The 72089-nt window shown below is 38.4% G+C and overlaps 3 protein-coding genes and 1 long non-coding RNA gene across 4 annotated transcripts in view; all 4 read right to left on the minus strand.

Annotated features, from left to right (window-relative positions):
* Positions 1–239: 239 nt before the first annotated feature.
* Positions 240–5454, minus strand: LOC144641959 (uncharacterized). The gene is made up of 3 exons (XR_013568662.1): positions 5270–5454; positions 4947–4992; positions 240–2607 (listed from the first exon to the last, which is right to left on the minus strand). It is a non-coding gene; the product is annotated as an uncharacterized LOC144641959 (long non-coding RNA).
* Positions 5455–15516: 10062 nt separating this feature from the next.
* Positions 15517–42093, minus strand: LOC144645548 (putative chitinase 10). The gene is made up of 9 exons (XM_078505130.1): positions 41695–42093; positions 39355–40374; positions 30906–31433; positions 29154–30295; positions 25084–25471; positions 21919–22978; positions 21699–21727; positions 17420–17836; positions 15517–16494 (listed from the first exon to the last, which is right to left on the minus strand). Exons 1-9 carry the CDS (start codon positions 42052–42054, stop codon positions 15517–15519), a joined length of 5922 nt encoding a protein of 1973 aa, XP_078361256.1. The 5' UTR covers positions 42055–42093.
* Positions 42094–51687: 9594 nt separating this feature from the next.
* LOC144638028 (chitinase-3-like protein 1) lies at positions 51688–54123 on the minus strand. The gene is made up of 2 exons (XM_078497153.1): positions 53741–54123; positions 51688–52785 (listed from the first exon to the last, which is right to left on the minus strand). Exons 1-2 carry the CDS (start codon positions 54098–54100, stop codon positions 51766–51768), a joined length of 1380 nt encoding a protein of 459 aa, XP_078353279.1. The 5' UTR covers positions 54101–54123; the 3' UTR covers positions 51688–51765.
* A 7413-nt stretch (positions 54124–61536) lies between these two features.
* LOC144639262 (stimulated by retinoic acid gene 6 protein-like) overlaps positions 61537–72089 on the minus strand; it is a 16876-nt gene continuing 6323 nt past the window's right edge. The window contains exons 7-9 of the mRNA XM_078498587.1: positions 69932–70095; positions 68759–68929; positions 61537–62273 (exon numbers count right to left, since the gene is read on the minus strand). Of these exons, the coding sequence (XP_078354713.1) occupies positions 62026–62273; positions 68759–68929; positions 69932–70095 (583 nt within the window). The 3' untranslated portion in view covers positions 61537–62025. The remainder of the gene's footprint in view (positions 62274–68758; positions 68930–69931; positions 70096–72089) is intronic.

The raw sequence follows: 72089 nt of genomic DNA on the forward strand, positions 1-72089 counted from the left end.
ACAATAAAATCCATGTAAAATATCTGTACTACAAAGATCAATTCAAAGGGCTGCAAAATGTCTTTTTTAAAGAGATTTTGCAGTTTTATAAAATCTCTTTACAAATTAGTAAAATTAATGAACATATATTTAAATGGCTGTAGCACACTGCAAATGTGATTTACCCTTACATGAAATGACAACATGCATTGCATTTCATTTGGAAGTCGACCATGATAAAAATAAGGTAGTCTGAAAACTGCAAGCCATAAAACCTTTATTTCAAAACAACCTGCTATGTATGTATCATTACAATATATTACTTAAAAAATTAAAGTATGATTTCACAAAACATGTATTTCACCCCCCTCGTTTTCCAACATAGTCAATTATAGTCTTATTAGAGACATGACATAAACACACAAATTAATATCCCCTCTAATAATTAACAATTTAAATAATCTATCATGTTATTTAATTGTTAATCAGTCTCAACCTACATTCTAATATAGATGTACTGTCAATACATGTAGTTTAATCTGCTTAATAATACATAAACATAATCATCAAAATCCACTTGTTGCAAACATGCTTTTATAACAATTTGAAATATCTATTACATGTAGCACGTTTTAAACCTATAAGCTTTCTTCAATGGATAAAATATGTGAATGTGAGTATAATGCTACATGTACCGGTACATTCATACTTCCATGTGAGCATCAATGTATTTATATACATGTATACCTTAACGTAAGCTGCTTGACAGATCTAGTTTAAATACTTTTAGCAGTACAGTAAATGGTTTGAACCCAGGAGTATCAGTAGTTCGTATAGTGTGATCATCCGGGTGAGAGTAGTTCTGAGAAGAACTGTTGTTGGTGACTGACGTTTCAACAACCTGAGCGGAAGTCATCTTCAGAGTCAAGTGAAAAGTTGTTGTCAGTCGATGTTATAAGTCAGGTTCGTTGATGTTGATTGGTCAGTTTAGCCGTGATGTTATTGACTGTAAGACTTGTGTTAAGTTTGTCAACAGTAATTGGTCAGTTTCGATCCGTCTATTGTAAGTCAAATTAAGTTGTTCTGTTCCGTTTATTGTTGGCCAAATTAAATAGTTCTGTCGGTCGATGGTATTCAGAAATGTGATTGTTGACATCACCATTTCTTGTCGCTCGTTTGTGTTCAGTCAGTCTCGTGTTGAGGTTTCTACCGGTCTCTCCGATGTAGGAGGCCTGGCAGTTGGAGCATTTGATCTTATAAATCGCTCCTTGTCTGTCGTTAGGGTTTGGTCTCTGTCTTTAATGTTGGTCAGTAAACGTTGTAGCGTAGTTGTAGGTTTGTGAGCTACACGGATATTTAACAATTATCCTGCGAAATCGCACGGAATATCGCCTGATACTTAGCCGACGAGGCCGTAGGCCGAGTTGGCTAAAATCAGACGATATTCCGCAAGATTGAGCAGGATAATTGTTTTATTATTCAACAAATTGGCAACGAAACACATTTTGCACATAGAAAAACTGTAATTAAGCAGCGCTTAACAAGATTTCGGACGAATCTTCACAACCTACAAATATCGCAGGATATCTGTTATGTACGGATGACAGATATCGTTAACATTTTGACCATATATGGGCAGCGCGCGCATCTGTTGAATAATAATGAAGGTTGTAGGATCTACGCAATAGTTTCAGAAGTGCCCTTGATGTAGGGAATTGTCGCTTACTAACCACCAAATCGACTGGGACTCTGCTGAATGCCTAACCTACAGTACTAACTATTTTCAACGACTGACTCTGGAAAGCTGGTACACAAAGTTAGAACAGACGCCTATTAACAGATGTCAACAACTACCGGCACCTTACAAACGACTTATTCACAACGTAAACACTACCGACAAATGAAACACTGACAGAACTACTTAATTTGACTAACAATAGACGGAACAGAACAACTTAATTTGACTGACAACAGACGGATCGAAACTGACCAATTACTGTTGACAAACTTAACACGAGTCTTACAGCCAATAACATCACGGCTTAACTGACCAATCAACATCAACGAACCAGACTTATAACATCATCGACTGACAACAACTTTTCACTTGACTCTGAAGATGACTTCCGCTCAGGTTGTCGAAATGTCAGTCACCAACAACAGTTCTTCTCAGAACTACTCTCACCCGGACGATCACACTATACGAACTACTTTTAGCAGTATCATACAATGCATTTTGTTTTAAGCTTGAACTAATCTAATTCTTTCAACTTCCCTCATGTAGGGCTGCAAATAATTTGTTCTCTCTGGAAAGGACATATGTCCAAGTAAGACACCATCTTGGTCTTCGACTCAAGCAAAAGCACAAGCGCATTTCATTTTGACAGCAAGCACAAACACAAGGATCAAAATTTGTCCTTTTTGCGTGATCATGCTTGTGCTTGCGCTTGCGTTGCAAGTGTAAACCAGGCTTTATTAATAAGGACATATGAGCCCTTCTTATTTTTATGAGCAGGGCTCATATGTCCTTAAAAGGTTCTTTTCTCTTGGGTGGAGACTAACATTGATTGAAAGGCCATCAACTCCCCTTGCAGTTCCATAAGATAATTCAGCAATTGAATGTGGGATCTGAAATTGAATAAGGGAGAGCAGTTTGTTACAAATTGACTAGCAAAAACATTTTACAATAACAACAAAATTTGAGTCAATCAGTCAGGCACAGTTTGCATTAAAATTTCATTGCATGTTATAGTTCAGTAATTTGTTACCATACCGGTAGTTGCTATACAACCTTTACTGTAACTCAACCAATACCTTCATTTTGAAGTGTAAGGCACAATAAAGATATACTCTTATTGTCAGTCATGTCAGTCAGTCAGTCAGTCATATGTACATGTACATGTATCTAAATCTGTTACAGGGTTTGATGGACCATCACCAAACTGATTATGACTGAAATATTTTAGGTACACTGTACTTTGCACGGTACGATTTTGTCACATGTGATAAGCTTACGGCAAGCCTATGACACTTGAAGCTAGTTGTACGCTGTAGGTTGGATTTTCACAACACAATAATTATTTGTGTCATAAACCTGTCGTTAGCATTTCACAACCATGTCACATGCAATAAAATCATACCAGGTTTCCAATGGAAAATATGACAAGAATAAGCATAAGTAATGGCATACATGTACAGTGCAGCTTATTCAATAATGGTGACAGAAGAATCATAAGCATAAAGATAAACACAAGCAAAATAAGAAGAAGCACATATTCAAAGTCACAACAAAATCAACGAGATTCTAGCATTTATAAGCGTACAGTAAAAACCTGCGAGTAAGAACCAGTTAGGCTAAAATTTGCAAATAACACTGTAGATACCTGACCATTTTTATAAGAACATATTAAGCCTTAAACTTGGAAACAGGTTCTATTTTTTTAAAATGATTAAAAATGTTTACTTTTGGGAAATAAGTTTGTACAAAGCATTACTATGCATGAAATCATGTCATATTCTAAATAATTAGTGCTTCATTTTAGCATACATTGTAAGCACTTACCAGTATGTGGTATGCAAATTTTATACAAGGAATAGGGAGAATACAACTTAAATCTCTATAACAATATTGAAACTTTTTTTCAGAAATTATGAACCTATTAAGAACCTTATTAGCCTGAATTTGTGTTAATACCCCTTTATGTAAGAACCTGTTTAGGCTAACTTGAAAAATAATAGGTTCTTAATTGCAGGCTTTTACTGTACTCAAATTAGGGGAAAACATGCTCCTTCTTGTGTTAATGTTTATGCTGATATTATTATGATTTATTGGGAGAAGGGGTGTCCTAATAGTACATGTAAATGCAATGGACTGCTAGTGCACTTACATGTGCCATGCAGTCCTTGTTTCAGCACTAACAAGGATAAGTCTGTTGGGTTCTTTGGTAAGTTGCTTCACTCTCGTACTGGTGCATTAGGTAGGGCCAGTGACTAATGCTGGGGGTAGCCATCCAGGATCTGGATGTCTGGGCTACAGGTGTGTACTTGGCTTGTTAATACTTTTCTCTATTATGGTGAGTCATAGTGTGGACAATACAAGACAATACAGTGCATAAGGTCTGTCTTGTTCAAGTGCAGTGGCAGACCCAGACCTTCATACAGGGCTCAAAATAATTTTCGGACAGTTGCCGATCATGTTGTCCAGCCAGACAGATTTTAGCTCGGTCATGTGTCCTTTCTTAACGGTCAAAATATTGAAAATAGCACTTTTAAACTACCACTCATTTCTGCTGTTCGTTAGATAGTTTGTTTGCTATTTCTTCGCTGTTTTAGCAGGAACTTTTATGAATAGATCGCTTTCTAATGCCCTTCTGGTCATCAGTTGTCATTCTCAAAGCCATGTATGTGACCGGTGAAAATGACCGGCAAACTGAAACTTTGTCCGGACAAATTGTCATCTTGGCCGGACATTGTCCATTGAACGGCTGTTATTTTGAGCCCTGTTCGTATAAGAAAGGACCCCCATAATCCAGACCCTGAAAAAAGGTGGGGATGACACCCAGGCAAGTAAACATGGCCCCCTTTGATCAATGAAGCTTTTTTCATTTAAATAAAACTCCTCCAAGTTACATGTATGGATCTTTTGCTAATTGACTACCATGGTATTTGGGCCGAAAAAAGTTCAAAGGAAGGTCTCAAGGCATGAGAATTGATCATAAATACAGTGATTTTTATTTGGGGATCACCATCCTCAGAGACCCAGGGGCAGTAAGTGGGGGCAGAGGAATATCTATATGGGCGGAACAAAATCCCAAAGAACAGTCAAGAACGAAAATAAGATGGCTTTTCTCTCTGGTTACATACATGTAGAGTTGAGAGATTGAAATAAATGTACCAATGCACACAATGTACTTTACATGTTGAAATTAGTACTCATTGTCAGGAACAAAACTAAGTCTTGTACTTACATGGTCATAGATGTTATATGTTGCAATCAACCCTGAACATCTGTATCTGGAAATAATACAATAAAAAGACATGTTGAGGAGTTCGGTGTTTATTGGCATAAAAAAAATAATAACAAAATGCCAAACATACACTGTACACATGTCTGACATGTTTATGAATCATCGAATTCGTACGACAAGTGTACGAGCAGAAAGAAACAAACAATAAAATAAACCGATCTTCAATATTTAAGCTTACCCAGAAAATATTAAGCTTAATAAAGCCTCATGGAAACCCTCTGATGGAAACTCGTATAAGTAATAACTATTGTGCAAAACCTTACCTTGGAAAGACACTTGCCTACAACAGGCGCAACGATCGGAGATCCGGTGAAAGAAGACTCCATGGAGCTACACGAGAAGATAAGCTGTCTTTAGGCGAACGAAATTATCATTCTAGCGAGTAAAAAGCTTCTTAAAAATGGATTTGTAGACACACTTCGACCCTTGCTGCTTCGAACCGTTACAAATCAACCGCTAAAAAGTTAGAGCCAGAGAGGACGCCGGGATTAAGTCATCTTGCGCATGATCGGTTCGGAACCAGTTCTTCCCGGCCGAAGCAGACAGAAAGATAATGGGACGCGATGTTCTTTCCGCATACAATAAATAAAGAAATAAATAACTAAATAAAGGAATAAATAAAAAAAATAAAAAAATATTATGATATATATATTATAATGATATTCTTCTGGCCGGCCAAAGTTACAATAAAATATATGGAACAGAACCACGATAACAATCCTCGATATTACAAAATCCTCGTTTTAACGAACATAATCCAAAGATCCAAACGTAAAATGTACCCCGATATTCATTACATCGAGGTTTTCGATGTAATGAACTCTCGATATATTGGCACTTCTAAAAGCAATGTGTCACTAAAGCTTATCAAACATATAATTAATTGAAAAATAAATAAGCAGACAAATAAATAAATGAATAAATAACACAGATTTCGACTTGTGTACTTTCACAGAGTACAGAGTCCTGACGTGCACTTTTTCAGATATTCCCGATATTATACAGAGCCCTGCTTCGGTAGCATATCAGGCGAGTTTGGCAGAGCCATGGTTCGTATTTTGGCGAGACACAGTCGACCAAAATACCCATGGCGCGCGAGACCAAACGAGCCTGATATGCAGCCGAAGCGTGCCAAAAAGGTACGATTAGGTATTTACCGTAACCAAATTCAGCCAGATCCGGTTATATTTCTCGCTCTGTTGAAGCTATGCTTGCAAGGTAAGTACGCAAATTGTGTTGACTTGCATTGGTCTTCTACACTTTTGCCAAGTTCGACGTTTGAGTCGGTGTCGCATTTCTGTCGGATAATGCGACAAGACTAGTCGAACGTGCGGCAGATATCGACAGCCGATTCAGACGTTGAACTTTTTCCGAATCTAATTCGTTTAATTGAATTCGACACGGCAGATATGCGACGTATGAACCAGGCCTAACATGCATTTTGCAGAGCCCTGCTTATGCACTTTTACATACATTTTACATAGCCCTGCTTATGCGCTTTTACATACATTTTACATAGCCCTGCTTATGCGCTTTTACATACATTTTACATAGCCCTGCTTATGCGCTTTTACATACATTTTACATAGCCCTGCTTATGCGCTTTTACATACATTTTACAAAGACCTGCTTATGCGCTTTTACATACATTTTACAATTTGCAAACACTCAAATCCTCTGTAAACCGTAGATTCACAGACTTAATAAAGAGATTTTGTCAAGTCTGTAAATTATGGTCAATGCTTCATACTCTGAGCACTAAGAATTCACAGACATTTTATAAATATTTTGTCTTATTACAAAATACAAAAAGTACGCAAAATGTATGTAAAACCATAATTTACAAACATTCTGTTATGATGGTGAAAGAAGACCTTAAAATTTCTTTTTATAGAAAGTCTGTAGAATTTAAATTTACAGAAATTTAACCAAGTCTGTAAAGGGTTCAGTTTTTCCAGTGAAAATTATGAGCCTAGGGGCTTATTTTTAGGTACAGCTCTCAAAGAAAGATACAACTTCCGATTATAAGCACACACATATTATACACCCTTTTTTATCAGAATATCGAGGCTAAAATGTGCGATATGTTAAGAACATTTAAAGAATAAACCCGAGGCTGAGATTTTGATTGAAAAATAATTTTGTGTTACAAACTTGTAAATACAATACAATTTTATGTTTTTTACCTAAACCGTATAAAACTCCTCCTTTCTCTAAACGGCAAAACAAGCCAATAAAGCGATAAAAACCTTCAACAATCAAACGTTCATTGCTAAGGACAGTTCGATGAACGGTAGATGTGATACATGTGTATGGTTTACAGCACAAACGGAAATGTCATAGGCTAAAATTTAAGAATATTCAAAAGAATACTTCTAGCCTAGCATCGGCAGAAAAATAAGAATATTCAGCCTGAGCAGTAAAAACAATATTCTTATAATGGCCTAAAATTAAATCGGAAGTTAGAGAATGCTAGAGTACTAAGGTTTTTGTTTATTTTTTTTTTTTTTTTTTTTTTTTTTATATCCAAAAGAGGTAAGAAGCTACATGCAAAACTTTCCAATTGTATGCTATGTACATCTGTATGCTATGTACATCTGTAACATACCGGCTATGGTGGGGGTATGGAAATTTTCTAGAACAACCCTTTGTTTGTTCTTGTTTAACTTTGAGAGTTTATGCTAGTAAGTCGTGGAAGGTTATGCGCAGACTACTAATGATAATAATTTTTTTGATTGATCATTTTTTAACTCTTATTTGGTGTTGTTGCTCATGGTGAAAAAGGATACGTATTATATAAAAAGAAAATATGATGAATAAATAAAAGCCTTCAAAGACTTCTTCTAAGGCACTTCTTACAAAAAATAAAAACAATGTTCTTACAAAATGAGTATTAAGTGCCTTTCGAAAACAAATCAATGTTCCATAGGTTTTGGGCTCAGCCTTTTTCTTCTTCGACTAAAGAAGATCTCCCCCTAGTTACACCCATGAAAAAACTGACAGACTTTCATACCCGTTGGCATAGTACAGTTACTGACGTAGCCACAAAGATCAGTCTAAATTAAAGTATAAAGGGCAAATAACTGGGGAGCTCCGATTTTAGGCTTGCCTAAATCTATATATTATTTGTTATAACTTTATCCTCTCAATGTCTCATCTGCAATGTCTGGAAAAATAAGTTAAAGCTCCCAAAGTTTTTTGATATTCCTTATGTAAAAGCGAATGATCTAAACACTAAAAAACCCGTGTATTTACCGTCCGTGCATTACTTGCTTCGTGAAAAGGTTGTCACAATAACAGAAGCAATATTTAGCAGAGAACATTATGTGCAGTTAGAGTGCTACTATGACCAAAATTTTTGTTTTTCTTTTCGTCTTTTTCTTAAGTCAATTTGTTCAATAAGTCTATATTTAACTAGCGCGCTAGAATTTAGAACGTTGCGAGCAATATAAGCCCTGAAATAGCTTGCCGAAAATCGTGGAAAACCCGTCCGCCATTACTCGGACGTCTAAAGTGAGCCAGCGACTGTACTGAAAAGCGGATTTACGCATGAGTTGGTCCGTGACTTTATATGCGCATCGTCGCTTCGAGCTTCGAATGTTCCAAGAGAGAATATACTGAGAATTAACAGGGTTATAAAAGATATTTCTTCGTCAAATTCTTCGTCTAGTTTGCCCGGTGGCGAAACCCAAGAGAGCCGCAACGAAGAGACATTGCAATTTAGCGGCATCGTTTCTTATAATGAGAATTTAAAGCCGTTTGACGTCGGTCTAAAGGGCAATGTTTGTATGCAAATACTTCAATATTTATTTCATTCGATGAGGTTTTGGCGCTGTACAATCGAAGCACCGATCGAAGAAGCCTCGAAGAACGAAGAGGAACGGCGATTCATGGACTACATACGTTTGAATACATGGTATGATGAGAACGACATTGAATAGTTAGGATAAAATGTCTGCAATGTTTGAATTAATAGAGAGCTCTGCATATATATACATGAAGGTTTCTTTTGCCGTTTGCGAAGGATTGAAATGATCTTTACTGTTGTTTTCATTCTTGTAATCTATCATACACGCCATGGGCATAAAATCTATCTCAGCTGTTTTTTTCGAAAAAAGCTTTATAAACATGAAATAATGTAAAATTTATACAGAAAAATTAAAGTCAACAAGATGGTGCAGGTGATCAATGGATTTAGCTCCTTGAGTTTTATACAGTTTTACCTTCCTTGACTACAATACAGGTAATAAACCTTTTTAAAACTAAGTGTTATAATGGGTAATAACACTTCAGACATCTAGCTTCAGCCAGCATTCAGTATTCCTGTTTCTTAAAATAAGAAAACCATTTGAATGCTGTATAGAGTCCTTCACTCTATTTACTGATAATGTTATGAAACTGTCGCACAAGTAGCAGCAAAACTGGGTAGGAGTAGTTTTTCTCATTCATATCACCCATTTGTTTTCCTCTTGGCCCCGTGATTTTTTGATGATAAAAATAACTGAAACAATATATGCACAACATGGGAACAAGTAAAATAATATTAAGGGTATAAAGTTTTAAGTTCATAAACGGGAACACCTGGACCTCAAACAAACACTGGGACCTTGATCAAACGTTTCCAGTTTTGTACCGGCATTTAAATGAAGCCTGCGTTGAGTCGGGGTCTGGCATCTACTCAAGAAAATATTTTTTTTTATGGTATCATATGCAATATGACAGTGGCTCTTTCTAGAGAATATCACTGGCAGTACATTGTGCATCTGCAGTATGTGTATGTAATTGAGAGTTCAATTTTGGGACTAATCTTGTGTCAACTTAACGTGACTGTAGACAAGCCAGCTCTGTGTACCACCCTAAATAAATTGCTTCCTTGATGCAAAAAGGCAAAGTCTGCATGCAAGCCTGCTTGCCCATCAGGCCAAAGCATATCTTGGTTTAAGCAACCTGGATGAGATGGAAGTACAATTGCATCACAGGTTTAACCTCCCCACTCCCCCCACATACATGTAATGACACTGGTCTGGGCTCACACCTAAACAGCTTGATTCTGAGTCTTGCGCACTGACCATTAGGTCACCGCACCTAAATCAAAACAACTACCCCATTGCTATGCAACATTTTTATTTTGGTACAGGTTTGACTGTATTTGTTGTCGGCTTCGCAGTTCGTGTATACTCTTTAAATAAATACATATCTAATGGTTGCAAGGGTCCTGTTAGCCTGCGAGAGCAGACGCATTTCCGGCCGTCGCTTCTCTCCGCCGAAAAATATTTTTCGGCGGACAGAAGCGACGGCCGGAAATTCGTCTGCTCTCGCAGGCTAGGGTCCTGTGTGACCTCAAAATTGCCCCCTTGTTACAAAAAGGCAAGGTCTGCATGCAAGTCTAGTTGCCCACCAAGCAACTAGACTTGCATGCCCTCGTCACACCATCAATTTGCCAGTTCCCATTCTACACTTGGAGAGGAGGCACCATGAGAGTAGTCTTGCCCAAGAACACAGCACAATGACACCAGTAAGAGTCCACACCTGAACCGCTTGATCCGGAGTCCGACAACTTACACTTAGGCCACCTCACCTCAATCAATACAACATTTTTATTTATGGTACAGATTTGACTGTACTTGTGTTAGAAATTATGATGGATCAGCAGCTCAGGGGTTCTCTGACACATTCACATGATTTATTGTTGGCTACTACATTCTCAAAAATAAATATATTGCAAACTTAAAATAAAGAGTAGCTAGAATTTCAACGGTGCTCTGTTGCACACAGCATGAGTGATTGGCACAGGTCATAATTATAGCTCATGGCCCCTGTTGTACTTAAATATAATAAAGATATACTGAGTAAAATCCGGATAGCATGTATGTCTCTGAGACAGGCTAACACTGTTCTATCCTGAGATTACTTCTCAAAAAATGTTTATGAATACTATAAGTGCACAATGAAGTACAGTCCTACTGTAGTGTTTTATATTGCATGCAGAAATAAACAAGTGACCAACACTGAAGACGTGCTGGTGAGTTTATTAAGACTACAGTGTATACAGAGGACTACAATGGAAACATTTTCAGTACATAATCAGTAAAAAGATATTGCTAAGCTTTGCATCCTCTGTATGTTCTTTCACATAATGTACCGCCTCGTGCGAATTTATTTAAGTTTATTTGTACAATAGAGGATATAATTCAGGAACATACAGGCCGATTTGCCCAAAAATTACCTTTTTGACATGAAGTATTTACAATAAATTTAAAAATGAGTATTCTAGAACACGAGAGCTTGAGCAACAGAAGTAAATTACGCCCAATGTTTTGCTTCTAAAAAGGAGCGAATACAGTAAACTCACTGTAGATAATTCGAAGCGTTCTATTCTATTCACTTCCCTTGGATAGTTGAAGAAGTTAACCTCACAAAGGTTGCAGGGAGAAATATCTATAAAGCATTTCCAAGAGTACAAGTTTCCCTCAAAGTTATCAGACGATCTATTATTCATCTTGCGTGGTTCGGGCGAGTTAAAAATTCCGCCTCTTGAAATGTTTTCTGCCATTATGTTGTGCAAAAGTGACATGGAGATGCCCTGAAGTATGTTTAAAAAACATTTGCGCAGTAGATACGGCTTCTACATCACTACAGATTAAAAAGAAAACCAATGTTTTCCAGATCGGTCACTCCAGCCTTCGAAGAAGCCATTTTGTTGATGCGCATATGACGTCAGCATGCTCTCGCCCCAACTAGTTCCAGATCTCTATTTGGTCCTCGGACATTTTTGAATCTAGTAATGGCGGTGTCGCAGTGATCTTGGTATCCCCCAATTTTAGGTACCCCCGTACCAAGATCCCTAGTGATCTTGGTATCCCCTCAGGGGATACCAAGATCACTAACAGCGTCGAATACAGCAGACTGGGGCAAGTGAAGCAAACCAAAATTCCACTCAAACACCATTTTGCTTTATCACAAAGCTTTGTTCGTAAATTTAATCGTTCTTAGCAAACAATATTAGCGTCTTTGCAGATATTGGCAAAGGAAAACAAACCGCTTGTCGGTTTGATTCTAGTCCGCGCAATTATTCTTAAAGCCGAACCACGCGCCGGAATCCTTTATACTATAAACACGCACATGGTGCTTATCGATAAACTTTTCAAGGCAGGTTAATATTTCAAACATAAACGATTGTAAGAGATTCCAATTTGCTCGGTGGATGAAAATTTCACATGCGAAAATGCTTGATCAAGAAACCGACAAAGGACTGTCACGCAATAGAAACTCGATATGAATGCAATCACCAGGCTGTGAAAATTGACCTCTCGAGTCTGTCAAAGATTTTAATAACCTTAGACCAAAGATTTTTTTTTTGATTTTTTTATTAAATGCTCATTTATTCCATGTGAACTAATCCCTTTTATTTGTATCGTTATTAACAATATAGTTAAGTGACAAATAAAGCAGTTATGTGTAAACAAAGAAGACGTAGTCTGATTGGGATAACGTAATGACCTTTACTCCTGCACATAGTGATTTATAGGTATTTGATCATCGTCCAAAGAGTACAACAAACAGCACAACAAAGATGAATAAAGAAAATCTCGAACGTTGAAAACGTGGTAAGGACAAGACATATTAAAACGTCAGGAGAGAGAGATATATTGGGGATCAGGGGATACCGAAATCCCTAGTGATATGGGTATCCCGTCCTACTACAATGTCTCTGATGAGTATGATGAAGAGAGAATTTACCAATACTAGAAATGAAAAGTAGGTTAAATAGACGAAAAACGTTCAAACGGTAAAAAAAAAAAGGTAAGGAGAGAGAATTTGGGGGGATACCTAAATCCCTAGTGATATGGGTATCCCCTTCCAATATGTCAGTTATCGATACCCTTTTGTAGAAAATCGAACGCCGTACAGACAAAAAATGTAGGGTAGACAAATAAAAAATTCTCACAAAGAACGAACTACTATACCTGTAATGAAAATAGAATTACCTATACTATACATGTAACTGAACAAGTAAGCACAGTAAATCGTTCCGTGATATAGGTATTCCCTCCTTGAGTATTCTGAGGTACAGATTCGACCATATGACATAGACTATAGCTAGCAACAAGCATTCAAACCAGGAAAGCACGCGGAAAGGGCTAAAAGAATAATAATATATAGCCTAGACCCAAGGTAAAAGAAGAGAGATAAACATGCAAATCGTCGACGGAAATCATTCAATCGAGGAAAAGACTTAACATGTTAACAAGCAATGCCTTCACCTATCCCCTGGCGCCAAGTTGGCGCATAGGGCTAACAAGTAATGCAGTGGAATAATTTTTTGGAATAAACATATTTCTAGTGATGTTAAACGGGGTTGGGTATCAGGGTCACACAAGCAAAGCAAGGCCTGAAACTCGGCTGGTGTTTGGGAAAATCTGGAAAATAAAGGCTGGTAAACTTGTTTGCAGGAAAAAGTTTTTTAAAATTGGGATTTTTTCCCACTCCCCTCCCCACCTTCAAGACACTCTTACTGTGTTTATTGCTCGAAGGAGAAAAGAAAAAAAATGATAATAGTAATTAAAGAAATCACTAAGTCAAACGCCGCAAAATTTCACCCGTAACGTAAGTAATACGGTTTGCAATTGTTCTTGCTGTTGGCCCTCCAGATGGCTCTCTGTTCCATCCCAAGTGTGATGGATAGCGACGTTGCAGCTCTTCTTCCAACGCACTTGATAACTCTTCGGGGCCATTTAACCTGGCATTCAAACTTGTGCGAAAGCTTGCCCCTTGATGGTCTTCCCCAGGTTTCTCTTTTGTGGCATTTGTGAATGCCATAAATCAACGTCCTTTTCATTTTTGTTTTACGTCTTGTTATTTCTATATATAATTAAGTTAACCGATAATGTATATTTCATAATGGAAGGGGGTACGCATATCGCTAGGGATTTTGGTATCCCCCTAGCTAAATTCCTCTCTCCTTACCTTTTCTACAGGTTAGAACGCTTTTCGTCTAGGTAACACACCTTTTTATCTTTAGTGTTGGTTACTTTTCTATTCAGAATTCTAAAAAATGGGATACAGAATGGGACACGGAAATCACTAGGGATTTCGGTATCCCCAAAAATTCCTTTTGTACCCGTTTGAAAGCCTTTCGTCTAGGTAACTGCTTTTGATAGGTTAATTCTCAGAATACTCATCAGAGATAATATAGTAGGAAGGGATACGCATATCACTAGGGATTTCGGTATCCCCAATAAATCACTCTCCTTAGATGTCTTGTCCTTTCAACGTTTTCAACGTTTTAAAGTTTTTTTATTTTTTCTAATGGTAAATGTTCTAACCTTGGGTCGATGCTCGAATACCTATATCGACTAAACCGAAATCACAAGGTAAAAGTCATTAAGTTAACCCAGTATTTACTTACCCTTACCTGCAATAAAACCTTTTGCTGATAACAATACAAACAAAAGAGATAAGTTCACAGACTCGAGAGGTCAGTTTTCACGCCTGGCGATCGCATTCATATCGAGTTGCAATATTGCGTGACAGTCCTTTGTCAGTTTCTTGATCATGTTCGCATTTTTTCTTAAATGTTCATTCACCGAGCAAGTTGGAAGCTCTTACAATGCGCTTTTTATGTTTGAAATATTAAAGGTTAGCCGGTATAAGGGATTTCGGCGCGTGGTTCGGTGTTAACAGGTTTTAAGAATAATTACGCGGACTTGAATCAAACGGTTGTTTAGCTTTGCGAATATTTGCGAAGTCGTCAATATTGTTTGCTAAGAACGATTAAATTTACGAACAAAGCTTTGTGATAAAGCAAAATGGTGTTTGAGTGGAATTTTGGTTTGCTTCACTTGCCCCAGTCTGCTGTATTCGACGCTGTTAGTGATCTTGGTATCCCCTGAGGGGATACCAAGATCACTAGGGATCTTGGTACGGGGGTACCTAAAATTGGGGGATACCAAGATCACTGCGACAGCGGCAAGCCAAAGCCGAAGTTTACGCGTGAAATAAGTGGTCTTCCAATTCGAATTTGAACTTAAAATTTGGCAAGGTTACTATTTAATGTAAGTACTTTCAAAAACCGAAGAGAAAAGGGAAAGTAAAATTTTGATCATAGTACCACTTTAAGGTGCAGGCAGGAAGTTTAGAGAGCACGAAAGAAGCGTAAGAGTTACTCGAGGTGACAAACTTCCCAAGTGAATCATAACTCGAAAGGGCACAGCTAAAAGCATCAACCAATTGTTTTATAACTGTGCCGGTGGAAATTTACATCAAAAGCCCGCGCCAAAAACTCACGCGAGAAAAGAAAATGGCAAAGCGATTTTCTCACGACCCCAGCGTGCACTATTGGATGTTGTGCACGCTCACGTTTACTAAATTTGATTGCGCGGCTCTGCTAGCCATGTTATAAAATAAATTACAAACTAAGCGAAAACAACCATTAAATTTCAACGTGATTTTTATTCGACTTTTTTCTCCATTGTACGACTAAATCTTGCAGTCATGACTTGATCATGACCTAGCATTTGCAGTGTGACGCAGGACAATTTCCAGCCGCACAGTTGGTTACGCACCATGCATTCATGCCTGGGGTTTGATCCCAAGGCGGAACTGCTACGCAGCCACCTGGTGATGCAGTTGGCCCAACTGTAGGTGGCACCGGACGACTAGTTGGTGGCTGGGGTCCTTGAGTTGGTGGTGTAGAGCCAGCCAAATGCTTCTTCACGGCATTCATCAAGGGAAAAGGGCCTTGGCCACACTGACTTCCACTGAAGTCGTCTAAGTCGAGAGACCAGAACATCGCTCCCATGAGACCCTTTCCCTTAATCACCGTGTCCACCTTGTATTTCAAACTCTCTTGATCATCAAAGCCGACCCAAATGGTACCCTTGTGGCCGTACGGAGCCTTAACGGCATTGTCTTTGACAATATTTAGGCCGAGTTTGCAGATCTCGTAGTAAGCCAAGAATCCAGCCTCTCTGGTATATCGGCCTTTATGGGGATTCTGAGCCTTAGGAGCGCCAAGGCCGTGGTTGTTTGCGTCTTTCAAAGCGAATGCTCGTCCATATGTAGCAAGACCCAAGGCGATCTTGTTGGCTGGAAATCCCTTGTCAATCCAGTACTGGGCTGCAAATGGCACAGTGAGCTTGTCACTTCCCACCATGGCCGTGTGATGTCCAGTTACTTTGTCCCAGTTGCCGTGAAGGTCATAGGTCATCAGGTTCAGTATGTCCAGTAATGGACCAAGTTTGGCCACTTCATAGGCTTTGCCGATCGTTTTATAACTGGCTGCCACAGCCGCAGTCAGTAAGAGCCGAGGCTTTCCAGTTTGGGTCGCTTCAGCTTTAAAGGCGTTCAATAGCTCTTGGCAGAGAATGGTGAACTTCTGTTTATCTCCAGCTGGCGAGCCTCCGCGTACTGCAGGATATTCCCAGTCCAGATCTAGACCGTCAAAGCTCCATTTTCTCATCATCTCAATTGCCGAGTCGATAAATACCTGGCATGGACAGAAGATCATTAAGTGTTAACAATCAGAACATAAAAGAATATAAAAACGTTTGGGTGCATTGGCTGGAACTTGACTGAGCCCAAGATCTCATTAAGAACGCGTTGCCGTGTTACATGACAAATCGTGGTATGGTTGACGACCATGCACGGGCTTTCTCAGGTAACGTTACCTTTTTGGTATTTGTTCAATTTATATTCAGTTATTAAGTTTGTGTTCCCGACTGTATAAATAGAAAATATTTTGTATATTTGCTCGGCTCCATGTAAGTAAAATGTTTGCTGTGTCAATTGCAAAGGCCACGGAAAAAGCTGGATAAATAACTGTAAAAAATTGAAATTTATTTATTTTTGCCCTTTTTAATCTTTTTAAAACACCTTTTGCATCGTATGAGTCATAAAATGGCTTAGAATTATTAAATACCTGCGAATTGCCTCAGTAACTAGGCAAGTTCTAACGAAAAAAGAATACTATTGCAAAAAGGACACTTCTTTATCTCGAAAATATTCATCATCAAACAACAAAGAGATTTAAGGTTAGACATAATTATGACTGTGGGAGAAGTTGAGAGACATTATAGAGATAAAGCTTCAAGGCTACCCGCAAACGTTAAAATACTGCTGATTGTAATTACATTTTCTCTAATATTATTGAATTAACCCATCAAAAAATGGCAAATAATTTACCTGGGGCGGATCCAGGATTTCGCGTTTGGTGTGAATAAGTAAATTTTACTTATTCAAACCAAACGCGAAACTTATCACTTTGACGTATAAGTGGCATACGGCAAACAAACATTTCGTTCGCGGAGGAAAAACAAACGTAAATCTCAATCTCTCTATTATGTCTGGCTTGGTTTACGATATTTCTAAATATTTCAATCGTCCATAAAACCATACTCAGATAACTTAGGTACCTTTCTTGAAGCCGCAGTTCTGACCATTTTGGAAAATGGACTGTTGGCATTTTCGTGGTTCCATCCTCCCACAGCCAACAGTGTTTTCAGCTGGGGATTTTTCTGTTTTAAGGCGTTGAACCTCGAGTATAACTTGTCGTCATTCCACTCGAACATGGCCAGTTTGTCGGTGCTTCGATCGATCTTTGCAAATGAGTACATTAGATGGGTACATAGGTGTTCATCGATGTTTTCGGGCCAAAACTTGCCGATACCCGGACGATATTGAGACCAGTTGGTGTGGTAACACACTCGTACATAGTTCTTGGCATTAATGTACGAGGCGAAAGCCACCAGCAGGAAAGGAATGTATGCTCGCATGACTTGTTTAAGAAAGTAATGCCGAGGCAATGTAGCTTGGAAAGATTCTGAACGTTCCTTTTATAGGAACGTTGGCAGCTATGCAAACGTAATGTCCTTGGTTTATTTTGGCTCTTAACCAATCTCAACTAAATACAGGGCGTTCAAATTAGTACAAGAGTACATTCGTCGACGTTTGTCCGGAAGTCACCTGTCAAAGAATGCACAGCTAAGTGCTTTTTAAGCTTTTTCCTTCTGCTTTAAAGGAACTGTGTCACGGATTTTAGCCAAATTCAGGCATTAAAAATACGTCACCAAATTGAGTAAAATGTAAAAATAACCACTTCAAACAGTGAAGGAACATTTCAGTAACAAAAAAATATTGGAACGGTCGCGATATTGGTAATTCGTATTGGTAGTTTTAAGATTTTAACAGCTTACCTTGACAAAAAAACCTTGAGGTAGCAGAAACAAACAAATATACAAAACAAAAGGCGACGTTCAATCGATAAAAATATAATTCTAAAAACAATTGGTCTTTGTTGTTCATTCCAAAAAAGAAATCGCCGCACAAAGATGGAAAGACTGTCAAACTTTAATGGGACTAATTAAACCTTTTTTTCGGAATTTAATCCAAACTGGCTTTCTTTAACTATTAATTATTTTTTCCTTTTTTGGGGGGTACGGTGGTAAATTTATCCAAAATAAGCTGGAAAAGTACTTTTTCACTCTGTAACAAAATTTTGATGAAGATTTTATGTAAAAATGTGCAATATTTTCCTTGCAGCCGTTTTCTGCCAACCCGTAATGATTTTTTTTTTCAGTTTTCTTGCTCCTTTTCGTTCGTTTTTCGATACTTTCTATTCTGTACCCTCTTTCTACAGCAAAGGAACATTTAAGTGACACAGAAATTCAAAAGAGGGAACAGATGGACAAAAATTGAAGAATATTAAAACAGATTGCGATATGGGTTTTTGAAAAACTGTTAGGCTGAAAAGTTTTCAAAGTTAATCTCGTTTGTTGGAAACTTTTAATTATAACACCCGGGAGTTATATTTTTTTGAATTGATGCCATCATTTTGTCATTTATAGCAACGGAAGAAATTTTTATCATTAGCATGAGGTTTCATAGCAAATATTTGGCAAAACATATAAAACAGTCGTGACACACTTTCTCTTATCAGTGGTATACCCTGGAAAAGAGAACTTGATCAAGTAAAAGTGTATTGGCCTGTTTTACCACCAATTTTGCATCAAAAAGTGATCATGCTTTTTTTCTTATTAGCTATGTCAGAATGCAGGTTTATACTAGAAATAGAAAGTCGTGTGAAAAGACCTTTTCTATCTATATTAGTTGCTTATCACAAGAATCTACTGATGTGCAAACTCATGACGTCACAAGTGGTTCAATAACCACTCCTCTATATCCCGGAAAATGTTGGTTTTACCATCTGAAGTGTTAAACTTTTAAAGCTAATGCGTCAATATTAGAATTTTGTCAATGGAATAATATAATTCAGTAAGTGTGGTTATTGTTTACAAATTCTTCGTATTTTTGTTTTACCACAAGAGTACCGAATGACCGTCACTGCCTTAAATGGAATTAATTCAGCCTACTCACAGCTAGCCTTTAAACTCTAAACGAAAGCGGCAATGTCTCTACTATGACTTTAGACGATCATTAATAAATATATTTTTATGAATTAAGACGATCAAAAACAATTTTGTTTCGTAGTTCTTGTGATCGGAAGTTAGTGAATGCTCAGAGCGATTGTAGGACTTGTTTTGGGTTTCATAATGTTATGTTAATTTTTACTATGATTTTTAAACCAAAACATATCAAACATCCGATCCTTTCCGTAAGAAAGCCAAATATAAATGAAACGCAAAATTTTCATCCAAAAATATGCCCCACTCCCATATATAAAACCTCCCCGAAAATAAGCCCGACGGGAAGGGAAGTTAAGCAAATATAACATAATTTTACGACATAGCTATAGAACTTATCCGCTGATATTGTGACGTTTGAAATTTGGCACTATTTATAGCGAATTGTATTTGTTACAATGTTGTCCTCACAGCGTCTCAGTGACTTGAAAAAATATAATTGGCATATGTGACCTCTCACGCGAAAACGTTCCTTACGGAATCCGTGTGTTCGGCGAAACGCGCGGCAAGCGAACGGATGAGAAACGGCTCGATGAGCCGTTCTACACGGATACCGAGAACGGCTACACGGATGTAAATTTTTGTTACACGGATGAAGTTGAACGGCTACACGGATGTAATTCTTTTTCACACGGATGAAGTCGAACGGCTACACGGATGTAAATTTTTGTTACACGGATGAAGTTAAACGGCTACACGGATGTAATTTTTTTCGCACGAATGAAGTCGAACGGCTACACGGATGTAAATTTTCTTCACACGGATGAAGTCGAACGGCTGCACGGATGTAAATTTTCTTCACACGGATGAAGTCGAACGGCTACACGGATGTAAATTTTCTTCACACGGATGATGTTGAAGGGCCGCGCTTTTAACTGTCCCGCGCTGGGAAATCATTTCAAAGTCAAAGCATCCAAGCAGATTTTTTTCTCTTAGTTTTTCGTATTTATGCTTCTACGCGAGTAACAAAATTAAGTAAAAGAAGGCCGCCATTGTTTAACTGTCCCGCGCTCCCAAATCATTTTAAAGTCAAAGCATTCAAGCAGATTTTTTCTCTAAGTTTTTCGTTTTTATACTTCTACGCGCGTCACAAAATAAAGTAAAAGAAGGCCGCCATTGTTTAACTGTCCCGCGCTGCGATATCATTTCAAAGGCAAAGCATTCAAGCAGATATTTTCTATAAGTTTTCGTTCTTATGCTTCTAGGCGCGTCACAAAATTTTGTAAAAGAAGGCCGCCATTGTTAAACTGTCCCGCGCTGCGAAATCATTTCAAAGTCAAAGCATTCAAGCAGATTTTTTCTATAAGTTTTTCGTTTTTATGCTTCTACGCGCGTCACAAAATTAAGTAAAATAAGGCCGCCATTGTTTAACTGTACGGCGCTGCGAAATCATTTCAAAGTCAAAGCATCCAAGCAGATATTTTCTATAAGTTTTCGTTCTTATGCTTCCAGGCGCGTCACAAAGTTTTGTAAAATAAGGCCGCCATTGTTTAACTGTCCCGCGCTGCGAAATCATTTCAAAGTCAAAGCATCCAAGCAGATATTTTCTATAAGTTTTCGTTCTTATGCTTCCAGGCGCGTCACAAAATTTTGTAAAAGAAGGCCGCCATTGTTTAACTGTCCCGCGCTGCGAAATCATTTCAAAGTCAAAGCATTCAAGCAGATTTTTTCTATAAGTTTTTCGTTTTTATGCTTCTGCGCGCGTCACAAAATTTAGTAAAAGAAGGCCGCCATTGTTTAACTGTCCCGCGCTGCGAAATCATTTCAAAGTCGAAGCATTCAAGCATATTCTTTTCTCTAAGTTTTTCGCTTTTATGCTTCTACTCGCGTCACAAAATTTAGTAAAAGAAGGCCGCCATTGTTTAACTGTCCCGCGCTGCGAAATCATTTCAAAGTCCAAGCATTCAAGCAGATTTTTTTCTCTAAGTTTTTCGTTTCTATGCTTCTACTCGCGTCACAAAATTTAGTAAAAGAAGGCCGCCATTGTTTCTTTTTTATTTCAGCAGGCATGCGTTAAATTTTGCGTGTAATTTTTCTATCGCCTGTGCTCATTTTGTAATTTAATCAAGCGTCCGGGCACGATTTCAAAACAAGTGAAATCTTGGGTTGTAGAACGCGTGTTAAGTTAAAGCATAGGTAGTGGAACAGTCAATGCAAATGAATACTCTGCCTTTGAAGGCGCATTTAATACTTGTGATAAAATTTTACTCATTTGCTTGTAACTTGAAACCCGAGACGTCGGGAAACCACAAAACTTTGATAATTACAGTACCGCACCAAGACGCACGGAGCTTTTGAAACCTGTGGATTAAAAATTTTCATTCGAAAAAGAAAAGATAATTGAATAACAGAAACAATACTAAGCAGAGAACATTAGAATAAATAACGAGTCTAAGGAAAACAACCCCATTATCATTCAATGTGATTTTATTTAACTTTTTTCATCATATTTTTACAAGTCAATAGCAGTCTTGACTTGAATTAACACTTGCAGTGTGACGAAGGACAATTTCCAGCCGCACAGTTGGTTACGCACCATGCATCCATGCCAGGGTATTGATCCCAAGGCGGGACTGCTACGCAACCACCTGGTGATGCCGTGGGCCCGTCTGTAGGTGGTACTGGAGGCATTGTCGTAGCTGGAGCTGGTCCATCAGTAGGCGGTTGAGGTCCATCAGTTGGCGGTTGAGGCCCATCGGTAGGCGGTTGAGGCCCATCAGTTGGTGGCTCGGGCCCTTGAGTTGGTGGTGCAGAGCCAGCCAAATGCTGCTTCACGGCATTCATTAGCGGGTAAGGGCCTTGGCCACATTGGCTTCCACTGAAATCGTCTAAGTCGAGAGTCCAGAACATTGCTCCCATGAGACCCTTTGCCTTAATCACCGTGTCCACCTTGTATTTCAAACTATCTTGATCATCAAAGCCAACCCAGATGGTACCCTTGTGGCCGTACGGAGCCTTGACAACATTCTCTGTGACAATATTTAAGCCAAGTTTGCAGATCTCGTAATAGGCCAAGAATCCAGCCTCTCTGGTATATTGACCTTTGTGGGGAGCCTGCCAATCATGTTTAGGAGCTCCGAGGCCGTGGTTGTTCGAGTCTTTCAAAGTGAATGCGCGTCCATATGTAGCAAGTCCCAAGGCGATCTTGTTGGCTGGAAATCCCTTGTCAATCCAGTATTGGGCTGCAAATGGCACTGTGAGCTTGTCATCTCCTACCATGGCTGTTTGATGTCCCGTCACTGGATCCCAGCTGCCGTGAAGGTCATAGGTCATCAGGTTGAGTATGTCCAGTAATGGACCAAGTTTGGCAACTTCATAGGCTTTGTCGATGGTGCCATGACCAGCTGCCACAGCCGCGGTCAGTAAAAGGCGAGGCTTTCCAGTTTGGGCTGCTTCAGCTTTAAACGCGTCCAACAGCTCTTGGCAGAGAATGGTGAACTTCTGTTTATCTCCAGGTGGCGAGCCTCCTCGAACTGCAGGATATTCCCAGTCCAGATCTAGACCATCAAATCCCCATGTTCTTAGCATCTCAATTGCAGAGTCGATAAATACCTGACATGGACAGAAGAGTATTTAACAATTATTCTATGAGCCCGCGTTAGATACGAGGTGGTAAATATCCAACGAGGCGCGAAGCGCCGAGTTGGCTATAACGAGTCGTAGCCAACAAGGGCGAATATAATAATGGTTTTATTAAATTTTTCTTAAAGTTTAAATCGACTGGACATTTCAGTTTGATGTAAACGAAGTGATAGTATGAGGAGACGGGAAAATTTGCGGCGTGGTGTTCACTTCTTGAGTTGAATGAAACGCACGAGGAAAGCGAGCGAGAGAGTTTTCTTCCCAAGATTTTCATCCAATAATCTCCTCTAAAGTCGTCTATATATCCTGGAAATTGTGACAGCAGTTAAGATTTACGGGATGAACCGAGCAAAAGCTTTTCTGGAAACTACACTTTTTGTGCAAGTAGAACGAAGTAAGTGTTGACATTGTACTTGTAATTTTAATACGGCTTCACGGCTGTCATCAAGACTGCTATATTATTTGAAGCGAAATTGAGCTCAAAGTGGAACAGGTTTGTTGAAGTATAAAAGGACAAGACTAAGATTAAAAGGTAACAAACTTTACAGAGGTGCTGAGCCTAATTTTATGACGTACAATGAATGAAACTGTGTCAGTTTGCCGTTCTTTCGTAAATTATTTGCTGATTTTCTACTTTATTCACTCGCTCTTGTTGTGCGTTTACAAGTATTATTAATTAAACTTTTCGCATCAATCCTTTTGTTTTGCGTAGTTAATTTTAATATAGCATTTCTGTGGTTTTTGTAGGCACCGCTGGTTATTTCTTGTTCATATAGCTCGCCGAGTTTGCTGTTTTCAACCATTTTTCTGATGGAACTGTCGCTTCCCGCAGAAAAAAATTACGCTGAGGGGCACTTGCCGCACTCATTTCCCATATAAGGTCAAACATAGGTATACGAGCTGATAACCGGGATTCAGTGAACCAATCAGAAAGCTAGAAATGCAATATCCGATGTTGAGAATTTAATGATAAGTTTTAACAATCAGAACACAAAAGTATATGAAAAACGTTGTCTGGTGATTGACCGAGTCCAAGATCTCATTAAGAATGTGTTGCCGAAAAGCGTGGCAAACCATGGTTCAAAACTATGCACGGGCTTTCTTGGGTTCAGGAAGAAGCGTAAACGTTGAGGCATTTACTGAATTCGTCACTTTGTTATTTGTATTAAGTTATTTCGTTTGTGTTCCCAACTGTATAAATACAACTTATATTGTACATTTTGATCGGCTCAATATTTAAAAATATGTTTGCTGTGTGAAAGGACACAGAGAAAGCTGGATACTTGGCATGGAAAGAAGAGTATCAAACATTAGCAATCAAAACATATAATCATATGAAAACGCTTTGGTTAAAAAAGGAGGAAGTGAAGTGACACCACGTTGGTAACAAAAAATAAATTCTTTAAAATACACTTAATAATATACAAAAAATTTTGAAAGGCAGTAGGAAAGAGACTGAAACCAAGATCTCAGTAACAATGCGTTGTCGTGTATCATCGAAAACCGTTGTACGGTTCAAGACCATACACGGGCTTTCTTGAGTTTCAATTGAGGAAAAATTTGCTTTGAGACATTTGCTGAATTCGTCACTTAGTTGAATAAATCAATATTTTTTCCTTTGTGTTTCCAACTGTATAGAGAGAAAATATATTGTCATTTGATCGGCTTAATATAAGTAAAAGAGTTTGCTGTGTCAAAAGCCACGGAGAAAGCTGGATAAATACATTTTAAAACTTTAACATTTTTTCTTTGGCTTTTTTAATCTTTTAACACCTTTTGCATCGTATGAGTTGGTCATAAGATGGCTTAGAATTATTAATACGTGCGAATTGTCTCAGTAAGTGGGCAATTTTAAACTAAAAAAAATACTATTGCAAAAAGGGCACCTCTTTATCTAGAAACCATTCATCATCATACAATAAAAAAAATTCAGGTAACCAAAATTATGAGTGTGAGAGAAGTTGAGAGATAATCGTTTAGTTTGGTATATCACATTTCTAAAGCTTTCAATCGACAATCAACTGGCCATACTCAGATAAGTAGGAAATGTGGGTGTGATTTAGATATATCAGTACCTTTCTTGAAGCCGCCGTGCTGACCATCTTGGAAAATGGACTGTCTTGATTTTCGTGGTTCCATCCTCCCACAGCCAACAGTGTTTTCAGCTCGGGATTTTTCTGTTTTAAGGCGTTGAACCTCGGATATAACTTGTCGTCATTCCACTCGTACATGGCCAGTTTATCAGTGCTTCGGTCAATCTTCGCAAATGCGTAGATTAAATGGGTACACAGGTGAGGGTCGATGTTTTCGGGCCAGAACTTGCCGATACCCGGACGATATTGAGACCAGTTGGTGTGGTAACACACTCGTACATAGTTCTTGGCACTGATATACGAGGCGAAAAGAACAAGGAAGAGAACGTAAGCCCGCATGACTCTTGGAACAAATCCTGAGGCAATGTAGCTGTGGATAATTCTCAACGGTCTTTAATAGAAACGCTCATTATTTGTAGGCAGCTATGCAAATGACAGTGTCTTTGTTATTTTTGCTCTTAGCCAATCTCAAAGTAGTATAAGGCGTTGTTTGCAATAAAAGCCACCTGAAGTTTTAACAGCAGTCTAAATCCTATAAACAGTTGTTTTGTGTCGGCTAGGCGACAGTGCAGCTTGGTACATTTTTCGGCAGTGGCTTTTATATAATGTAAAACCTGTTTAAATAGTCCAGTTACATTTAACCACTATAAAGGATATTCAATATCTATGTCATAAAAAATTAAAATTTGAATCAAAGTTATGAGTAAATAACATTTAAATTGCTTTGGAACTATTGGTGAGATATGACTTCAAGATTTCTAGCTTAACAGTTAAACTTGTTATTACTTTGTGTTTAGCGGAGCCTAAATTGGGTTTCTCGATGTATGAGAACGACTCTAAATCAGTACAAGTATCTAAGCATTTACTTTGAAGTGAGTGCGGTCGAAGAGAAATGGATAAATAATTTGTCTTTTTTACCAAATGGGAGCATTCATGAAAGACATGAGACTCATAAAATAACACACACTTTTTTAATAATGATCGGTGTGTTAATAAGTAGTAATGTTACCCTTTATTTACACAAGAGGTACAGCGATCATACGTTTAACAAATTGCAATCATAGGAAATTGTTAAAATAAGTAATATATCCCCTTCGTTAGCCCTCATTCCCAAACGCCCCAAGTTAAATGAAGTTAAAGGAAAAAAGCAAGCTCAGAAAGCGAAGGGAGCGAAAGCTTAAAAACAAAAAAGTCATTTCTTCGGTTAGGTAGGAGGGATGGCTAAGGTAAGTCTGTTGGCCATTTAAAGTGGATAAGCTTAAGATGAGATAAAAACAACCTAAGTATATTTAACATGTACCCAAACAATGCATCAACATATCAATACATTATTTACGCAATTCACTCCCATTCAAGCAGAAAGTGCGTATTAACGTGCACGTAAACAAAATTGCGGTTTTTTTGTCTTTTTCGGATAAGCTCGCTAGAGAAGAAAATTTTCGTTTTCTTGTGAACGAGTACGCTAACCTATCAGGGTTTCTTTTCGTATTTTGAGTGTAGTGATTAAATTATTTCTATAAAATGTATACAGATCAATTTTTATCCTTGAAAAATTAATAATCACCTGAAACCTGTACTTTGCCAGTTCTCGCAAGGAAATTTTAAGGAATTATGCGCTATATACAAGGTGTTTAAAGTTCAAAAGTTTTTAATTTAGCTACAAGTTTGGCTCTGAACAATGGAAGGCATCCCAGCTCAACTAGGTATAGTACTTTATCCCTCGATTTATAAATATAAACTGTAGGTGGCCAGTGTTTTTTTTAGTTAGTACAGTTGTGGAATTCTCTACCTATTGACATGAACGAAAACCACCCGTCAAATCGTTCACAAACAACAATGAAAGAATTATTTTGAAGAGCAAGGGGATTTTGCCACATTTCCATTTATCTTAATTATATCAGTTTTATATTTTCAAGTCTATCTCAGTATTTATTATTATTAAATTATACTTAACTTTGCACCATTCATTTGTTTTATGAAAGGCAGACAGACTCATCCAGCTTAAATCCGAAAATGCTTCAAATTGGAAGCTTTACTGTGGAGAACATGAAAAGAATCCATGACAACCGTGTTTTTTTTATTTCCCCAAACGATACTGACATAGTTATTCAAGAATTGGGGTGATCATAATCATGACGTAGATTTTCCTGGCATAAATTAACAGGGAGACGTTTAATTCTCCTGTCTCCGAGGACAGAGTTTGTTCCTATACGTTTCGATCTAGGTCGGTAAAACGTTTTTTCCTCTTTAATTTGATTGTTTTTAGTTGTTTGGTAAAGACAGCATAGAGGGTGTTTTCTTATATTCTTTGTTTGTCAGTACCAACGCAATCAGTAGAGAGTCATTCGAAGAATGACTGTAGCTATACATATATGAATAAAGTAGCTTCGGTATAAGGAACCGTACTTACGGTAAGATTTTATTTATCATATCTAGGGTACACTTAAGAGATTCATAAGAGGCAACTGAAGTAATAAATACTCGAATACAGCACAAATGCAAAGTCACCACAAAGCAAAAATCGGTCGCTAAATGTTTTTATGTTTTGGTTTGTGTAGATGAATGATATTGCTCCTTCCTAGATGTTACTTACAAGACAAAATATAATTTCTGACGATTGAGAGACATGGGAACGAATAAGTCACAAACAAATATTCTGACGGCATGATGTGAAGGCCGCATGTTTTCACGAGATGTTTAATTTTCATTCCCCAGTATTCAGTATTGCATTGCGCATCCCTACAGCGCACATTTCACGCGTGACACGCGCGCGCGCACGCATTAACAAAATGGCGGCTTTTTCTTTACGGCTCGACCTCGCCAGAGATCAAGGTAACTTGACATTTTTATAGAAAAAGAGTATGGTGGCCTATCATTTTTTTTTTCTTTGTTTTAAATCGAGTTGTAACTTTCTTACTGTAGAATTAATATGGAGCAATTTTCAGTGTAGAATAGCAAATAATCGTCGGAAACGTGAATTTAGCAAGCAATCGTGACTATAATCATGATGATATCATAAGGATTTATTGGATATAAACAAGGTGCTGTTGCTAAACAAAAATCTCAGTGCAGGTTCTATTTCAGTGGAATAACCTTAAAGACTATCTTGCGTTTGGAGGGTAGTTATTGTCATTCGACGTCAGTTAATATTCTTGTTCGCCCTTTTTTCTTTTTTATTTGTTTCGATATTTTGCATATTGCTTGCAGATAGATTGTACTCTTTCCTCGGAGTAGTTGAACGCTGCATTAGCTCAGGAATACGTTTCCAAATTTTTTGACCACAGGTTGTGGGTGATTTTAGTTTTTTTTTTTTCGCATATGTTGTGGAACATGTCACTTATGAATCTCCTAATGAGTAACACTTGCTGAATTGATGATTTCTGTCCACAGCATCCCTCGGCTCTCCAAAGTTAGTAAAATATTTCCAAAGGACCTTAATTAGGATGACTGCCATTGGAAAACGAAACAAAAAAGAAAAAGAAAAGTGACTATGGAAAAACTCTGTTTAAACGAGTTGAAATACGATTTAAGTGCTTACCGAGAAAGACCTGATAACTTCAGGCATAGTTAATAGAGGAAAATGGTTAGGAAGCCCGTCAAAGTTCTTTGTTATAGGTTATTGTTCGCTATTTTGGGGGTTGACCGTGCACAAAACCTGACAAAATGCAAAAGGTGGTTACGTGTGTTCAAGCAACAAACCAATAAAAACATTTGGATTACGTAACTCATGCATAGTGTATGAGAGCAAAAGAAAAGATGTGCACGGTCATGGACCTTCCAACCTAAGTCTTGGCCTCATTGTTTGCTCCTTTGATGTTTGCCGGGCTTCCTAACCATTTCCCTCTATTAACTATGCTTCAGGTAAAAATACGAACTTATTTTGCATAAGTTTGGTTATATTTAAATAATTCTGCTGCTGCCGTTTTAGCAGCTCACAAAAGAATACAAAGCAAACAAAAAGGAAACGTCTTGCTTTCCATGCAATACGATTTTTATTCTACTTTCTAGTCTATTACATTGTTGTGGAAAAATCGTACAGTTCTCGTCTGATCTAATTGCACTTGCAGTGTGTAGGAGGACAAAATCCAGCTGCACAGCTGGTGGTGCAATAATCATCAATACCTGGCTGTTTGTCATAAGGTGGGACTCCAACACAACCACCTGTTGGTGGCTGAGTTGGTGGTTGAGTTGGTGGTTGGGTTGGTGGCTGGGTTGGTGGCTGGGTTGGTGGCTGGGTTGGTGGTTCAGTTGGTGGCTTTGTCGTCTGACATACACAACCACCGGTTGGTGGCTGAGTTGGTGGCTGAGTTGGTGGCTTCGTCGAAGGACCTGGTCCTCCGGTAGGCGGAGTGGTAGTCGGTGGCGGAGCGGAAGTCGGTGGTGGTGTATCTCCACCCAAATAGCTCTTCGCGAAGTTCATCAGGGGGTAGGGGCCTTGGCCACACTGACTGCCACTGAAATCATCTAAGTCCAGAGCCCAGAACATCGCTCCCATGAGACCCTTTGCCTTAATCACCGAGTCCATCTTATATTGCAAGCTCTCTTTGTTATCATAGCCAACCCAGATGGTACCCTTGTGGCCGTACGGAGCCTTAACGGCATTGTCATTGACAACGGTTAAGCCAAGCGTGCAGATCTCGTAGTAAGCCAAGAATCCGGCCTCCCTGGTAAATGGACCTTTGTGGGGATTCTGCCAATCAGCCTTAGGAGCGCCAAGGCCGTGGTTGTTTGCGTCTTTCAAAGCGAATGCTCGTCCATATGTAGCAAGTCCCAAGGCGATCTTGTTGGCTGGAAATCCCTTGTCAATCCAGTACTGGACTGCATATGGTACGGTGAGCTTGTCATCTCCAACCATGGCGGTGTGATGTCCTGTTTTTTTGTCCCAGTTGCCGTGAAGGTCATAAGTCATCAGGTTGAGTATGTCCAGTAATGGACCAAGTTTGGCAACTTCATAGGCTACGTCGATGGTTTCAAAGCCAGCGGACACAGCAGCAGTCAGTAAGAGGCGATCCCGGTTAGTTTCAGCTGCTTCAGCTTTGAAGGCATCCATCAGCTCTTGGCAGAGATAGGTAAACCTCTGTTTGTCTTCAGGAACTGATCCTCCTCGATCTTTTCTTCCAGGATATTCCCAGTCCAGATCGAGACCGTCAAAGCCCCACTTTCGTAGAAACACAATTGCATCGTCGATAAATACCTGGTATACAAGAAAGAAAATTGAGAATAGGCGTTGAGAACATACAACCATAATATTATTTGCTAATGCGGGTGCGTAGCCTCTTAAGACGATTAGAAATCAAGAAAGGGGAGTTAAGCCAGATATGGAAAAATAAACAAGTAAAGAAACAAAAATATAATTTAACAGTAATAATTAAATTGTGCTTTTGGTATATAAGGATGTCTTCATCATCATCATCATCATCATCATCATCATCATCATCATCATCATCATTTTTTTCATTCTTCAGGTGGAGAATAGGTTGTGAGCTCTCTGCCTCCAGGCTGAAAAATATTTTGTATGCAAGTATGCTTTTTTCGTTGTTAGAGGCTAAAGAGGAATCTGGATAAATACTTGTAATATTATCCATGTTTTTAGGGTTTTCAGGATCTTTTAACAGATGAGAATGATTGACCGATAACGCCGGCGGGTAAAACAGAAAAGTTTATTTTTTCATCAATATAGGGTAAAGTGTATTAATTTTCAAGTAAAGCAGAACTTTCTTATGAGAGAATTTGAGAGGCATTGTATATTTGAAAATGTTTATGATACGTAAAGTGTTTTTCGGCAGTCAAGCCATACTCAATACCTTTCTGGAAGCTGCGGTTCTAACCATCTTGGAAAATGGACTGTTGGCATTTTCGTGGTTCCATCCTCCTACAGCCAACAGTGTTTTAAGCTTGGGATTTTTCTGTTTTAAGGCGTTGAACCTCGGGTATAACTTGTCGTCATTCCACTCGTACATGGCCAGTTTGTCGTTGTTTCGGTTGATCTTTGCAAATGAGTACATTAAATGAGTGCACAGCTCAGGATCGATGGTTTCGGGCCAGAACTTGCCGATACCTGGACGATATTGAGACCAGTTGGTGTGGTAACACACTCGTACATAGGCACTAGTGTACGAGGCGAAAGCCACAAGCAGCAAAAGGACGTAAGCTCGCATGACTCTTGAAGCAATATAATGCCGAGGCAGTGTAGCTTGGGGTGATTCTGAACGACCCTTTATAGGAACGTTTACTTTCTGTTCGTAAGCAGCTATGCAATCATAGTATGCTTGTTTTCTAAGCTTAGCCAATGACAAATAAGAACAAGGCGTTGTTTTCCCAGAAACCCACCTGAAGTTTTAACAGCACGCGCGCAGTGTAAATTATATGCACGATTGTTTGGTTTGTCAGCTAGAAGACGCTGTCAGTTGACACATTTTACGACAAGAAATCTTTTAGAGTGTGTTAAACCTGTTTAAATTGTCCAGTTCTATTTGATCAATATAGAGGAAGTTTGATACCTGTGTCATCAAAAAAAAAATTGAATATGTGGCTAAGACACATATGTATATAATATCTTGGTTTTTTTCGGCACTATTGGTAAGATATGAGTTCAAGATTTCAAAGTTAACAATTTAACTTTGTGCTTGGCAAAGCCTTAAATGGCAGTTTTTCGATACATGCATACAAGTAGCTTAGCTTAGCATTTCCATTGAAGCGAGTGCTGTCTAAGTGGAAGTGTAATGAATAAAAAACTATGCTTCTTTAGCGTATAACCTGAAGCGCTTTAATACTCTTAACAAACACCGTTGTGTGAATAAAGGATAATATTCCCATTATTCATAAACGCGCTATAGCGCTCAAAAGTTTAACAGGTTGCTATCATGCGAGTTTTATAATAAGTTATATATTCCCTCCGTGAGTCCTCATTTCCAAATGCTCCAAGTTAGATGAACTTAGAGGAAGAAGCAAGTTTAGAGACCGAAACAAGCAGGAGATAATAAAATGTCATGTCTTCGGCTCGGCAGGAGAGGTGCAAGGGGAAGTCTGTTGGCTGTTTATACGAAAAGAGGGAACAAAACGAGATAAAAACAACATATAAATGCATAAACCCAAACAATATATATTAATACATTATGCACGTAATGAACACTCCCATATGCTGCCGCGGATACACAGGAACAAAACAACGACTTATATTTTAGCGAAAGGCCACAGTGAGAGCAAACCCAAATAGGAACAGGAAAAATATAGGTACTTACAAACAAAACCTATTTTAACTCTCCAAAACACCCGAAATATGCTATTTGCAATACAACCCAAATTTTGCGCAACTTAAAGTAATGACAAATACCATATGAAAACCGTACACCCCCATGCGAGATCGTCTCTGCTGCACGAGGGTCTTTCCCCCCTTTTAAACGTGGATAATTAAAATAAATACATAAGCTGGAAGAAACTAATAGCAAGGCCTTTCTCGAGCAAAAAAAAAATTGAAAAAGCAAACCGCATAGCAGCCCATAAAAATCCACTTCCAGGGTATTACACAAACCGCGTCAAGAGTAAACCAAATAAATTCGTTTCAAAGACGAAAACTTTAAATTTCATAGCTAAGACGAGAAAACAGACGACAAACTAAATTCCCCACACAAGCTTGCCCCATGGACTTGAAACCAAAATATTTTTTCACGACTAAAAGAAAACTGAAATTCAAACTGAATAAACACCACCCCCCAAAAAATTGGGACCTACAATATTGAATTATATAAATAACGAGATTAACCTTAAAAGGGCCGAGTCGGATAAACAAAACTACAACGAGAGAAAACAAGTTAACCGAACTTTGGTTTCAAACTGGATGCTTCAGAAGAGCGTAGTGATGTCCACGTTGCTTTACATGGCAGTGTCTTAAGTTCGAGCCGCTTGTGTTGGATAAATAAAATTGTAAGCAATAGTGAAGCTAAACCCGCCATAATAAGCAAAGACGCGCAGTGCTGAAAAAGGCAAAACGGAGCCGGAGAAGCCTAAGTAACAACCTATAATCCAAGCAGTACACAATTTGTGAAATGAAAACTCTCGCGTGCTACGGATGCGCCGGAATAAAACAATCTTGTATATCATCGAGGGAAGGGACGTCTACAAGTGATGGCCCAGTAAGAAAAGTGAATCAAAGAGTATTTGTCTAGACCGCCCGGGCGGGCGCTTCAAGAGGAGGAGAGAAGAGCAGTGAGAAGAAAAGAAAGAGCACAGACGACAGCACTCACAGAGCCAGACGCGGACTTTATTTGTTATTTGAGGAAACTGCAACAGGGGCTGCCTGCCTGTCCAGTACAACTGCAGCAGGCGCTTCAATTCCAAAAGACACTGAAGCCATGGTGCATACTTCTTTGTCTCCCAAGACAGGCGGAAACCGCCAACAACAGTTTGTCTAGAATATGCTTTGAAACTAATAAAAAAATCATAAAAGCTGGACTTAACTGATGTCGAGCCGCTGCCAGCCGAATACTACTCTCATCGCATATATATGGCGAGATATAAAATACAGCTCAGTTTACGCGTACATAAAGAAACTGTTATTTACTTCTTACTAACCGTGCGAGAAAGGTAAGTGGGTCGGGGTAATAGTATAATGTAGGGCATTTTGTTTTGATAGGCTGCAAGCGCGCTAAGATATATGTAATTTGCCAGCCTAGAGGAATACATACGTTCCGACCTAGGTCGGCGAAAAAATTATTTTTTCCCTCTTTAACTTGATTTTTTTAGTTGTTTGGTAAAGAAAGCTAAAAAGAGTGTTTATTATAATATTCTCTGTACAAACGCATTCAGTGGAGAGTCACTGCAGCTATACATAAAGAAAACAAATAGCTTCGCAAAAATGAACCTTACTCACGGAAGAATTTATCATATCTAGAAAACACGTAAAGGATTCGTAGAAAGCAACTGAAGTAATGAATATAGCTCAAATGCAGTAAAAATAATACAAAGTCTCCACAAAACATAAATCGGTCGCAATATATTTTCCATTTTGGTTGGCGTGGATAAAGCTATACATAAAGAAAAATGTAGCTTTGCAAAAATGAACCTTACTCACGGAAGAATTTATCATATATATCTAGAAAACGCGTAAGAGATTCGTAGAAAGCAACTGAAGTAATGAATATAGCTCAAATGCATTACAAAATAATGCAAAGTCCCCACAAAACATAAATCAGTCGCAATATATTTTCCATTTCGGTATTAGTGGATAATTCCTGACGATTGATAGACATGGGAACTTATAAGTCAGAATTTTATATTTTGACGGCACAATTCATAAGCCCACGTGTTATCACGGGATCATTAAGGCGTTTGCCGGGCAGTTTCTGTTGTTCTACCTAAGTTAGTGTTCGCTCCCTTAACTTTTTCCCTTAAGCTTGATTGATTCGTGCCGATGCATTAAAGGGACTGTGTCACGGCTAAGTTAATTTTGCAAAGAAATTAATTGTATGATTCTAAATGACAAAACCATAGCTCCACTGCAGCCAAATGTTGTCTCCCGGGCTTTATAATTTAAAGATACAAGCAGAGAGAATTAACTTTAAAAACCGTTCCGCCGGACTATATTGCAAAAAACCCATATCGCAATCTGTTTCAATCTTCGTACCTTCTTTTGCATTTGGTGTGTTATTTAAATATTCCTTCACTGTTTTAACAGGTTACTTTTATATATTCAAACGAAGTTGATGGTCATTTTCTATGCCTTAGTCTGGTTAAAACCCGTGACACGGTCCAGTTTAAATGAGAAATACGTTTCCATGGTCACGTCTAGAGGGTGCATGGTTTTTAGTGGTTTTTCGTATCCGGCGTGGTACAGGTTCTATAGTCCAGTCAATATAAGCCATTTCGTTGTCTAACCCAAAACAAATTGCAACAAAAATAAAACATGCCTTATTCGACTTTGCATATGTTGAGGAATAACATACTAAAAGTCACCGTGAATCGGAGTATTGGAACCTCGTCTTTTTTTGCGATATTTGAACTACAATGAAAGATGAGAAATTTAATTTATGCATAACTAATGTGATTTTTACAAGTAACATTGAAGGGTCCTTATCAACAGAAATAATCAAGCTAGCAAAACCAAACAACGACAAGCCAACAAATCAGTTTACAACAAATGTAGCAGTTATTACTTATCCTATTTTTTTGCGTGAAATGACATTACTATTCTGCCCTTTTTGGTACCTTAGAGAACGTACCACCAGCGGCCGGATTCTGGCATAGATGCAAATATAGTAACAACGTTCGCTAATCGGATATTTCATTAAAAAAGCTGAGTTTTCTTCAAAAATTAAAGATACTGAAAACTGATAAAGTATAATTATACCTTTTTGATGAAAGAATAAACGCTGGTCAAAAAAGTTACCGTCTGATAACTAGAATTGCGGCAAACAATTATGGCGGGAGTCTTGGATGAAACCCTTAACATAATCTGTCAGAAAACGTAATGCGTGAATTTGCTCCCCCAAAACCCTTTCTGCTTATTGGAAGGTGCCAATAATTCCAGGAATCAACACTGATTGATCTTTGCAAAAGTCCCCCGAGTGACTGAGCCGTCACAGACGCCGGGGACACAACCCGGCGTAACTATGGGCACGCCTCCATCTCTGCACTAAATTATTTTACAAAAGGATAAAAAAATTCTTTCAGGAGTAGCAGAATGATTTTGGACAAAAGAAAAAGGGTTAAAACATTTGGAAAAAGTTTGGTAACAACCTGCAAATGACTTCAAATTATTTATAAACATGAATTCAAAATTGATTTAAACCACAGTGACAAGTTTGGTATTACTCTATATTCACTCTACATTAGCATTTGTATACAGCCACGTCAAATGCTATACAGTTTTGTACGCCAATTAGTCCAGTCAAAGTAGTATTGCACCCAAAACAAATTGCAACAAAAATTAAACATGCTGTTCTTGACTTCAAATTTGGTGTAGAATACGCTGCTGAAAGTCACCGTAAATCTAAGCATTAGAACCTTGTATTTTTTATGACTTTCAAACCATTGGCAAAATTCCCAAATTGGCTGGTATGTAATATGGCGGAACCAAATAAAACAAAGTTTTAGCGTCTGTAATTCCACGAATAATAAAGACAGCTAAACCAAAATTGATATAACAACTGATTGATTCATTATCAATATAGTAACACAAATGTTTTCATGTGTGACGTAATGATGGCGTCACAGATTTCATTCCAATAGCCGCCATTGATTTTTCGGGAAAATATGTTCCGATCAATTCAGATTTATAAAAAAAATATTTAAGAAATCAGAATATTTTTGTCTTGCATTAACTAAAATATCAAAGTGAGAAAAATTTGGCCTGTATTTTAAATTGGATTTAATATTTTCACACTAAAATGTACTGCAACAAGTCCAGTTAAATGGTCAAAGTGATCACTGACGAAAACATGTAGATTTTAGGTCCAATATTATCGAAATGTTCTGAAGAGACATAACCGCCCGCCCTAACGCTGTTGCAGTGGCTTTTACGGAAAGGATCATTTCTTAATTAACAAATACATAAGCTGAAATGAACTCGAACTTTCACGTCTCACAGATCCTCAGTGCAACTTTCTACAACAACACCTGAGCAAAGTAAGCTTATACACGGCACCCGTTTGGTAAATCAATTTTGAATTCATGTAAATAATTTGAATTTGCAGGTTGTTACCAAATTTTTTCCAAATGTTTTAACCCTTTTTCTTTTGTCCAAAATCATTCTGCTACTCCTGAAAGAATTTGTTCATCCTTTTGTAAAAGAATTAAGTGCAGAGATGGAGGCGTGCCCATAGTTACGCCGGGTTGTGTCCCCGGCGTCTGTGACGGCTCAGTCACTCGGGGGACTTTTGCAAAGATCAATCAGTGTTGATTCCTGGAATTATTGGCACCTTCCAATAAGCAGAAAGGGTTTTGGGGGAGCAAATTCACGCATTACGTTTTCTGACAGATTATGTTAAGGGTTTCATCCAAGACTCCCGCCATAATTGTTTGCCGCAATTCTAGTTATCAGACGGTAACTTTTTTGACCAGCGTTTATTCTTTCATCAAAAAGGTATAATTATACTTTATCAGTTTTCAGTATCTTTAATTTTTGAAGAAAACTCAGCTTTTTTAATGAAATATCCGATTAGCGAACGTTGTTACTATATTTGCATCTATGCCAGAATCCGGCCGCTGGTGGTACGTTCTCTAAGGTACCAAAAAGGGCAGAATAGTAATGTCATTTCACGCAAAAAAAATAGGATAAGTAATAACTGCTACATTTGTTGTAAACTGATTTGTTGGCTTGTCGTTGTTTGGTTTTGCTAGCTTGATTATTTCTGTTGATAAGGACCCTTCAATGTTACATGTAAAAATCACATTAGTTATGCATAAATTAAATTTCTCATTCTTTCATTGTAGTTCAAATATCGCAAAAAAGACGAGGTTCCAATACTCCGATTCACGGTGACTTTTAGTATGTTATTCCTCAACATATGCAAAGTCGAATAAGGCATGTTTTATTTTTGTTGCAATTTGTTTTGGGTGTAATACTAAGTTGACTGGACTACTAAGCCTTAAAACAAATACTCAAAATTTACAAGGATACACATTACGTTATTAGGATACATTCTGCATTAGATGACTAACTGGCTCATCTTGAATAAACTTTTCACATTTAATGTCTGGTGTCAGTAAATAAATTCGAAAAAGTAATTTTCAAGCTTTAAACATTGTATTTAAACTAAAGAAGTGTGCCACAGAAGCTCATATGTCCAAAAGCGCATTCAGTAAAGCCTGGTTTTCACTGGCGACGCAAGCACAAGCGTAAGCACAAGCGCGATCATGCAAAAAGGTCAAATTTTGATCCTTGTGCTTGTGCTTGCCGCAAATACAATGCGCTTGTGCTTTTGCTTGAGTCGAAGCCGTCAGTTTCACGGAGAAATAAGAGTTGTTATGTTTGCGCTTGTGCTTGCGCTTGTGCTTCCGTCGCTAGTTAAAACCAGGCTTAAAGGTATGGCACTGGATATGTATCAGGAAAAAAAAAATCACAAAATAAAAACATACACTGTCACTAAACTGTTCTCATCTCGAACTCGTTAATGACGTTTTTGACATGTTGTCACGCGACTATGACCACGCCTATGGCTGTGTGCGGTGGGGTAAGAATCTACCCTCTACATACACACGCTATAAAATATAGCGAGGACATGTTTCACTGTGTCATTATGGGACATGTCGCTGCAACATGTCCCTGCTACATTTTCTTGTGTGTATACATGTTAAGTTTTAGTCCAAGCAAGATGTCCCTTGCTGTGTACCGACCTTTATGGGCATTTTCCTTTTATAAATAACATTTGTTGAATTGATACGTATTACAAGTGAAATAACAAAATTTGCTCCCACGATCCCATGCCTTTCAAAATTTTGTGAAACAATTTCCAAAAAGGCATCGAAAATGATGACTGTCATTGCAACTTGAAACCGATGCAAAAAGAGGACAGTGGAAGAAATTTGCAATAAACGTGTGTGAAATGTGATTTGAAGAACGTGTAGTGGAACTGATTCGAAAGGTGTAAGTGCGTAATCGAGGTGAACTGGTTAAACACGTTATTTGCCTTTCGTTGTATCATTCTGGTCAAACAAAAACCCGTGCAATTAGGAAATAATAGGTCAATTTCGATACAATTTTTTTTTAACTTGACTCCAAGTCATAGGAAAATAAAACAAAAGAAATCACATGAAGGGTCGAGAAATGAATTAATTTTTTTTTTTTTTGCATTTTGTGAAAATTATTTTAATTTGAAAATATTTTGACAAAATTCAAGTAAAATTATTTTGTAATTTCACTCGTCTCCATTTGACTGTACTATAAAAAGTGAGCACTAAAAAAGATAAATTATTTATCTTTTTAGTGCTCACTTTTGCCGGCTTCAAAACCAAGGTATGTCCAGCGCTTAACGAGCAAGACCTGATACTGATAATATAATAAAGCAGGTGAAAACACAAACTTATTTTGCACAAGGGTTTGATTATATTGAAAACAAAATTGCTGCTGGCCGTTTTAGATTCAGAGGAAAAAGTTGAAGACATTTTGTTTTCCAGTGCACTGGTTCACAACCAGATCACAAAAGAATAAAATGCAAACAAACAGAGCTGTCTCGCTTTTCATGCAATGTGGTTTTTATTCTACTTTCAACTCTATTACATTTTTGTGGGTAAATCGTGCCGTTCTCACTTGATCTAGGGGCACTTGCAGTGTGACGCAGGACAATTTCCAATCGCACAGTTGGAGCTGCACCATTCGTCCATACCCGGCTGTGTGTCATAAGGTGGGATTGCTACGCAACCACCGGATGGTGGCTGAGTTGGTGGCTGAGTTGGTGGCTCAGTTGGTGGTTCAGGTGGTGGCTTCGTTGTCTCACCTGGGGCTAAGGTAGGCCCGGGGGTAGTCGGTGGTGGTGTGTAGCCGCCCAAAACCTTCTTCACGTAGTTCATCAGGGGATAGGGACCTTCGCCGCACTGACTGCCACTGAAATCATCTAAGTCCAGAGCCCAGAACATCGCTCCCATGAGACCCTTTGCCTGAATAACCGTCTTGATCTTGTATTTCAAACTGTTCTGATTATCAAAGCCAACCCAGATGGTACCCTTGTGGCCGTACGGGGCCATAACATTATTGTCATTAACAACAGTTAATCCAAGCTTGCAGATCTCGTAGTAAGACAAGAAGCCAGCCTCTCTGGTATATTGACCTTTGTGGGGCTTCTGCCAATCATGCTTGGGAGCGCCAAGCCCACTGTTGCTGGGGTCTTTAAGGGAGAATGCTCGTCCATATGTAGCAAGACCCAAGGCGATCTTGTTGGCTGGAAATCCCTTGTCAATCCAGTACTGGACTGCAAATGGTACAGTGAGCTTGTCATCTCCTACCATAGCTGTGTGATGTCCTGTTACTTTGTCCCAGTTGCCGTGAAGGTCATAGGTCATCAGGTTGAGTATGTCAAGTAATGGACCAAGTTTGGCCACTTCATAGGCTTTGTCGATGGTGGCGTAACCAGCTGCCACAGCCGCGGTCAGTAAAAGGCGAGGCTTTCCAGTTTGGGCTGCTTCAGCTTTAAACGCGTCCAACAGCTCTTGGCAGAGAATGGTGAACTTCTGTTTATCTCCGGGTGGCGAGCCTCCTCGAACAGCAGGATATTCCCAGTCCAGATCGAGACCGTCAAAACCCCATGTTCGCAGCATTTCAATTGACGAGTCGATAAATACCTGGCATGAGAAAAGTGATATGAAAATAAGCTAATGGAACGCGTGAGATTATTGCTATTCGTTACATGAAACCCAAATGTGCCTAAAAAAAGTAGAGCGAAAATGACGACGGGTGGTGAAGGTTTGGCACTATGTCTGTGCGAAGTTTAGTTAAACGGTTTGATATACTTAGTTTTAAAAAGGGTTACATATATTGTCCCTTATTTTTTTTTTCTTTTTTCTTTATCAAAGATTGTAAAAAAATGAATAAGGATGGAAAAATACATTAAGCTATTGTAGTCTTAGTTTATTGATTTACGAGTAAGATGAAGTGAAGATAAAGAGAAAACTAAAAAGTATATTTGTTTAGTGTTAGATTTAAAAATTCTTCGTCTGTGTCCAATTAGCTCTTGGACGTAATTCAAGGGGGGAGGGGGGATGCCACCCCCTAAAGGTTGTCTTTCGACATTTTGAAAAAAGGATTTACTCTACTATGCTGAAACTTTCAGTAGCTGTTTACTTATCCCTTGCGGAAATTTTGATTTGTCAACCATGTGTCAGTAATATTTGACGTTTTCATGCCGACGTTATAAATACAAGCAGGTCCTGCCCAAAATCGTCATTTTTAACATTTCACTCTATAATTTCCAATTTTTTTGGAAGAGAATTGCACGATTTGATTATTTTTGACATTCCATAAGCATTCTGGCTTGATTTTGCATCAATTTTCACTATTTTCTGATTTTTCTAAGAAAATGGTGAAATCCAAGATGGCGGATCTAAGATGGCGGCTATTATGACGTCACAGCCAACGAAAAAAAATGTCATCTTGTGGAGTTCGCTACGGGCTTTCTACTCCGTGCAAAAATATTTCGCTGCGCCTTAATAGGACGAAAACTCTAGGGAAGGGTTCCATCCAACCACCCCCCCCCCCCCCCCTTCCCCCTCACCTCCCTTTGAACGATGTTGGGGGTATGAGTTTGCTTGTACGTCCGATAATAAAGCTCTTAATCTACAGGAAAGTAACAAGCGCTCAAGAAAGAAAAGGAAGCCTGGGTCTGCACGTACGGTGATATCAAACACGAATAAAAATACACGAATCAAACACGATACCTAACGCATGCACAATAGGCAAGAACATTTTACTACAGCAGATGAATGCAGGTGCCCAAACAGCGATCTTGGAAAGAAAAATTCTACGCGGCAAAAACACATCTAACTTGACAACAGAGCAATTCTTTAACTTGTTATGGAAATTTAACTTATAACGAATCTTTAAAAAAGAAACGTTATTCTTGATACGGGTATGGGAAAGATGTTATTCAAAAAATGACACAATACCTTTCTGGAAGCCGGAGTTTTGACCATCTTGGAAAATGGACTGTTGGCATTTTCGTGGTTCCATCCTCCTACAGCTAACAGTGTTTTCAGCTCGGGATTTTTCTGTTTTAAGGCATTGAACCTCGGGTATAACTTGTCGTCATTCCACTCGTACATGGCCAGTTTGTCGTTGTTTGGGTTGATCTTTGCAAATGAGTACATTAGATGGGTACACAGGTGAGGATCGATGTTTTCGGGCCAAAACTTGCCGGCGCCCGGACGATATTGGGACCAGTTGGTGTGGTAACACACTCGTACATAGTTCTTGGCACTGATGTACGAGGCGAAAGCCACCAGCAGCAAAAGGACGAATGCTCGCATGACTCTTGGAACAAATGCCGAAGCAGTGTAGCTGGAGATCTTTCCGGGCGGTATTTTATAGGCATCAGTCGCTCAACGTTTCAAACCAGCTATTCTAACAAAGATTTCTTGGTTTCATGTACTCAGCCAATCACAGGTTACCAGAACAAACTGTTTGTTCAAACTAGCATCTGGAGTTTTAAGAGCTGAGTAAATTCCACGGTTGGTTATCCAACATGCCAGTTGGCAGACGGACATTCTTTGACACTATTTACAATGGTGTGGAAGTGTGTTTAACTTACTGTGCAAAAAATCCGGTTTTATTTAGTCACCATTACGGCTGTTTTAAACTAAACCATCACAGCGTTCTAGAATTTTAGACCGTGCGAAGGTGATATGTAAATAGCTTTTATATCTGTCTATATCCGCCCAAGTGAACCAGACCATTGGAAAATAAAATGTCTGCACTATTTCTTTTCCTACAATAAAACGACGGGCTAGTTAGAGTGTCTCAATTGATATATCAATGACGAAATAAATAAAACGCGTTCTGTTTTCTGATGTAGACCATTTTAAATTTAATTGTACTGCTCTATGAAATATTCTATATCATATTTTTCGACATCTTTTCTCAATAGCTGATGCAACGAAGGAACAAGTAGGATGGTTGTGAAGAACACGTTTAGGTTTTTAAATATTCAGTGGGGTAACGCTATTCGGCGGAAAGGCGAGATGAAGGAATGTCATCATAGTTTGCTTGCGGTTAGCTACACCCTGGTTTGCTTGCGGTTAGCTTTTACTCTGGTTTGCTTGCGGTTAGCTTTAATTTGTTGGTTATAGCAATATACCATTGCCGTTTCGTCATTCCACCATTCCGCCGAATTGGGTCACCTTATTTAGTGCTATGAGCAAGCCTTACTTTTTTGAAAACTTAATAAAGTTTAAATAATAAAACCTGATAGGCGTCATACTTATGGAGCTAGTGCTTGATGTAATCATAATCGGTACTTAACAAAAGTGTAAAATCGGTATTTGCATACATGCAAAACGGACCAATTTTTTGTTAAACTGTTCTGAGTAAGCTGATCTAAAAAAGAACTATGAATATACTGAAAATCGACTTTCTTTGTGCCGATTTTTTCATTTTTTTGGCAATTTAACAAATACCGAGAATATTTTTCACAACATGACATCTCTATTTAATAGAAAAAATAAAATAAAAAAAAAGAAAAGAAAAGAAAAGAAAAGAAAATAAACCAACAGCATAGCCTCCATTAGGTTGTTATTACTCTGATCTTTGTGGTAAATGGTTATGTCACCGGCAAACAGGACAATAAAGCTTCAACAAGAATTTTTTCCCGAAAATGGCGATACACTGTCAAGCAGGCAGGTAATATAAATAAAGAGACATCAAGGCTTGACGGATAAGTCTTGTTGAGTCACGAAACCTTAAATCCACTAGAAAAAGAAATTATTTGGAAACTGGAACTGAGAATTTTTTTTTGCTGGTCTTTATTTTAAGGACTTTGTGAATGGTCGAACAAACTGGCTTGCCTATTCGTCTGAGAAATTGTTACAAGTATACGAGCTTAAGCCCTCACCTCACAGAAAAAAAAAATGTAAAGTTGTAAATTAAGACAACACACACATGAAAAAGCACCGATACAAAAGACTGATTTAACTTTATATTTTTGTGTTTAAAATCATGTTACTTATTTTCTTCCCGTTAATACTTAAAGTTAAGCAAAAAAAATCAGTGGTCAAAAGCTCACGGACCCTGTGCTAGTCTGACTAAAATAAGAGACTACGACTAAAAACTGTCTGAGATCAAATGAAGTGAGAAAAGTGCATGGAAATTCAATTGTACAAATAAGGGAACACGCTGAAGACTTTCAGACAACCTTACAGGTGTGGTAAACATCCACGTCGCGGCTAGAAAGGTGCAAAAAAGCTCGCCATCTCTTGATCAAATAAAACGACAAAACGCCACAGCTGTTTATGAGCGATCGTCCCTGTTACGTGTCGTTTGTAGTGCTAGTTCAAAACGGGGCGTGGTAATTCTTAGAAGTTAGATTTGCTGCGCAGTTCTAAAGCTCTTTTCTATAATGTATATATAATTTTCCAACTCGACTTACAAACCTTCATACCTCTAAATTCCATATCTTATTACAAATGCGCAACCTATCAGAAACTGGTTTTATTCTCGTTGGTATAATGTTTCGGGGCGCTTCGTCGAATGTAATAACCCTTTTACGGTTTTTTCCCTGACTACGATTTTTATAAGTTACTTACTTACTTATTCCTCTTCTTCCCTGGTGGGACATAAGGCGGCAACGATCTGCTTCCATCGGGACCGATCTTTTGCTACAAGTTGTGCCTCGCCCCAAGTCAAGCCCATCTCGTAGGCTGTATTGCTTGTATCTCCAGACGGGCTGGAGTCGTGCAAAGGCACCGCGGGCTTTCCCAAGCCTTGCCTTGATGTCCTTGACTACGATTTTTATGCGAAGGTCAATTACACAGAAATATCAATCGAAGTAATTTCAATTGTATTTTTTTCTTTCGTCTGATCGAAAAACATAACATATTTCAGGCGACAAAATGCAAAATCTTTGCGCCATTTCAAACCGAACCAACGCAACAAATCGTAATGTACTCTTCGGTGTGGTACATGCTATAGCTTACATAGGAAAAAAAAAATTATTATTCTCCCATTTTTACTCCAGACTTCTCAGTATTTTACTCCCAGACTTTCTTTTTGCGAAGAAGTATAATAGACCGAGCAAGTAAGCAACTGACACTTAAAATTTTAAACCGGAATCTAATAACACATCCATTTCTCCAACAACGACACTGGTAAAGCACATACACACAGACACACGCAAAAAAAAAAACGTTTACAATACCTTGGACAAGCTCGCGTAGCATTAGTAATAGCCATGATATGGTGCGTTGTAAGTTTCCTCTTTGAATTAAATCCTTTTTCAGAAAAACTGGCAAACAAGCAGCATAATTTTAAAAGCGCAAAAAAACAAAAACTGCTTTTCTTCCCAAATTTACTAATAAAAATAACTTATATGTTTATAAAACAGTTTAACACTTACACGTGCACAATGGTTTACATCAACTTAGTACGGTACTCAAAATATATAACAGGAAACAAGCTTAAAAACTGAAGTCGTCAGACAGACGTGAAATCAAAATATTTCGCACAGCTATAAGAAAACTGAAAATCAAACAAGTTAAACACAACTAAAGAAATTGAGAGCTTACTTCAGTTTTTCCTTTTTTTAAGATTGATGATAAGTTCATTGTCTCTAAACCAGTCAGCGAGACTTTTGATGAAATAAGTTGTATCAATGAAAAAATGAAATAAGTTGTATCAATGACAAAAACTAACCTAAAACGCGATTTGAAACAGCATGAACTACATCGGGAAAACAAAGGCAGATAACAAAAGAAAACTGAACTCTGCATGCAGCCATGCCACAGAAAAGCGTAGTAATGTCTACCTTTCTTTACACGACAGTGTCTTAAAATCGAGCCGCTTGAGCTGGATACTTAACAATTATTCCATAAGCCCGCGTTGGATACGAGGTGGTAAATAGCCAACGAGGCGCGAAGCGCCGAGTTGGCTATAACGACTCGTATCCAACAAGGGCGAATGGAATAATTGTTTTATTAAATTCTTCACAAGCATGTTTAAATCGACTGGACATTTCATTTTGATGTAAACGAAGTGATAGTATGAGGAGGCGCGAAAATTTCTGGCGCGGTGTTCACTTCTTGAGTTTAATGAAACATACGAGGAAAGCGAGCAAGAGAGTTTTCTTCAGAAGATTTTCCTCAAACAATCCCCTCTAAAGTCGTCTAAATATCCTGGAAATTGTGACAACAGTTAAGATTTACGAGAATATCCGAAGCAAAACCTTTTCTGGAAACTACAAGTCCTGCGCAAGTCGAACGAAGCAAGTGTTTACATTGTACTTCTTTACGGCTCCACGGCTGTCATCAAGATTGAAGCGAAATTGAGCTCAAAGTGGAACAGGTTTATTGAAGTATGAAAGAACAAAACCAAGATTGAAAGGTAACAAACTTTACTGAAGTGCTGAGCCTAGTTTTATGACGTACACTGAATGAAACTGTGTCAGTTTGCCGTTCTTTCGTAAATTATTTGCTGCTTTTCGACTTTATTCACTCGCTCTTGTTGTGCGTTCAGTTTAAAAGTATTATTAATTACACTTTTCGCATCTATCCTTTTGTTTTGCGTAGTTAAATTAACTATGGTATTTTTGTGGTTTTTGTAGGCACCGCTAATTATTTCTTGTTCATAAAGCTCGCCAAATTTGCTGTTCAAAACCATTTTTTGATGGAACTGTCGCTTCCCGCAGAAAATTTTTAGCTTGCCAACAGTAACGCAATCATTTTCCAAATAAGGTCAAACTAAGGTATACGAGCTGACAACCGGGATTGAGTAAACCAATCAGAATGCTAGAAATGCAATATCCGTGGCTGAAAATTTAATAAAAAAAAATATAAGCAATAGCCGCAGAAAACGCCATTAAGTGAAGAGGCGTAGCGCTGAGGGAGGCAATATGGAGGGACAAGCGTAAGTAAAAAGATCGTTTAAAATAAAGAGATCCATAAAAGAGATACACAGTATGTGCTTTCAGATGCACTGAAATAAGAAAAACACTTGGATACCATCGAAGGGGTTGTGTGAATGATAGAAAAGCAAAGAATATTGTATTTGTGTGAAACGACAAGGCAGGCGTTCAGAGAAGCGAGAGGGTCAGTGGGCGGAAAGGAGAACGCAGACGCCAGAGGGCAGCTTTTAGCGCAGACCGCACTCACAGTATAGAACCCAGTGCGGTCTTCATTTTCAAGAAATGCAAAAGGGTTAGTCTTTTTCAGGCGTTGGACTGCAGGCGCTGCCATTTCCGCAAGAAAAGTGTTTATGTGAATGTTTACTTGTTCGTGAGGGTGATCTGACCGCTTTTTGTAGCAGAATTTAATGCCAAATGTTTTCATTGATTTCCAGCCGCCGTGTTGGACCCCAAGCATTTGGGCTCCAACATGACGTTCCCATACGGTGCTCTCTAAATTTGCAGGACACGTTTTTGACGGAAAACTCGAGTACGGAATAATTAAATAATAGTTTCTGCAACTTGTAATATTCTTGATTTGTTTTACTCGATAGTTTTGGATTTTAATTATTTATTATTAATTATTATTAATTTGATTATTATTTAATTATTTTGAATGAGTTTTAACCCTTCGTATCTAGTGTGATTTCCCAAACCTCGTTTAATATACTGCGTTTAAACAGTTTTTAAGAGTGTCTGAATGACTAAATTCACCAAAGGAAAATCTCTGTTTTACACAACAGATTTTCAACAATTTACATTGAATTTTAAAGTGGCATTTCTCGGAATTGCGCTTATTTGTCAAGAACCACCCGTTAGAATGTTATAAACTTTGGCAGGAAGATAGTTTAGGAAACCAGTAAGTCAATTATTGCGAAACGTCTAAAATTTATCAGAGGAAATTGTAAATAATCGAGTTATTCTTCAACAAAGGATAGTTAAAACTCCCTCTGTTAAAATATTATTAAAATCACGTCAGAAAATATCCAGTCATGTTACCATGGCAACGACCACATGCACGTCAACTAGACACTCAAATTACGGACGTCTGTCCTTTTAATTTATGTCTTGTCAATTTTGGGGTCCCAGGCCGGGAATAAAGGTTTTAGAAAAATTGCAAATGCGGCACAGGTATCAAAAGCTGTTTTGAGCCACCTTAATGAGCAAACTCCCTTCGCTTGGAAATTGCTCTCTTAAATGTTCGGTGACCCCTACTTTTTGCTCAACGGATTACGTTTGTTAATTATTATATACGTTTTGCGAGAAAATCAAAAATCTATTGAGTGGAAGTTTGTTTTTACACTATAAACGAAAGAGCGCCCTTCCCAAGGGTTTACGCATCACTAGTTGCTCTCCAGGGGGGCAACGAACAATAACGTCAATGCAACTTATTAGAATTCTGCGAACCTTGCAAAATCCATAATTCTCTGAAGAAGACCGCAGAAGGCGATCGAAAATTTAGAGTATCCTTTTTATATTTTTAGATCTGTTTAAACCATTTTTATATTTTAAACTATGACCACAGATCGCTCCAGCAGTTTTATTTAGACGATTGAATGAAAACACGAAATAAGCCTGTTTAGCTTCTCGGCAATCTGTTTAATATAGGAAAAACTCCAGGTAGAGTCGGCATTATCGAAGAGTCAATCAATTCATGTTGAACCAAGCACATTGTTTTCTTTTTTGTTTTTTGGCTTTTTGTCTCAGTAAAGGCAAAAATTCTGATCGAACTCGCCTAAACCTGAAAGTTCCTTGGTTCCACTTTTTTGGTTTAATGTTGTTTTTCTTTCCCATTTTTTTGCCGTTTGCAATTTGTACAAACTCAAGCAGCGGGCAAAGAAGCAGAGAAAACAAAATTGCCGCCTTCGAGAGCTAGCGACCTGCAATCTTCAAACATAATTTTCAATGTTGGTGCAAGCAGGAAACCCCTTAGTGCAAAAGTATGAAGCTACAGAAATAAATAAACTTTCGAAAGAAACCCTTCTTTTCCTTATGTTTCTTTGCTATTTCTTGTTTTTTGTGTTTAAACTTCGCCCGACGGGATTTTTGTGTTTACGCGTTTGGATTACATAGGCTTAAAAAAAAAAGGCATTGGCAACCGGAAATACAAAACTGACCGGATGTTAATTTTCCACTCATGCGAAGTGCGTTTTGCCGCGGTGGTGGGTCCGTCACGCGTTCCTCCGAGCGTCTGCGTAGAAACGCTATGTCTCTAGTGATTGCTTGATTCTTTTCTTGCTTTTCATTTGTGGTATAAATATTTTTTTAGAATTCCGCAAAGGTAAAAATAGGTGGATTTAGTCTACTGCTGGCTTTTCGAAATTGCACAGGTAAAAAATTTACTTCCGGTTATTATACGAGATTCACTTCCGTTCGCCCCAATTGGCATGGATATGAGACTATGAAAAGCTAAGAGTTTTACCCCTCGTCACTCTATTAGACTATATGAAATGATATTAGCCTCGGATCATCCTCTTTCCATGTAAGTAGGGTGAATCCTGGTGCTAAGACCATCTTAGCACTGGAATCATCCGAGCGTGATATGTTTTTTTTAAGTTTTGAGTTGACATACGACAGGTTCATTTGGCGTTAGGTCTAGGATCATCCAGAAAAAAATGTAGAAAAATAGGGCCCTAAACGTGAATACAAAGAGGTGCTATATATAGATTACTTCATAGAAAGTGCGCCGTACGGATTTATATTCACGAGTTGCAAAATTTTGGGAAACGAACGAGTGAGCGTAGCGAACGAGTGAGTTTTCCAAAGTTTTGCAACGAGTGAATAAAAATACGTACAAAGCACTTTCTATGCTGTAATTTGTTTATTATATATATAACGAGAATTCAACCATTGAGCACTTTACGCCGATTTTTCCAGTTTATAACCTTTAGCATACAACAGTTATTACGGCGCGAGAAAACAAAGCTGCAAATGCACATAGCTTTACAAGCGAATTCGCTATTTCAATAATATGAAAGAAAAATTACTGGCGACAAACTCTCCTAGCAAGAACTTTATTTAAATAAACACACTGCGTTACATTTATAAACTTCGTATCGCATCGAGGAAACTTCGCCACAAGCGAATAAACTACTGGCGAATCAACTGGCGAATTTTGAACAAATTGTGACAACACAAGGAGTCGGTTAATTAAACTATAATTACGACGTAAATCAAATTAAAAAATACAATTTACTTTACCAAGACGATCCCAAGAGTTCCTGAATACTCTTAGAAAGTCCGTGGATGTGTTGTAAGTTCCGATGAAAGTCTTGTCTTCAACTCGCTTTCACTTATCGACACTTCGCCTTCGCCTGTCTTCACTTCGCCTTTGAAGAGTGATTTTTATCACTGCTGTATTCTTTAGGTTTTGCTTAGCGTGTTTCTGTTGGCTTGCATTTCCATTAAGTTCTTAAAAGGCAAAGTTTTGTAAAGAAACAAAACATGTAGCTATGTTTTCAAAGCATAAACTGCCGTCGAGAGCAAACTTGCCGCTCGCTTTCTCGACCTCGTTGGAAACCATTTAAATTCTCGCGCTGTGATTGGTTTAGTCGTACTAGTCTAGATGCTGATTGGTTATATTTTTCCCATGTGAAGAAAGCTATACGCGAAGCTGATTGGACGTATCGCTTTTTTCACATGTGAAAATATAGCAAATATAGAATTCTATTTGCAAGGTTTATTGCTTAAAATTCTCGCTATATATATAATAAAGAAACGTATTTGTCCGTAGGTGTACTCAGTTGGTTGCTGACACACGAAAGGACCTATCGCAGTGACAACATTACAACATGTACACAAACAAGAAAACATTTTGCAGCAACATGCCATGATGGACTGTGTCGGTGCGACATATCCCTGTTAGCGCGTGTACATGATGTGAATTTGTCCTTGTTGCATGTCGCTGCGAGATTCAGCTGCAGTATGTCCTTTCCTGTGTATCCACTTAAATGGGCATTTTCGTTTTAACGTTAACTTGTAAATGGATAATCTGTTAATCGTATTCACAATTTATGTGAAATTACAAAATTTGTCAACACAATATATTCAGATGATGACTGTCATGGAAAGCTGCGACGAGATCAGATGACAAAATAAAGAAGCTTACTCCGTTGCTTACAGAACTTTGTTCAGTGTCTGTGAAAAGAAAAGTAACTGAGTACTAGCTTTAAAAGACAAGACATATCAGCGCTAGCCCGGAAATACCTGATAATGCACGCCTTGCACTTGCATTTTTAATACCTTTTTTCTTCAAAATAATAATAAAATAAACTGTCGGCCATTTCGGGATCTGAACAAACAGTTACCATTTCATTTCAAAGGACTGCTCCTCTTCATGAATATTGGTTTTATTATGATTATGTATTGGATTCTTCGTTTTGGGGCTTGGGGTTTTCGTTTTCTCTTTGTGGTCTTTGTCGTTAAGTTTTATGGTCTTTGATCTTCGGTCATTATTTTAAGTCATAGTCTTCATTTTTGAGGCTCAATCCTAACACAAATGCATAGCTTTTGACTTTTGTGGATCAAGAATATCAACCGTAAAATAGACAGGGGCATCTAATCTGAGTAATTGTGGAGATTTTGATAAAATATCAAATTAATGGAGATTTTGGTGGACTTTAAATTGCTGGTTCATTGAAGATAAAGATCTATTAATATTTTGGAACTCGCGGACTTTCTGTTGCAGTTAGTTCAAGGTATAATTATAGAGTGAAACTTCTTAGAAATATTTTTTTTTTTGAATGAATGAAATGAATGAAAAACTTTATTAGAGTGTCAAAACCAAATAGCAAGGGAAGATTCCCTAACAAATTTGGGGACACATGATTAAAAGATACAAAAGTGAAAGATAAAAAATTGACAATAATGATATTTAAAATTGTGTTTGCACCAGAACGGGTTCTCGAGGCGTCGTGAGATCCATGCTCATGACAGCAAAAATATAACAAAATAACCCTTAAAGAAAATCACTTAAGAATAATATGCACGCAAACAAAATGGAAACGTCTCGTTTTTCATTCAATGCAGTTTTATTCTACTTTCTATTCTATTACATTTTTGTGGCTAACTCGTGCAGTATTCACTTGACCTAACCGCACTTGCAGTGTGTCGCAGGACAATTTCCAGCCGCACAGTTGGCTGCGCACCATGCATCCATACCTGCCGAGTTGTATGGTGGGACTGATACGCAACTACCTGACGGTGGTTGAGTTGGTGGTTGAGTTGGTGGCTGAGTTGGTGGTTCAGGTGGTGGCGTCGTTGTCTCACCTGGGGCTAAGGTAGGCCCGGGGGTAGTCGGTGGTGGTGTGTAGCCGCCCAAAACCTTCTTCACGTAGTTCATCAGGGGATATTTTCCTTGGCCACACTGACTGCCACTGAAATCATCTAAGTCCAGAGCCCAGAACATCGCTCCCATGAGACCTTTGGCCTTAATCACCGTGTCGATCTTGTATTGCAGACTCTGTTTATTATCAAAGCCAACCCAGATGGTTCCCTTGTGGCCGTACGGAGCCATAACAGCATTGTTTTCGACAATATTTAAGCCGAGTTTGCAGATCTCGTAGTAGGCCAAGAAGCCAGCCTCTCTGGTGTATTGACCTTTGTGGGGTTTTTGCCAATCATGCTTGGGAGCACCAAGACCGCTGTTGCCGGCGTCTTTAAGGGAGAATGCTCGTCCATATGTAGCAAGACCCAAGGCGATCTTGTTGGCTGGAAATCCCTTGTCAATCCAGTACTGGACTGCAAATGGTACAGTGAGCTTGTCATCTCCTACCATGGCTGTGTGATGTCCCGTCACTGAATCCCAGTTGCCGTGAAGGTCATAGGTCATCAGGTTAAGTATGTCCAATAATGGACCAAGTTTGGCAACTTCATAGGCCTTGTCAATGGTGGCATAGCCAGCTGCCACAGCAGCAGTCAGTAAAAGGCGGGGCTTTCCAGTTTGGGCTGCTTCAGCTTTAAACGCGTCCAACAGCTCTTGGCAGAGAATGGTGAACTTCTGTTTATCTCCGGGTGGCGAGCCTCCTCGAACAGCAGGATATTCCCAGTCCAGATCGAGACCGTCAAAACCCCATGTTCGCAGCATTTCAATTGACGAGTCGATAAATACCTGGCATGGGAAAAGTGATATGAAAATAAGCTAATGGAACGCGTGAGATTATTGCTATTCGTTACATGACACCTTAACGTGCCTAAAAAAAAGGAGAGCGAAAGTGACGACGGGTGGTGAAGGTTTGGCACTATGTCTGTGCGAAGTTCCGTTAAACGGTTAAGTTATAAAAAAGGGTTACACATATTCTCCCTGTTTTTTTCTTTTTTCTTTATAAAAGATTGTAAAAAAATGAATAAGGATGGAAAAATACATTAAGCTATTGTAGTCTTAGTTTATTGATTTACGAGTAAGATGAAATGAAAATAAAGAGAAAACTAAAAAGTGTATTTGTTTAAGGTTAGATTTGAAAATTCTTCGTCCGTGTGCGATTAACTCCCGGACGTGATTCAAGAGGGGGGGGGGGGGGGGGGGGCGGATCTAAGATGGCAGCTATTATGCCAACGAAAAATATGTCATCTTGTGGAGTTCGCTACGGGCTTTCTACTCAGTGCAAAAATATTTCGCTGAGCCTTAATAGGACGAAAACTCTAGTGAAGGGTTCCATCCACCCCCCCCCCCCCCCACCCTTTGTACGATGGTGGGGGTATGAGTTTGCTTGTACGTCCGATAATAAAGCTCTTAAACTACGGAAAAGTAATAAGCGCTCAAGAAAAAAAAGGAAGGCTGGACCTGCACGTACGGTGCTATCAAACACAAATAAAAATACACGAATCAAACACGATACCTAACGCATGCACAATAGGCAAGAACATTTTACTACAGCAGATGAATGCAGGTGCCCAAACAGCGATCTTGGAAAGAACAATTCTACGCGGCAAAAACACATCTAATTTGACAACAGAGCAATTCTTTAACTTGTTATGGAAATTTAACTTATAACGAATCTTTAAAAAAGAAACGTTATTCTTGATACGGTTACGGGAAAGATGTTATTCAAAAAATGACACAATACCTTTCTGGAAGCCGCAGTTTTGACCATCTTGGAAAATGGACTGTTGGCATTTTCGTGGTTCCATCCTCCTACAGCTAACAGTGTTTTAAGCGTGGGATTTTTCTGTTTTAAGGCGTTGAACCTCGGGTATAACTTGTCGTCATTCCACTCGTACATGGCCAGTTTGTCGTTGTTTCGGTTGATCTTTGCAAATGAGTACATTAGATGAGTACACAGCTCAGGATCGATGTTTTCGGGCCAGAACTTGCCGGCACCCGGACGATATTGAGACCAGTTGGTGTGGTAACACACTCGTACATAGTTCTTGGCACTGATGTACGAGGCGAAAGCCACCAGCAGGAAAAGAACGTAAGCTCGCATGACTCTTGGAACAAATGCAGAAGCAGTGTAGCTAGAGGTATTCGAGCAGTATTTTATAGGCATAAGTCGCCTGACGTTTCAAACCAGCTATTCTAACAAAGATCTCTTGGTTTCATGTACTCAGCCAATCACAGGTTACCAGAACAAACTGTTTGTTCAAACTAGCATCTGGAGTTTTAAGAGCTGAGTAAATTCCACGTTTGGTTATTCAACATGTCAGTTGACAGACGGACATACTTTGACACTATTTACAACGGTGAGGAAGTGTGTTTAACATACTGTGTAAAAAAATCCAGCTTTATTTAAGCACCATAGCGGCTGCTCTAAACTAAACCATCGCAGCGGTGTTGAATTTTAGGCCGAGCGTAAGTGATGTGCACATAACCGCTATATCTGTCTAAATGAGGATCCTCGACAATAAAGATCTCCAAGTGAGCTGCACCCTACTCTTCTTACCGAAAATTGTAAAGTTTTAAATTGAAATGGCACATACATGGACAAAGTACCACAACGCACGACTGATTACAGTTAATCTTACTGTCTTTAAATTTTATTTTTTTCTCGTACAAACTAAGCGTTGAACAATAACAGTGGTCAGAACTCCTGAAACCAGAACTTGTTTAGGTAATAAAAAAGGCCGCGACTAAGGACTGACTGAGATCTAATGAACTGAAAAAAAAACATAACAAAAGATAGACAACAAGTGTATGAATATTCCGTTGAACAGATGAGGACAATTGCCGAGGACATTCAAACAAACTTGTCAAACAGATTCATGACAACAATCGTTTCGCCCCGTCAGCTCTGTATTACAGGTGTGGTAAACATTCGCTTTGCAGCTGAAAAGGTGCAAAAAGAGCTCGAAATTTGTTGATCCAAAAAATAGCGACAAATTTTTGAGCGTTTTTTTTTTCATATCTTTTTTAATACGCGTCGTCAGTAGCGCTGGTAATTCTCGATATTAGATTTGCTGGGGTTGTGCCGCGCAGTTCCTGAAGCCTTTTTCGGAATTTCAAATCAAAATGTATTTTTTTCATGCCCTGTCGCAAACCTGCATTACTTCCAAATTTAGATCGTGTCCTATTTCACGCCTAACTGGTTTTCGTTCACATAATCTATTGAAGGTTAATTTCATCTGAGAAATATCAAGCGAAATATTTTTTTTTAATTGTCTGATCGGAAGGTGCAACTTATTCAGTTCAGGCGAAAAAAAGGGTAAAAATGTTTATGCCATTTCATAGCAGACCAACTCAACTAACCATGCTATACCCTTCAGGGCAGTATAAACAAAAGTTTTTATTCTTCACTTTTTAACTCGGAAAATTCCGAGTTTAGTTATGGGGCCGATTTCACTCCTTCCATCCTTCACTCGATTCCTGTCCACAATTTAATTCAATTAATTAATTAATAAATATCAAATTGAATTAATCAATTAACTTTGTGAAGCGAGGAGGGTGCTGGGTAAAATGCGAGCCATATCTGTGTTAATTTATGTGAAGTACACAAATGCTATATATTTGTTTCTGAAACCAAAAAGTTCTCCTTGTGGTATGCATTCTTTCAGGCGTAGACTCAAGCACACGGAATTTTATGCTGAACGCATGCGCATATATGAAGTACACAAAGGCTATATATTTTCACCAAATCTTACTGAGAACTGGTTAAAACTCAACAAAATTGGGGTTTCAATTTATCGCCGAGTATTTCCGAAAAAAATTCGATGGTACTAGAAAAGAGTTAAATTTGAATGAAATATTCATCTATAAGCCGAGGCCGAGCGATCATCAACAAACGAAAATTATTAGCAAGCGTTTATTCGCCTTTTCTTTGATATTTAGGCTGGAACTCGTCGTCCATCGGCTCGCTCTGGAATATTATTTATTTTGTCGGCGTACTGTGATCGTCTTTTGAACAGACGAGGGCATTCGAAATCCCGCATGTCTTAAACAATTTCCTTGCAATCTCTTTTTTTCTGCCTGAGACTGTTCTTGAGACTGTTCCTTTCCTTCTGTTCCTTTCCTTAAAGTTTAGTTAAATTGCAGAATCACTGCTAACGTGACTTTTCAAGAGAAGAAGGGTCAGGAATCGATCTTTTTGGCTTGTTGTGGCGACACCAGAAACTGACCAATCAGAAGCTGCTGTTCCCACGCGCTTGGTAAACATTGTAACACGATCTGACAGAAATCAGCTTGATGTAATATTCTTGTTCGAAACCGAAAACTTATAATACCACGACTTCTCTGCTAAAAGAAACCATTCCAGTAAAGTTGGATTGGATTCAGAGTACTAGACAAATACTGGTAACAGCACATATTTCGTTTTGATGACATTAAAAGTTCACCCGCTTGATCTGCTTGATCTTTTCGTTAGCAACTTGGCGAATTGCGACGATTTGAAGATTTACTGAATCATTCCGTATTCTCTGGCGATTTTGCAGTTGTTCTGAACTGTCTCTACCTCGGCAACAACTTTCAATTTGAAGGTTTAGTTGTTTGAAAACCAGTAGCTTTTGGCATGATGATCGATAACCGCTTAATTCTTCAGAAGAATGCGTGATTGTTTGAGATAGGATTCTGAACTCAGGTGAATGTTTTGTCACGCTTGTGTACGGTTCTATTAATAATTTCATCCTTTATCAGTGTTTTGTTGTTTTTTAATTACATAGTTGTGATTTAACGAATATGTTGACTGGCTCGCTGCACGTGGATTGTTTTAAAGTTTGAAGGAAAAATTGGGTCGGCTTATAGCCGAGTGATTTGGGTTTATTTTTTGTCAGAGTCTAACTGGTTCCAAAAACTAAAAGTCTAGGGTCTCGGCTTTATTTAGCCGAATAAATACGGTACATGCATGCTTAACTACCAGCCGAAATATTGTACTAATGTCAGTTTTCTTGAAATAGACCAAAACTTAATTTTTCTAATGATATTATTATTTTGCCTAACCTTCAAAAAACAAAAAGGAAATATAAAAAGAAAGAAAACAATTTGCAACTGATGGGAACTCTATCACTTGCGCTTTCGGCCTGCTCTCGATGAGCAGCTAGATGACAATGAAACTAAGCTAGTGAAGTAAACTGAATAGTGGAAAGTTTAACATCATTTGTTTTAGCAAATCTCTATTTGTCAGTTTGTTGTTTTCGATTCTTGTTTCATAATAAATTTTCCGAGTTATATTAAGTGGCTCATAGCCACTTTGAATAGTTATTTACTCACAGCTTTCCCGCTATTAATTTGGCTTTGCGAAGAAAAGAACTCAAGTTACTAAGAAGTGAGCAACATACGTTCGTTAAAATGACAAACCTTTGAATCCAAAATCCAATAAACACATCCATTTGTCAAAAAAAAAAGATATCACAATGCCTTGGATCAACTGGTGGGTAGTTTTAGTAATATCTGTGGTGGAATGTAAGATTCCTCTTTGAACTAAATAATTTAAGAAAAACTAGGAAACGAGCAGCGCAACTATATAAGTGCAAAATAAAACGATTTGCTTTTCAATTTTATTAAAATAATTTCGACAATAATAAAGCAATGTATTAGTTCCACAATGGTTTACTTCTACGTACTTTAGAGGACATGACTCGAAAAAAAAAAGGAAACGAGCGAGGAAACCAATATGTAAAACGCTACTCACATGTTTTGAAGATAGGCTCGAATTCTCCTCGAATTCTTTCTGTTCATAAATTTTTGGTTTTTTAACTGCACATTTCATTCAGAAGGAACGTTTTGCTTGGTTCTCGAATAATCACACGGGCTTTATTTCTTCTTTATTTCTTCTCTTTTCCTTTTTTTTAATTTTTAGGACCGTGAAAATGGTTCGTCACCAAGCAATTCAGTCGATGTATTAAGAAAAAGCTATTCTACCCCATAAGATCAGACGTCTTCCCGATGCGTACATTCATAAACGTTTCCAATACACATAACAAAGTTAGGTCGTGGTTATCTTATATTAACATGTTAAAAAATCAGGCAGCAGAATGAACTGGGAACCTGATTTCTTTTTAAGTGTCAGGGCGTTGTTATTTTGCCGCGCATCAAATAAATGGCACAAATTCGTCTAAAAGGACAAAACCCGTACCAGACTCAGGATGTTGGCAAAATGAGCGCCACAATAAAATGATGTTTGTGTGGAAATGAACATAACGGCAAAACGCTCTTCTGCATTTAAACAAGTCATTGTTGTCTATCGTTCGTTCGCTTCTTCGTCTTTTATTTTACCGCCGGCGAACGAACAAAGGACATGGGCGGCATGCAATAAAAGCGAGTGGATAACCAGCGGATACTCAACTCTCTTTTTGAGGGTTTCCTTACAATTTCGATACATCAAGGCCTAAGGGGTATTCCCTGCTGTGCCACGACGAATTCTTCGGTCTACCAGCAAATGCTTGTAAAATCGAATTGGGAAACTTTTCTGCTTTGTTAGTTTAAAGCCTCCCTAGTCTTTGTCTAAGAAGTGGCTATCGTTTCAAAAGTAAAAGCTAAAATCCTCACGCTACCCTTCTACCGAAAAAAATCTAAGTTGTAAATAAAACAACAGTAAAGGATCACGTCGTTTTGTCTTTCTTCTGTTAATAGTTTTGTCCTTAATTCTGTTTATCTTCTTGTGCATGCTTAGCGTTAAATAAAGCTTTTCAGTAGACAAACACTTCTGAATTCTGGGCCTGAGCTAGTGTCAGTAGATGACAAAAAAAGAGGTTAAGGCTTGAACCTTCTGAAAGCATATGAAATGAAACAAACGGAAACAAGAAGAAGTTAAAACAAATCAATCACGAATATTCAGTTGCACAAACAGGGGGACTCGACGACAGCGTTCATGACAACCTTTTCGGATTGATCCATGACAACGAGTTTTGCGTCCCGTCAGTTCTGTTTAACAGGTGTGGTAAACATCCACGTCGCAGCTTAAAAGGTGAAAAAAAAGAGCTCGATATTTGTTGATCAAACAAAACGATAGAAGGCCGCGGCTGTTTTCTTGAGTTTTTCTCTGTTTGCTTTCTGACTACTTTCTGACTACGTGTCGTTACAAGCGCTAGATCGGCTCTAAGAAAAGGATAGGAGGGGGGAGTTATCTGACTTTTTCGTGGGGTTGTGGCGCCCGAGTTCCCCAAAGTCTCACTCGTACTTTCCGTTCACACAATGCAATAACGCTTTTAATGTTATCTCACTGTCTACGTTTTTCATCTGAATATCAAGTCCACATAAATATTAAGCGAAATTGTCCACTGAACAAATCGTTTTCTCCAACAACAATAGCAGGTTTATTACAACCAGACACACAAAATAACATCACAACGCATTGGACCAATCGCAGTGGGCATTAGTAATAGTTTCGATTGCTGATAAAATTCCTCTATGAATTACAGTGGAATCTCGATATCTCGGACGCTTAATTTCTCTAACTTTCGGATAACTCGAACTAAAAGTCGTTCTCCTTGGATTTTCTTCACTCAGTTGAACACTGGGTCCCCCCCCCCCTCCCCTCCCCGATTTCCCGACTTAATTTTCGTTTTCCTTAGAGGTTAGAGAAATCGAGATTGCACTGCAATAATTTGGAAAAATGGGGAATGTCCAACAAAACTTTATAGACACACACAAAAAAATTATAATTTGCTTTTCAATTACACATTTATGAAACAGTTTAAAACTTGCACATTGGTTTACGCTTACTTAGGACAGGACTTGAGAAGTATTGGGAAACAAGCCAGGAAACCGCGCCGATATGTAAAAACTTTCTGTTCAGAACCTTTTTGGTCATAAACTGAAAGAACATTTCCTACAGAACGACCGCACTGGAACGTTTTCTCTGTTCTCGGATAATAACACGTTCATTTAACCTTCTCTATGCATGTATTTTTGCAAAAGAATACCGGCATTGATCGCGACATGTCGTGTTAACAGCTTTATGTGTATGTATGTAACTATAAATATCACAGAAGGGCCATGTCCTTGCTATAGTATACTACATGTTCGTTACTAATAAAATTAAAGTCAAAATCATGATTATGGATTGAAGCGCAACGATGGAAAATAGCCTCGCAGATAGAGGCTTGAGATCAAGGCTCTTAGTGCGTCAGTTGACGAGGTTTGGGATTTGAGCCCCAATAGAACTTTAGCAGCTTTATTTTGTAGAATCTGTAATTATAACGTCAGGGTATCATTATATTGTTATTGTTACCCCCCAAACAGCGTCCCCAAACTAAATCAGGGAGTAGTGTATTGTATAAGGTAACCGAACCCTGGTAATGGACCCTGGGTGTAGCTGAGCGATAAGTTTGTCATGTGTATTGGAAACGTTTCTTACAGTAAATTTGTATAATTGTGCTATAACCATGGCTTTTATCAGAGGAAATCGTCGAAGTTTTAAATCGAGCTTGAATGATTTAAGAATGATGTAGTTTAAGATGCTGTTTAAGGGCAGTTACATACATCACTTTTCTTTACCCTCAGATTTGTAGAGTAGCCAGTTATACAGCTAATAACTCCGAGCATTTCACAGTAAGCACAGTGCAACGGGTAACCAGACCACACCACCGGGAACTCCGTGCCCCACTCTTTACGATAAGTGTGTGGGTTCTTTTACGTCTCCTGCTGACCATAACACTGAAGATACAGGAGACGGGCCTACGGTTCGCTTGTCCGGCGACGCAGCACAACAGTTCCTTTAGAAAAAAATCATGCTGTTCATGGCATACAGAGGAACCGTCCTCTGGAATGCAATAGGACGGTCTCATCCATCATTAATTGATCGTATCGAATACCTTGACATCAAATCTTTCCTGAAAAACGTGGCGAATTGTTACACTTTTAGGGATTTTAACTTCAACGTTAAGCGCCACAAACAATCAACAATCGGTTTAAGGGTTTTACATATTTTTAACATTTTATTCTCACTCATTCGAATTCATAATAATTTATAGTTTTTAATATGTAGATAGTGCGCCTTTTTTAAAACGATTTTTTAACATTTTTTATCTTTTTTTTCATTTTAATTTTGTACACGACCCCACAAGCTTGTAGCTTTATCTCTCATCGTGTATAAATAAAGGTTGTATATGTATGTATGTATCCTCATAACACAAGACGCTCTAACGATCTTCGTTTGCCTCTACCTCGAACTAACTGGGGTAATCAAACATTGAACTACCAAGCTGCGAAAGATTATTATATAAGTAGCTTAAGGCACCCTGTACGGTTATCTAATATTGTAATGTTTAAGAAAAACTGAGGCAGTAGTATGTACAGGAGTGTTTATTATTAAAGTTTCACTAAACAGCGTTGTTAGTCACCGCGTATCACATAAAGTTATATAAAACGTACAGAAAATCCTGAAAGGAACATAGCCTTTTCAGTTTGTCGGCTAAACAAGCGCCTCCATCAAACAATAAAAGTTTGCTCCCAAAAGCTCTTTAGCATTTCACTGGTGGTTCTGGTCTATCATTTCCTGCGCTTCATACTGTTAATCTGTTTATCCCAGGCGAGCAAATTAAAACTAGGTTCCGAGCGGCATCCGATGAAAAAGGCCGAGAAAGCAATTGCGTGAGTTTCATAACCAGAGGAGACTGCACTCTTTTCTTTTTCCTTTACGCCCGCCTCATTCACTTTTTTGTTCAGAATCTTCCTGCCTGTGCAAACACTTGACTGGAGGAAATAAATACTACTAGGCTTGAAAATGCTTTAGTACTATCCTCTACTCGTGACCAAAAGTCCATGGTTTACTTCCATATAATGTCGATCCGGCTAACTTGAGCTGACATATTAGCTACTGAACTACGGAACTGTGGCGAAACTTATCGGAATCGATATGGAGCTGGTTAAATTACAGATACGAAGTACCACTAGGCTGAAGTCATTGCTCGGAAATAGTTCCATCCTCGTCCGTCATCAAGCCACCATTTCTTGCCAACAGTTTTGCTACACATCAGTTATTTATAACTTGATGTCCTCGGCACCAGATTCTTCACCATTTTCCAAGTCTTGGTTGTATTGCACCAAGCCTTTTTGTAACATAACTCGAAAAGCTGCAAACGGTGACTTTTGAGTAAACATGTCTGGTCGCCGGTGCTCCTGAAGTGACGGGTTGTTTTGCAGAGTATAGAGCAAGTGCCATCGATTGCGCACTCGACGGAAGTTATTCCTGCGTAAAACGCTATCAAGCTCAATACTGACTTGATGATCTAAAAACGAAAAGGAATTTTATTAACGTCTGGTTATATCCGCAAGTTCATGGCCATAGAACAGGGCTTTTTACATTTTGCATTTTGAAACGGAATGGTAAAGTTGATGCTCTGACAAAAACTTAAGAGCGAATTTTTCCCGTGACCGAGTGAGAGGTGGTACAAAATTTTAAACAAGCCTACCCTCATTTTTTTTTCAGAGATACCTTATGGTGAGTCGATCAACGTGCTATGATTTTTTCTTTAAGAGCTATCTTTGTTTGGCAGAAAAAAAATAAAAAGTGTCACGCCTGCCGACTGCCATGAAATGGTCGAATTTCATTCCACGATTAAGAGCATAAGAATGATGCTGCTCACAAGCGCAAAATAAAGCAGACTTCTCTCGATTTTGTGTATTTGTTAAGGAGGCATTTACAAATGATTTGAGTCTAAGAACAGTATTGCAAAGATCGATTTGAATATTTAGAGCCTGTTTAAAAATTACAAAAATTTGATTGCTTAAAAATCTCATTTTGGAGCATTTTTTCAAAGAATTTTTTTCCTATGCGGTATAACTCAGAATCACTTAAGACTTGGGTTTTAATAAGCGGAAATGATGTTCTTTTTAATGGTATAAAAATCAGCCTTGGGCTTTTAATTGCTACGAAGAACTCTCCCTTTTAATTTGGACGAAATCACAACACCGACTTGTCAACAACCGCAAATAATCGAATAAGGCTCGAATTACGCTTTCCCTTCTCAAAGCCAAAATTCCGACAAAATCTTATTAGTAAACACCCTATTTGATCCAAAACTCAATATTTAGCTTACCTGGCGTAACAATTCGTTGAAGATTGCTTTGTATCCTACTTTTGTTTCAAATACGTTACCAGCACTCGAACGGTGTTTACCAAATCCGACAGTATTCAGAGAATTTCAAATCAGCAATAATTATAACTTTGCCAGAAGGTCCTTGAAAAAAAACCACCGCATTCCGGTCTTCACAGTTCCAACCACATTTAGTGAAAACGGCCAATTCATAGAAGAAACTTGCTTCACAGTTTAAAAACCGCGTTTTGGCCGTTGTTTTTGCAGAAGATCAACTAGAGCGAAAATGGCGGCTTGACATCTGTCACGCAATGATATGTCACTTGAGGGGAGGTTACCCATTGAATTAAATTTGATGGGCTATGTACTTTGAGAAATACCGTAAACTTTCGGTTATAATCCTTGGATTTATACAACTTCGTAAGTGGTTTTGGTGGGGCTTAATATAAACGTAATGGCACATAAACGGGGTAATAAAAAGTCTAAAAACCCTTTCAAAAAAGTCACGGCATATGTAGATGAAAGTACGTTTTCACGTTAAAAAAAAACACACATAAAGATACTATAGAAAAAAAATTATTAAACCTGAAACGGGGAAGGTCACTGAGTAACTGTTGCCGTTGTTGTTGCATTTTTAACGGAGTACTGCAGCTGTATTTTTGGTTGTTTTGTTTTTTCGAAGTAACTTTTATTTTTTTATTTTTTGGTTTTATTTTGGGGAGGGGTTTTAACGTCAAGGTCTGGCACGGATTAAAGAAAGGGGTCACATATTTTTTGTTTTAACAAAGTGGAAATAGCATTTTTAAATATCAGAGATTCTATTTAAAAATCAGAAAGGAAAAATAAACTAGATTAGGTGCAGCTCTAACAATATAATGAGCGTCGCGCCATAGTTTCCAAAGCAAACAAGAACTGATAATTTATTTTGTTGATTCGTGCTTTTAATAAGTAGAGAATTTTACAGAGTATAGAATGGAAATCAATTACTCCTTTCAAAGATTAGTTGGGGGATACTGCCTCCAAGATATGCGAAGTCGAGCTGCGGAAAGAAGCCTGTTATACTCCCTCTGCGTTCATATCATTTTAGCGCGGCATCAATCTTCAATGTACCTTTGAATATTTCGGACATTACTATCTGCCCAGCTCATCGGTTTTCTCTGGGCAATGGATGGAGAAGAGGTTCGCAACGGTACCGCGTTCCCGCAGAATTATTGAGGCATGCCAAAAAAGGGAAATCACGCAAGTCTGACCGCGGAATCAACACCCGGGGGGACTGTATGAAACGGACGGGGATGATCGTCAGAAATTTTGAAAAGAACCCCTAAAAGAGAACAATCTGAGTGTGGCTCTAGCTTTTCTTGACCCCTAGACGCCTCCAAAAAACTAAAAATAGAATTGCTATTTGTATATTTCTGCGTGTATAACCCTGAACGAGACCATTTTGGCTGAAAATATTGCTATTTTTTCGCGGAAGACCCTAAGTGAGACCAAATATCAAAAATTTATACCCCCGTCACTTTCATAGGCGAGTCCCCCTCGGAAATCAACAAAGCGCTTTTGAGAACGATCTTTCGACGTACGGGCATATTTGTCCCTGCTGGGTCTGGTAAGTCTGCGATTTTTGTTAATTTTCTATAGAAAGTACAGTCGAACCTCGATTATCCAGATTTCCGATTGTCCGGAATTTCAATTTTTCATGAATATTATATTTAAGACCAAACTCTTTCAAAATTTAAATGCCACTTTCTTCCTCCACAAACTATGTAATTATAATCGGAATCGTAAATTACCCAATAAGTGAAGCTTCGAAGGATAGAAACTGTGACGCCTCGAGTGCGCTATGTTCATGAATGAGCGTTATCGTCATCGAATTCGAGCTAGAAGGGGTTTATTGTAAGTCAGTTCTCAGTCCGTTTAATATTGTGGTTATATAAAATGCGATATTATTAAGTTTAAAAAGGAGAAACCTAACACAGTGTGATTTGTTCTTTTTCTCTGTTTTAGTCTGATAAATTCTGGTAACGGTGGTGACGGATATATATAAAATCGAGCTTAGCGCCGTCTGATAACAAATGTCGATTATGTAACGTTTTCCTGACGTAATAATATGCTGAAACAGCACCGCATTCGAGTAAATGCTAGCCTGCGCGGCAGGCGTAAAAAGGGGAGGGAAAAAGACGGGGAAGAGGGAACGCCTGCCTTAAGAACCCCCTACGTTTTTTTCCCTCTTTCTCTCCCTCTTCCCAGCTCCCCCTCCCCCCCCCCCACCCCCCTTTCCGACGCCTGCTATGCAGGCCTATGTGAATGCAGTCGAACATTATTGCGATCCCGTTAAAAGTGTGCGGGACGTTCCTAGTTATCTCGTACTGATAAGTTGATCAGCCCCCCAAAGTAAAATGAATAAAAGTAAAAACGTTTCTGACAGACTCCTCTGTGTATTGGAAGCAGGAAGGGTGAACTCCCATATTATGGTTAAGTTACGGATTTTGGTCACACATATAGGGTGTTCAGGACGTGGCAGGCTGCCTGTCAGTTTAACCAAAAAGGTTCCGTTTTGAGCTGCACTCAAAGTAAAACATACTCTCGTGATTTGTTGGCAGTCTTCAGATCATTGATAAGACATAGAAATGGTATCCGGCTCCGGGGTCATTAAAAAAGCTTTTACCACGCCCAGGTGGGGTTCCGTATAGTAGTATAATAATTTTAACAGGAATAAAAAGCCTGTACAAATTACCGTACCGTTGGTGCTAGATGCAGTGCTTTTTCAAGTCTGTACATCTTGATTATTTTGTATTGAATAAATAAAAGGGAAAATGGAGTTCAAAAAGCGGCTTTTTTATGACCGAGTGAGAGGTTGCACATGTGGACGAACAAGAGAGCATGAGAAAACTTTTAAAACGTGAATTCGAGTTATCGGGAGTCGACTGTATCTAAATGGCAGTTGAAAAATGCAGACTTTGAAGGGATCCCCCTGTAAAGTACCCACCCACCCCCCGGGAGTTCGTGACTCATTGCGTGACAAATACGAGGGTTCACGAGCAATGACATGTAACCGTTCTTTGAATTTCACAACATCTCATTTGAGGCTTAAAACGTCGTTAAGTGAATCTGTTCATCGTGTTATCAAGTCCCTTGCACGAATGGCTGTATGGAACCTGAAATGTGGTTAAAATTGTCAAGAAATACCATGTTTACGAGGGCCTTTGCTAATATCGACTGATTGCCAGTCATAAGCAACATAGCCGCTTGCCCGTGCAATTTGCCGGTAAAAGAATGTCAAGAATGAAGAAAAACAATGTTTTACCACTGCTTTTGCAAGGTAAGAGTAAAATATTAATAAATAAACTCGTGCGTAGCTAAATGATAAGATTGTGTTCGAATTTTGGCTATATTAAGAGAAAGTGTACTGCGTAATTCGATTATTTGCTTTGTTTACATAAGTCACTGTCGAGCGATTTCTTCGAAGTAGGACGGTCTATTTCTTGGATAAAATCAAAAGCCCAGAGCAAATTTTTATATAATTAAAAAGTACATCATTTCTACTTATCTAAGCCAAAGTTTCAGGCGAATCCGAGTTATACCGCATAGCAAAAGTACTTCGTGAAAAACGTCTCCAAAATGAAATCTGTAAACAATGAGAAAATGGCGATTTTTAAACGCCTGCCTGGATTTCACAGTTCAGTTGATTATCCTTATTTTAGACTCATAACATTCGTCAATGCCTCCTGTACAAATATACAAACTTGAGAAAGGTCATCTTCAATTTACGCTTTTGATGAGCTAAGTTCTTGTGACCATGTTCGTCGCTCTTGTTTCGGCCATTTTATGTCGCCGGGCACTCGTTACAGTGTCTGAATATTTTCTCGAAAATTAAAATAGATTTAAACGAAAAAAATACACCACGTTTATCGACTTACCATAAGGTATCTCTGAGCCAAAAATGAAGGTAGATGACTTTGGAAGTTTGTACCGCATATTTTTGTTTTCACGCGGTCTACAAAAAAATTCGCTCTTAAGAGCTTAAATTGTGTTACTTGGGTAAGCGGGCAGTAAAAGCAACTCTTGCAAAACAATGTAAAAAATGGCAGACGTCAGGTGCTAAATTTACTACACAAGTCATAATAATAAAGCAAAACCCAGTAAAGCTTATGACTGCGAAGCTACGATTAGAAATGTCAACGCCAGCGAGTTCTGCTGCTGAATTAGAGAACTGAAGCAACGAAGACGGAAACGTTGCCGACAACGTCTGGTGAAAAATAAATTTGTATTTTACTTAAGCATCTCGCAACTTTCCGGACGTTTCTGCTTATTTATCGCTTTAAGAACTTGCACCCACTGAATAATTATTTACAGAGAGCATTCAACCCCAAAGAGAAAAAACAAAAATTAGCCGTCGTGGCTGACGTTGCACAAAATACGCAGAATTAGGTCATTTCACGTTGTTGTTCTGCAGAGAACGGCCATGAAATGTACCAAGATTCAAAACGCACGTGCAGAGTTATTATTCTGCTCATTTAACCTTTGGTTGGTGACGTTCTCGTTGCAATTGCGGTCGCAGTTTGCTTAAGCTCTCTACTTTTGAGGCTGGGTTCAGTGATGATGCTACTTCTAATGTGCTTGCTATTTAGGACAAGGATGATGGAATTGACCTAGACGATAAAGCCCAGTTTACACGAACAATTTTTCTGTGACAAATATATTTCATCATGTAGATAGCACAACAGTTATTAGTCAACAATTAAAATCTCAGTGTGTCAGTAGTGACTATGGACAGCAAAGATACGCGATGTGCAATGTTGTCACCGCCACATTTTACGTGACGAGTCGTCTACGCCAAAATTTTTTTCGCATGTGACAACTTTTATTTGTCACATAAAAGCTAACAACACGCCGGCTTCTCAGCAAATATATTTGTCACGTAACAATTGGACATTTTCCTCATCTACGTACACGAGTAAATGAAAATCGCCACATAAAAATTGCTCGTGTAAACAGCTTAACGGTGGTGACCCTAAGACCATTATTGCTGGCTTGCAACTGACGTCACGGCAGCCATTTTGGGGGACAGGAACAAAGCGTTTCCCTCCACTGGGAATTTAACTTTTTTATCATGCAAATTTTGCGAAAATTTATTTTATTGTTTTGATCCCCAACATGGCCGTTTGTCACGTGGTTGCAAGCCAGCAATTCCCTGTAAATGTTGATAAGGACACGAATAGGATGAACACTTAGGCCCGGTTCAGACGCCGATCTTTTCATGAGCCGAACCTAATTCCTTGAATTAATACATGAAAAGATCGGCGTCTGAGTCAAATTAAAACGGCTATTTCAATTTGGAACGGCTCACCCGTTCTCCCCGCCTGGCTTGGCCGAGAATTTCGCCTGTGGAACGTCTTTGGAACGGCTTTGATTCAGACGCCGTACTTTTCATGTGCCGATTCTAATTCATAAATTATTATAATATATTTTGCCAACATTGATTGGTTTTATTGGAACTGTATTAGGAACGGCCTCGGAACGGCCAAAAAGTACGGCGTCTGAATCAAGAGGCGTACTTTTGTCAATTTGGGTCGGTCCAAATTCGAATTGAGTTCGGCTCATGAAAAGTACGGCGTCTGAACCAGGCCTTATTGTTCATTACCAAGCAGTTTAGTAATAAATTCAAAAATAAAACTTACTTGAACAACACGGGTTATTTTCGACCACGCGGTTTGTCTCAGTAGAGCACTCTCCGTTTTCAGAAGCTTGGCTATCATTATACGTTTTGATGAGCAGGCGACAGAATGTTACCAGAACTGGATTGGCATGGGAATGCTCCAAAAGCAGATACCCCACATATGCGTTAAAACCTGGCAAGAAATGTAATTTGCATTGTGTCATTGATACTCAAAATAATGGAGTAACGACGCAATTTCACACTTGAGAGGCCAAAGCTTACAATATTCAAGGAATTCTCCCTTTTTGGGGCATCCACTTGTTTTGATGTTGGTTTTACTTGAAGACAACGTCACTTCTATTAAAAGGCTATACAGATACTGGTCCTGATGAGTATTTTTGGATTTGACATGTTTCATGCCGGGGGGGCGGGGTTTTATGGTCTATGGTGAAAAGTACTTACTGTTTAGTTATAGATGTATGTTCACAAGTCGAGTTTGTACATTGATGTTACACATGTAAAACCTCAAGACGTTACCAAATCTATAATTTTAAAAGACTTTAATCTTAAAGTAGTAAACTGTTATTGTGTCTCAAGTTAACTTAATCGTCAATCTGTAGCTACCACCCTTCTGGAGTCAGTTTAAAGTTTATAAGTACAATAGGTACCTTATTGTTACTTTTTTTCGCGGGAACTTAATTTCGCGAAAATGAAACGGGCATATTTCGCGGGACTTTATTTTCGCGATTTTGCCAAAAATACGTAATTACCATAAGAAATACAATAGAAAACGTTGCAAATAAACTTTCGCCAGTCTTAAATTTCGCGATGTTATTGAGAATCGCGAAAATCGCGAAAATTCAGTCCCGCAAAAATAAATAACAGTAAGGTAAAAGGCCATATACGAAATTGAATAAGGATCAATATTAAGCAATTAGACTACGTACGAGCCCACGTGTTCCATGAGCGAATAGTAACTGAGGCGCAGCCGAGTTGACTATCGCTCATAGAAAATGAGGACGAACATCCTAATTTGTTAAGTAGAAACTTTTTTAGTATTGCAGTCTAAAACCTACATTTTTGAGTTTCTAATAATGAAGATTAAAATGTCAATCAAGATGATAATTATGTTACAGTTTACTACAGCTAGCGCTAGTTGTTAACATATTTTTGCAGAAAAGAAAAAGGTTTTAACCTGGATCCTTCAGCTCGAAGTCACGTGATATGACACTTTTCTGCGTCCGTCCAAGGAACATCACTCCAAGAACAGCACCAATCAAAATGCGTTTTAGACAAGACACAACACCAAGGAAAATGTTGAAGAAAAACAGAAAATACGTGCAGACATGGAACAGGCGCCTGTGAATAAACAAAACCAAGTTCATTTCAGCAACAACAACAATGATAATAATAATAACGACAACAACAAGCTTTATTTTACCCCCAGAGCCTACAAACACAGACTGAACAACAAGCAAACTAGAAAAAAAAATAAAATCCCCATTATTGGTTGTGGCACATTTTTAATGTTAGTTATTTAACAATTATTGGATGAGGTTGAGCATGATAGCGATAATTATCAAGGCCAAAGTTTCTATTATCTGCCGAAGCCGAAGGCTGAGGCGGATAACAGAAACTGAGGCCTTGATAATTATCGCTATCATGCGAAAACCGAATCCAATAATTGTTTTAGTATGCACATTACAACAGTCAACTTGTAAGTAAACAACTTTATTGTTTATATACTTTTATAAGCTTACAACCTTTCGTCATTTCTGCATGCATAAAACTATTGTCTGTAGGTATGACGTCACTTCTACATATGTAAAATCTAATGTCTGTAGGTATGACGTAAGAGAAACAGCAAGCAAGAATTAGCTGCGTGCTTATAGCCAATCAAAATCAAGCTGGTGACACCAATGTATAATAAAAGAATTTGTTGGTGTATCAAGATAACATCTTCTTTAAACAGAATTCTTAAACTACATCTGTGGAACTTTTTAATAGACTGGGATGGATCCCAGTACACGAACAATGTAATATAAACAAATGCGCGCTAGTCCACAAACGGATCTATGGAAACGTCTCTACCTTTTTAAGCGAGCAACTTGTGTTAAATAGCCAAGCAAACAAAAAGAAGCACTCGCTACGCTTATTTTAACTTGCGCTGCCCGAAATTCAGAAGGGAGACAGAAGGCGGGCGCACTTTTTCTGTTTCTGCCACCTGCCTTTGGAATGCTCTCCCTATCTCAAAAAGGCGAATCGAACAGCCGAAGCCCTTTAAAGAATCTCTCAGAGATCGGGTGTTTTCGGAGAAGCAGCTTTTACATCATTTTATTGTATAGTTTTAACTTTTTAGCTTCATATATCGTTTACTATTATGCATATTCGTATTCAATTTTCAATGTATATAGTGTTTTTATAATATTCTAGTGTAATTTTTAGGGAGGGCCACAGGTTTGTTAGCTTTGCTATTTAGTGTTACCCTCATTTTAAATAAAGTCTTTATTATTATTATTATTATTATTATTATTATTATTATTATAAGCTGCTGACCTTCTCTATTTTTGAAAAATGGTTAACGATGTATTAAAGGAACTGTGTCACGGTTTTAGCCAAATTAAGGCATGGGAAATGACAATCAAATTCGGCGAACTATAACAATACCTCTTTAAACAATAAAGGGACATTTAAGTGACACAGTAAATACAAAAGAAGGTACAGATGACCAAAAGTGACGAAGATTGAAACGGATTGCGATTTTGGTTTTGAAATGTTGTTGGCTGATCAGTTTTCAAAGTTAAGCTCATTTGTTTGTAACTTTAATTTATAACACCCGGAAGACATATCTGGCTGCAATAAAGCATTTATGTCCTTATAAGCAATTTCTTTGCAAATATTAAGTTTCACAGCGAGTATTTGGTGAGCCTTAATGAGATAAACTTGACGCAGGCGTGACACAGTCTCTTTAATGTTGCAAGAGAAAGTTAAATGTTGATGATACAGGAGTATAAAATAATTCAAATATTCAAAGATCACTCTTTCACCGCAATCTGTTTCCGTTCAGTTATGTTCAATAGCTTAAAGGTTATAACGATGAATATACCAGTTTTGTAGCCCGTTCCTTGCTCTGTGATAGTACGAAACGATGATGAACAAAAACTTGTAGAAAGATGTAATATATCAAACGCGAGAGGCAGTGTTTCATCGGGATATCTAAACATTGAGAAGAGAGTTGAAAATACGACGCGCAGCGGAGTATTTTTGACGAAATTCGAGGTGTTTGGATAGCCGATGCAACACTGCCGTGTCTCGATTGTTTTATAATCCCGTTTATCCCGTTCAATTTTTTT

Source organism: Oculina patagonica, chromosome 1 (assembly GCF_052425735.1).
Source record: "Oculina patagonica isolate OP01 chromosome 1, crgOcupat, whole genome shotgun sequence".
NCBI lineage: Eukaryota > Metazoa > Cnidaria > Anthozoa > Scleractinia > Oculinidae > Oculina > Oculina patagonica.

Excerpts from the sequence above, each read along its gene's own strand:
- LOC144645548 (XM_078505130.1), bottom strand. The coding sequence starts at position 42,054 with ATGCGAGCATTCGTCCTTTTGCTGCTGGTGGCTTTCGCCTCGTACATC. Across the intron at positions 30,296-30,905 it reads GAACCGCAGCTTCCAGAAAG|GTATTTATCGACGATGCAAT; the intron begins GTATTGAGTATG and ends CTTGTATACCAG. Across the intron at positions 16,495-17,419 it reads GAACTGCGGCTTCAAGAAAG|GTATTTATCGACTCGGCAAT; the intron begins GTACCTAAGTTA and ends TGTCCATGCCAG.
- LOC144638028 (XM_078497153.1), bottom strand. The coding sequence starts at position 54,100 with ATGCGAGCTTACGTTCTTTTCCTGCTGGTGGCTTTCGCCTCGTACATC. Across the intron at positions 52,786-53,740 it reads AAACTGCGGCTTCCAGAAAG|GTATTTATCGACTCGTCAAT; the intron begins GTATTGTGTCAT and ends TTCCCATGCCAG.